This window comes from Heptranchias perlo, unplaced genomic scaffold (assembly GCF_035084215.1).
Source record: "Heptranchias perlo isolate sHepPer1 unplaced genomic scaffold, sHepPer1.hap1 HAP1_SCAFFOLD_50, whole genome shotgun sequence".
Taxonomy (NCBI): Eukaryota; Metazoa; Chordata; class Chondrichthyes; order Hexanchiformes; family Hexanchidae; genus Heptranchias; species Heptranchias perlo.
In genome coordinates, this window is record NW_027139516.1 from 5,872,612 (window position 1) to 5,936,540 (window position 63,929).

Here is a 63,929-nt window from a genome sequence, read left to right on the forward strand (position 1 = left end):
CCCATCACCACGGTCCGCATCCTAACTCGGACCAAGTCATTTTCTCCATCACCACGGCCTACATCCTAACTCGGACCAAGTCCCTTTCTCCCATCACCACGGCCCGCATCCTAACTCGGACCAAGTCCCTTTCTCCCATCACCACGGCCCGCATCTTAACTCGGACCAAGTCCCTTTCTCCCATCACCACGGCCCGCATCCTAACTCGGACCAAGTCCCTTTCTCCCATCACCACGGCCCGCATCTTAACTCGCACCAAGTCCCTTTCTCCAATCACCACGGCCTGCATCCTAACTCGGACCAAGTCCCTTTCTTCCATCACCACGGCCCGCATCCTAACTCGGACCACGTCCCTTTCTCCAATCACCACGGCCTGCATCCTAACTCGGACCAAGTCCCTTTCTCCCATCACCACGGCCCGCATCCTAACTCGGACCAAGTCCCTTTCTCCCATCACCACGGCCCGCATCCTAACTCGGACCAAGTCCCTTTCTCCCATTACCACGGCCCGTATCCTAACTCGGACCCAGTCCTTTTCTCCCATCACCACGGCCCGCATCCTAACTCGGACCAAGTCCCTTTCTCCCATCACCACGGCCCGCATCCTAACTCGCACCAAGTCCATTTCTCCCATCACCACGGCCCGCATCCTAACTCGGACCAAGTCTCTTTCTCCCATCACCACGGCCCGCATCCTAACTCGGACCAAGTCCCTTTCTCCCATCACCACGGCCCGCATCCTAACTCGGACCAAGTCCCTTTCTCCCATCACCACGGCCCGCATGCTAACTCGGACCAAGTCCCTTTCTCCCATCACCACGGCCCGCATCCTAACTCGGACCAAGTCTCTTTCTCCCATCACCACGGCCCGCATCCTAACTCGGACCAAGTCCCTTTCTCCCATCACCACGGCCCGCATCCTAACTCGGACCAAGTCCCTTTCTCCCATCACCACGGCCCGCATCCTAACTCGGACCAAGTCCCTTTCTCCCATCACCACGGCCCGCATCCTAACTCAGACCCAGTCCCTTTCTCCCATCTCCACGGCCCGCATCCTAACTCGGACCAAGTCCCTTTCTCCCATCACCACGGCCCGCATCCTAACTCGGACCAAGTCCCTTTCTCCCATCACCACGGCCCGCATCCTAACTCAGACCCAGTCCCTTTCTCCCATCTCCACGGCCCGCATCCTAACTCGGACCAAGTCCCTTTCTCCCATCACCACGGCCCGCATCCTAACTCGGACCAAGTCCCTTTCTCCCATCACCACGGCCCGCATCCTAACTCGGACCAAGTCCCTTTCTCCCATCACCACGGTCCGCATCCTAACTCGCACCAAGTCCCTTTCTCCCATCACCACGGCCCGCATCCTAACTCGGACCAAGTCCCTTTCTCCCATCACCACGGCCCGCATCCTAACTCGGACCAAGTCCCTTTCTCCCATCACCACGGCCCGCGTCCGAACTCAGACCAAGTCCCTTTCTCGAATCACCACGGCCCGCATCCTGAATCGGACCAAGTCCCTTTCCATCATCGCCACGGTCCGCTTCCGAACTCGGACCAAATATCTTTCTCTCATCACCACGGCCACGGCCCGCATCCTAAGTCGGACCAAGTCCCTCTCTCCAATCACCACGGCCCGCATCCTAACTCGCACCAAGTCCCATTCTCCCATCACCTGTGTTCGCCGACGTACATTGGCTCCAGATCCGGGATCGCCTCGATTTTAAAATTCTCACCCTTGTTTTCAAATCCCTCCACACCCTCGCCTCTCCCCAACTCTGTAACCTCCTCCGTCCCTACAACCCTCCACGATCTCTGCGTTCCTCCAATTCTGAACTTTTGCAAAACACCGATTTTAATCGCTTCACTATTGGCGGGCGTGCCTTCTGTTGCCTGGGCCTTATGCTCTGGAATTCCGTCCCGAAACCTCTCCACCTCTCTACCTCTCCCTCCTCCTTGAAGGCACTGTTAAAACCTACCTCTTTGACACCTGACCTAATGTCACCTTACGTGGCTCAGTGTCAAATTGTGTTTGCTGATCGCTTCTGTAACGTGCCTTGAGACGTTTTCCTCCGTTAAATGAACTGTATAAAGGCAAGTTGTTGATGTTCATGTTTCAGTTTGTAGAGGGGTCTGGGAGAGTGAGTCAATATGAAAAAGGGGTACCAAGGACTGTAGATATCCAGACAGTCCCCAGATTGTGTCATCATATGGAGGGATGTATGTGAGTGAGCCAATATGTAAAATGGTTCCAAGGACTGTAGATATTCAGGGAGTCCCCAGATTCTGTCATGATTTATCGGGGTTTGTGAAGTTGAGTCGATATTTACAGCGATACCAAGGAGTGTAGATATTCAGGGAGTCTCCCGATTGTGTCAGTATTTATAGGGGTTTGTGAAGTTGAGTCGATATTTACAGCGATACCAAGGACTGTAAATATTCAGGGAGACCCCCGATTGTGTCAGTATTTAGAGGGGGCTGTGGGAGTGTGTCGATATTTACAGGGCTACCAGGGATTGCACACATCCAAGTTGTACCCAGTCTATGTCAATATTTACCGTGGCCTGTGGGACTGATTTAATATTTACCGTGTTACCAGGCAGTGCACACATTTAGACAGTACACAGATTGTGTCAGGAAATCCAGAAGTGCATCAATATTTAAAAGCATCCAAAGCCTTTCTCATAGTCTGTATGAATGATTGCAGGGAAATCCATAGACTGTACGAATATTTACAGTAGATTCCAAGGACTGTGCCATTATTTACAGCTAGATCCAGAGACTGCCTCAATATTTACAAGAGGATCCATCGACTTGCCAATATTGGCGGGGTATTCAGAGATTGTACCAATATTCGCAGAATGGTCTCCAAACGGACCAGTAGAATGGTTCAGTTCCCATCTCTGAGTTTAAACCCAACCCTTGTGAAGTGGGTAGAAATTCTCTGAAATTAAAGGATTTCACTCAGAAATAATCTGCAATCTGTAAATGAAACTGCTCTTCCTTCACATCAGTGCTGTCAGACTGTGTGTCGGTGTGTCTCATAGATTCTCTTCTTCCAATTATTTATTAAAATTATATATTGGGCTTTGGGCTTTCCATCTGCTAATATTTGGCTAAATATTTGTTGTGATATAAATATTGTTGGATTTAAAGTTGTCAACTGAATCTGTTTGTTCAGTGACTGTAATTAATGTCAGTCTCCATGGGCCCTACTTGTGTCAGTGGAGTGTTTCTCCCTGATATTAATAAGCGACTACTTTCAACATGTTATCCCATAGTGTCAGTGGGAGCATCACCTCCAAGGTGGCCAACGGAGCACGTCACGCTAGATTTATGTGCGCGGATTCCGGACGCCATATGGCCACATTGGGAGGCCGCGTCGCGCCGATACAACGGGTGTTACACGAACCAATTTATAGCCCAGTGAGCTGACACGTCGAGGGAGGCCTCACAGTGTTGGAACTGCAGTGAAATACATTGAAGTGTTTATAAACACAGGGAGCTGACACACCAGGGGAGGCCTCACTGTGTTGGACACGGAGTGAAGTACAGTGACGTGTTTATAAACACTGAAAGCTGATACACCAGGGGAGGCCTCACAGTGTTGGAGACAGAGTGAAATACAGTGAAGTCTTTATAAACACAGAAAGCTGACACATAGGTTCATTGGTAGACCGAAAAAGGATTAGGCCATTTAGCCCCTCGAGCCTGTTCCACCTTTCAATGAGATCATGCTTAAACTGTGACCTAACTCCACATATCAGCCTTAGCCCCAAATCCCTTAATACCTTTGGTTAACATAAATCATTTAATATCAGATTTAAAATTAACATTTGAGCTAGCATCAACTGCTGGTTGATGAAGAGAGTTCAAAACTTCTCCCACCCTTTCCCTGCAGAAGTGTTTCCGAACTTCACTCCTGAAAGTCCTGGCTCTAATTTTCAGGCTATGCCCCTAGTCGTAGACTCCCCAACTAGCGGAAATAATTTCTCCCTGTCTAGTCGATCAATTCCTCTTCACACCTTGAAAACTGCGATCAAATTATCCCTTAATCTTCTAAATTCCAGGGAATACAAGCTTGGTTTGTTTACTTTCCCTCGAAATGTAACCCTTAGTGTCCTTGTATGATTCCAGTAAATCTGCTCTGCACTCCCAATGCCAATATATCGTTCCTGAGGTGTGGTACCCAGGACTGAACACGGTACTCCAGGTGTGGTCTAACCAGGGCTTTGTATAGTTGTAGCATAACTTCGACCCACGTATTCTAGTCCTCTAGATATAAAGGCCAGCTTTCCATTAGCCTTTATGATTATTTTCTGTACCTGTCCATGATATTTTAATGATCTATATACATGGACCTCTAAGTCTCTTGTGATTTTGTGATTTCCGTTCCCACTGCTGTTTCCCTGCACCAGTTACAAAGTACAGTCCTGGTCCCACTGCTGCTGAGACCCTGTGCTTCTGCCATCTCAAGCCTTCATTTCTCCAACACTCTCGTCACCTCACATTTTTAAATTAGCCGAGCGAGGGAATACCACCTGGAATCAAAGAGCTTTACCCTGATATCTCTTGGTGTGACCCGTCCAGTAAAAGAGGCCTCATCCTGTTATCTCACGGTGTGACACATCCAGTTAAAACAGTCTCACCCTGAGATCTCACCGTGTGACCCGTCCAGTTATAGGGGTGTCACCCTGTGATCTCATGGTGTGACCCGTCCAACGAAAGAGGCTTCACCCTGTGATCTCACGTAGTGACACCTCCAGTTAAAGGGGCCTCATCCTGTGAACTCACGTTGCGACACCTCCAGTTAAAGGGGCCTCACCATGTGATCTCACGGTTTGACATGTCCAGTTAAAGGGGCCTCACCCTGTGATTGCACGGTTTGACCCGTCCAGTTAAGGGGACGAGAGAGAGACAGAGGAAATTGTCCCAGCTCTAGAAAAGCATGCAGGATCTGCTCCAGCTGCAGTCGATGGGGATCGATGTCGGGGAGGAACTCAGAGAGGTGAAGGGCCAGCAAGTCTCGCTCTTCACCTCCGAGGCCTCAAAGATCACCTTTAGGTCCAGGGTCCGCTCCGTGGGGCAGGTTCGAGAAGTGCGCGCGCTTTTTCTTCTAGAAGCTGCACAGGGAGACCTCTGGTGATCAGCAGCCTGAAGGAGGAAGAGGTCTCGGTGACGTCTTCACAGACCGACATACTGAGGATCAGCAAGTTCTTTTATGCCGGGCTGTTTGACGCAATGCCCAGAGACAGCACGACCTCTCAATCCTTCCTGTCCTCTCTCTCTTAGAGGACAGCGAGTGGGAGTGCCTGGATTGGTCACTGACCTTGGACGAGTTGACAAAGGCCGTCCAGTCCTTGAGAAGAGTAGAACTCCGGGGAGCGATGGTTTACCCGTTGACTTCTATTCGGCTCTGAGGGACTGGATAGGTCCAGACCTACTGGAAGTGTACGTGGGTTTGCTTCTGGCAGGCAGCGTGTCAGAATCCATGAAGAAAGGCATCATCACCCTCATCTACAAGCAGAAGGGGGAGAGGGAAGAAATCAGAAATTGGCGACCCATTTCCTTGCTAAATGACGACTTCAAATTCTATCTGCGGCCATCGCCAACAGGCTCAAGTCTGCTCTGGAGCAGTTGATCCACCCGGATCAGACCTGTACTGTACCCGGCAGGAAGATCTCTGGGTGGGGGACTTCAATGTCCATCACCAAGAGTGGCTCGGTAGCACCACTACTGACCGAGCTGGCCGAGTCCTGAAGGATATAGCTGCTAGACTGGGCCTGCGGCAGGTGGTGAGCGAACCAACACGAGGGAAAAACTTACTTGACCTCGTCCTCACCAATCTACCTGTCGCAAATGCATCTGCCCATGACAGTATTGGTAGAAGTGACCACCTCACAGTCCTCGTGGAGATGGAATCCCGTCTTCGCACTGAGGACACCATCCAACATGTTGTGTGGCACTACCACCGTGCTAAATGGGATAGATTCAGAACAGATCTAGCAGCTCAAAACTGGGCATCCATGAGGCGCTGTGGGCCATCAGCAGCAGCAGAATTGTATTCCAGCACAATCTGTAACCTCATGGCCCGGCATATTCCTCACTCTACCATTACCAACAAGCCAGGGGATCAACCCTGGTTCAATGAGGAGTGTAGAAGAGCATGCCAGGAGCAGCACCAGGCGTCCCTAAAATTGAGGTGCCAAACTGGTGAAGCTAAAACTCAGGACTACATGCATGCTAAACAGCGGAAGCAACATGCTATGGACAGAGCTAAGCGATTCCACAACCAACGGATCAGATCAAAGCTCTGCAGTCCTGCCACATCCAGTCGTGAATGGTGGTGGACAATTAAACAACTAACGGGAGGAGGAGGCTCTGCAAACATCCCCATTCTCAATGATGGCGGAGTCCAGCACGTGAGTGCAAAAGACAAGGCTGAAGCGTTTGCAACCATCTTCAGCCAGAAGTGCCGAGTGGATAATCCATCTCAGCCTCCTCCCGATATCCCCACCATCACGGAAGCCTGTCTTCGGCCAATTCGATTCACTCCACGTGATATCAAGAAACGGCTGAGTGCACTGGATACAGCAAAGGCAATGGGCCCTGACAACATCCCAGCTCTAGTGCTGAAGTCTTGTGCTCCAGAACTAGATGCGCCTCGAGCCAAGCTGTTCCAGTGCAGCTACAACACTGGCATCCACCCGACAATGTGGAAAATTGCCCAGGTATGTCCTGTCCACAAAAAGCAGGACAAATCCAATCCGGCCAATTACCGCCCCATCAGCCTACTCTCAATCATCAGCAAAGTAATGGAAGGTGTCGTCGACAGTGCTATCAAGCGGCACTTACTCACCAATAACCTGCTCACCGATGCTCAGTTTGGGTTCCGCCAGGACCACTCGGCTCCAGACCTCATTACAGCCTTGGTCCAAACATGGACAAAAGAGCTGAATTCCAGAGGTGAGGTGAGAGTGACTGCCTTTGACATCAAGGCAGCATTTGACCGAGTGTGGCACCAAGGAGCCCTAGTAAAATTGAAGTCAATGGGAATCAGGGGGAAAACTCTCCAGTGGCTGGAGTCATAACTAGCACAAAGGAAGATGGTAGTGGTTGTTGGAGGCCAATCATCTCAGCCCCAGGGCATTGCTGCAGAAGTTCCTGAGGGCAGTGTCCTAGGCCCAACCATCTCCAGCTGCTTCATCAATGACCTTCCCTCCATCATAAGGTCAGAAATGGGGATGTTCGCTGATGACTGCACAGTGTTCAGTTCCATTCGCAACCCCTCAGATAATGAAGCAGTCCGAGCCTGCATGCAGCAAGACCTGGACAACATCCAGGCTTGGGCTGATAAGTGGCAAGTAACATACGCGCCAGATAAGTGCCAGGCAATGACCATCTCCAACAAGGGAGAGTCTAACCACCTCCCCTTGACATTGAACGGCATTACCATCGCCGAATCCCCCACCATCAACATCCTGGGGGTCACCATTGACCAGAAACTTAACTGGACCAGCCATATAAATACTGTGGCTACGAGAGCAGGTCAGAGGCTGGGTATTCTGCGGCGAGTGACTCACCTCCTGACTCCCCAAAGCCTTTCCACCATCTACAAGGCACAAGTCAGGAGTGTGATGGAATACTCTCCACTTGCCTGGATGAGTGCAGCTCCAACAACACTCAAGAAGCTCGACACCATCCAAGATAAAGCAGCCCGCTTGATTGGCACCACATCCACCACCCCAAACATTCACTCCCTTCACCACCGGCGCACTGTGGCTGCAGTGTGCACCATCCACAGGATGCACTGCAGCAACTCGCCAAGGCTTCTTCGACAGCACCTCCCAAACCCTCGACCTCTACCACCTAGAAGAACAAGGGCAGCAGGCGCATGGGAACAACACCACCTGTACGTTCCCCTCCAAGTCACACACCATCCCGACTTGGAAATATATCGCCGTTCCTTCATTGTCGCTGGGTCAAAATCCTGGAACTCCCTTCCTAACAGCACTGTGGGAGAACCGTCACCACACGGACTGCAGCGGTTCAAGAAGGCGGCTCACCACCACCTTCTCGAGGGCAATTAGGGATGGGCAATAAATGCTGGCCTTGCCAGCGACGCCTACATCCCGTGAACGAATTAAAAAAAAAAAAGCCTTGTGCTGCCCAGGCATACGATCGCCTACATACAGGACAGGGGGGTAAACACCTGCCTCATCAGCCTGGACCAGGACAGGGCCCTGCTCAGAATATCTCACACCTACATGATGGACGTGGTCTCCAAAATGGGCTTTGGAGAGGGAATCCGCGATTTGATCCGACTGCTCCATGTGGACATCCATAGCACATTCCTAATCAATGGGCGGAAGTCGAAGAGTTTTCCAATCATATCTGGAGTCAGACAGGGCTTTCCTCTCTCTGCGGTCTTTTTCATGTGTTGTATCGAGCTATTTGACCCGTCCATCAGGAATGACACAGGTATCAGGGGGATGACGATCCCAGCCAGCGGAGTCTCTCAGGTCAAGGCATCCCTGTACATGAATGATGTCATCATCTTTTGCTCCGATCAGCAGTCTGTCCACAGACTGATGGGCATCTGCGAACGATTCGAACTGGCCTCGGGGTCCAGAGTGAACCGCAGTATGAGTGAGGCCACGTTCTATGGCAGGTGGGAGACCCGTTCCTTTGTCCCTTTCACCGTCAGGTTCGACTACATGGTTCAGGGGGGCCCTGGCCTCCGCCAAGCAATGGGAGGAGCGGGTCGCCAAGGCGAAACAGAAGCTTGGTATGTTGGGGGGCTCAATAAGGGGCAGGAACCTGGTGATAAAGTGTGAGATACTCGCAGTGTTGCTCTACGTGGCCCAGGTCTGGCCCATTCCCCACCGCTCGGTCGCCACAGTCACCCGAGCTATCTTTCACTTTGTCTGGAGGCTCAAGGTAGAATGTGTCCACAGGGACACCATCTACAAGTCCCCAGGCAAAGGGGGCAGAAGCGTCCCTAATGCTGCCCTGATTCTGATGGATATTTTTGTGTGTGGCTGCCTCAGGATGTGTGTAGAGCCCTGGTACACAAACACCAAGTGTCACTACGTGCTCAGTTTCTACCTGTCCAATACACTAAGAAAACTGGGTCTGGCCATGCTGGCCGAGCAGACGCAGGATGTACCTTCCAGCTGGACAGTCCCCCACCACTGTCCCAGGTGGAGAAGATCCTGAGGGGGAACCACTTCGACCACAAGGCCGTCGGACAGTGGTCGACGAGGAACGTTCTGGGGGTCTTGCAGGAAAAGGAGAGGGTGGATCCATTCGGGCAGTTCCCCGACCAGACGGTTGAAGCCATTTGGCAGAACATCTCGTCACTGGAACTGACCAACAGGCACCAGGATGTGGTCTGGATGGTGGTGAGAAGGACCCTCCCAGTGCGGTCCTTCCAACATGCACGGAATCTCAGCACCACCTCGAGCTGCCTTCAAAGCTGCAACGGGGATGAGACCGTCGTCCATCTTCTGGTGGACTGGACCTTCACGCAGAATGTGTGGAGAGAGATGCGTTTGTCTCTGTCCCAGTTCATCCCCAACACCTCGGTAACACAGGACGCTGTGCTCCATGGGTTGTTCCCCAGGACGTACACTGAGACAGATATCGACTGCTGCTGGAAGACCATCAACTCGGTGAAGGAGGCCCTTTGGTCCACTCGAAACCTACAGGTTTTCCAGCTGAAGGAGCGGTCCACGACCGAGTGTTGCCGACTGACACACTCCAAGGTCCAGGGAAATGTGCTGCGGGATGCACTGAGGCACGGTGCGGCCTACACAAGGGCTCTATGGGGAAAGAGCACCGTGTAAAGCCATCCCACCTTTTATTACACAGAATGTATGACAAGAAATGCACTCTGCATTGTATCGAAATAATGGGATAAGAGTGTGTGCGATCTGTTTTGTATTGTTTAGAATTGAAATTGCGATTTTTACCCTGAACTGTATGCATCCTTAAATTTTATGAAATAAAGTATATTTTGAAAATAAAAAAAAATTGCTGCTCAACGGCACTCCTCTGAGCAGCGAGAGACCTGTCTGACTGTCTGAGAGAAGTCTTTTTTGCCTGAAAGTGAGTCCGGTTTGACGTGTTGTTGCACAAAGGCTCTCCCTGCTGGTGAGCAGAGGAAAATGCTCGAGCAAAACAGCCGTGTTCAGACAGACACAGAAAGCTTTCAGGTTTGAGAAAGGAAAAGCGCCAATATTTTAAGCAGTAAGCAATCTGTAAAGTTAAGAAAGCGGCCTTGAGCTCAACACCATTCGCTCCAAAAGCAAGTTTGCTACTTTGCGCCGGAATTAAACCAGCGATTGAAGAGTAATTTTGCTTTCAAGATTTAATCTCTACAAGTTTTCCGCATTACCAGCTGAGCTATCGAAGGGAAGCAGCAAAGGTGATTGTTCACCGTGCGCCTTTTGACACTCCCGGACTCGTGGAGTTGCGTGGGCATGACCGAGACTGACTCGGTACCTGCTCATACCGCAGCGCTTTGAGAATGTGAGCTGCTCCTTACTCTCCACAACCTGGGTTAGTGGAGCAATGGAGAACGTGTCTGGCCAGAATTCAGAAGATTGTTGGTTCGATTTCCACCTGGATGGAGAGTTTTTTGCAAACTGCCGATTAGTTTATGATTTTACAACTTGCAAACTGTCCTACTTGGTAGTGCTGCCTGGATGTTTGTGCATCAAGTGCCTTCTTAGCGCAGCAGGCAGCGCGTCAGTCTCATAATCTGAAGGTCCTGAGTTCAATCCTCAGAGAAGGCATCTTTAAACTTTTTTCCCATCTTTGCTCAAGACCAAAATCAAGAATTTTTGCTGCCTGCAGCACACCAAAAGATTTGCTGCCCCTTGACCCCTCTGTACCGTAGCACGCAGTGAAGCTTAAGAAGTACATGGACCATGGGCTCGCTGAAAACTGACACCACTTTTGTTTCTGGACAATTGACCCAAGTCAAAAGGTGAGTGGAGAATGCAAGAAACGATCCTACTATCTCTCACATGCTCAGCGAGCACTCTATCAGAATCATAGAAAGGTTACAGCACGGAATGAGGCCATTCGGCCCATCGAGTCCACACCAGCTCTATGCAAGAGCAATCCAGCTTGTCCCACTCCCCCGCCCCATCCCCGGAGCCCTGCAATTGTTTTCCTTTCCATGATTGAATCACCCCCTCGGGCAGTGCATTCCAGATCCTAACCACTCGCTGCGTAAAAAAGTTTTTTCTCCTGTCACATTTGGTTCTTTTGTCAATCAACTTTAATCTATGTCCTCTGGTCCTTGACCCTTCCGCCAATGGGAACAGTTTTTCTCTATCTACTCTGTCTAAATCATTCATGATTTTGAATACCTCTATCAAATCTGCTCGCAACAGTCTCTGTTCCAAGGAGAACAATCCCAGCTTCTCCAGTCTATCCATGAAACTAAAATCCCTCATCCCTGGAATCATTCGAGTAAATCTCTTCTGCACCCTCTGCAAGGCCTTCACATCTTTCCTATAGTGCGGTGCCCAGGAGTGGATACAATACTCCAGTTATGGCCGAACCAGTGTTTCATAAAGGTTCATCATGACTTCCATACTTTTGTACTCTATGCCTCTATTTATAAAGCCATGGATCGCGTATGGTTTTGAACTGCTTTTTCAACCTGCACTGTCACCTTCAATGATTTGTGCACATACACCCCCAGATCTCTCTGTTCCTGTACCCATTTTAGAATTGTGCCCTCTAGTTTATATTGTCTCTCCTCGTTATTCCCACCGAAATGCATCAATTCGCATTTTTCTACGTAAATGTTCATCTGCCACGTGTCCGCCCATGACAACAGCGTGTCTATATCCTCTTGAAGTCTATCACTATTCTTCTTACTGTTTACTACCCTTCCACTGTGGGAGAACCTTCACCACACGGACTGCAGCGGTTCAAGAAGGCGGCTCACCACCACCTTCTCAAGGGCGATGAGGGATGGCCAGCGATGCCCACATCCCATGAACGAATAAAAAACAATTTCGTGTCCTCTGCAAATTTGGAAATTGTGCCCTGTACACCCAAGTCCAAGTCATTAATATATATCAAGAAAAGCAGTGGTCCCAGCACTGACCGCTGAGGAACACCACTATATACTTCCCTCCAGTCCGAAAAAACAACCGTTCACCACGACTCTGTTTCCTGTCCCGCAGCTAATTCTGTATCCATGTTTCTACTGCCCCCTTTATTCCATATTTGTGGTTGTTTATTGTAAATTGCCCTTCACAGTAGCTGCTTCGCACTCGCCTCCAAGCGGCTCCACGACCAGCAGAGAAATCTTGCCTTGGGTTGGCCCCCTCCCTGAATACAATCAATACTTTACTCCAATCGGTAGTATCGAGCATCAGCAAGTGAGCAACAGCAGAACTGAAAGCCACAGTAATCGTGAATGATGCTGAGAAGAGCCCGAGCCTGCGGAAGGCAGACGAGGTCACCGGAAAGGATCAGCGGCCCCGAGTTTGAGGGAGCAGCGAAGGCCCTGTCTGTCTGTCTGACTGACTGACAGAAGTCTTTTGCCTGAAAGCGGTTTGAAGTGTTGTTACGCAAAGGCACTCCCTGCCGGTGAGCAGAGGCAAATGCTCGAGCAAAACAGCCGTTTTCGGGCAGACACAGAAAGCTTGAATGTTTGAGAACGGAAAAGAGGTCTCCTGTGCCTCAGCGCCAACATGTTAAGCAGTCGGCTGTCTGTAAAGTTATGAGAACGGCCATGAGCTAATTGCTGCTTATTCCAAAAGCACGTTCACTACTTCGAACCAGCGACACTAAGGATGATTTTGATCTACTTTTGTATTAAACACTTCGATTCGACCAGCTGAGCTATCCATGGGAAGCAGTTAAGGTTTTTCTCCTTGGTGATTGTTCACTGTGCGCCTTTTGACACTCCTGGGCTCGTGGAATCGTGTGGGCATGACCGAGATCGACTCGGTACCTGCTCATACCGCAGCGCTTTGGGAGTGTGAGCTCCTACTTACCTTGTATCAGTTGGGCCAGTGGAGCAATGGACAACATGCCTGTTTACTGATAAGCCCATTGTAGATTCGGTTCCCATTTCACACGAAGGTTTCTGTAAACTTTTTTTATTACATTACTACATAAAATTTAAGAATACACAGAGTTAAAATTAAATTTCACAATTTCGAAGCAATACAATACAATAAAGACCGTGTCTCACGGTATGGCCCGTCCAGTTAAAGGGGCCACACCATGAGATCTCACGGTGTGACCTGTCCAGTTAAAGGGCCTCACCCTGTGATCATAAGACCAAAATAGATGGGAGTAGGAGTTGGCCATTCGGCCCCTCGACCCCGTTCCGCCATTTAATGAGATCATGGCTGATCTGATTTTTACCTCAACTCCACTTTCCCGCCTTTTCCCCATATCCTTTGACTCCCTTGCTGACCAAAAATTTGTCTGACTCAGCCTTGAATGTATTCAATGGCTCAGCCTCCACAGCTTTTTGGGGTAAAGAATTCCAAAGATTCATGACCCTCTGGGAGAAGAAATTCCTCCTCATTTCCGTCTTAAACGTGCGAACCCTTATTCTGAGACTATGGCCCCTAGTTTTAGATTCCTCCATGAGGGGTTCCATCCTCTCAGCATCTACCCTATCGAGTCCCCTCAGAATCTTGTATTTTTCGGTTAGGTCTCCTCTCATTCTTCTAAACTCCAACGAGTATAGACCCAACCTGTACAATCTTTCCTCATGAGACAACCCATCCATACCTGGAATCAACCAGGTGAACCTTCTACAGGCATTTGGAGAGGCAGGGAGTGATTAGGAACAGTCGGCATGGTTTTGTGAGAGGAAAATCATATCTCACGAATTTGATTGAGTTTTTTGAAGGAGTAACCAAGAAGATAGATGAGGGCTGTGCAGTAGATGTGGTCTACATGGACTTTAGCAAAGCCTTTGACAAGGTACCGCATGGTAGGTTGTTACATAAGGTTAAATCTCACGGGATCCAAGGTGAGGTAGCCAATTGGATACAAAATTGGCTTGACGACAGAAGACAGAGGGTGGTTGTAGAGGGTTGTTTTTCAAACTGGAGGACTGTGACCAGCGGTGTGCCTCAGGGATCGGTGCTGGGTCCGCTGTTATTTGTTATTTATATTAATGATTTGGATGAGAATTTAGGAGGCATGGTTAGTAAGTTTGCAGATGACACCAAGATTGGTGGCATTGTGGACAGTGAAGAAGGTTATCTGGGATTGCAACGGGATCTTGATAAATTGGGCCAGTGGGCCGATGAATGGCAGATGGAGTTTAATTTAGATAAATGTGAGGTGATGCATTTTGGGAGATCGAATCAGGCCAGGACCTACTCCGTTAATGGTGGGGCGTCGGGGAGAGTTATAGAACAAAGAGATCTAGGAGTACAGGTTCATAGCTCCTTGAAAGTGGAGTCACAGGTGTATAGGATGGTGAAGAAGGCATTCGGCATGCTTGGTTTCATTGGTCAGAACATTGAATACAGGAGTTGGGATGTCTGGTTGAAGTTGTACAAGACATTAGTAAGGCCACACTTGGAATACTGTGTACAGTTCTGGTCACCCTATTATAGAAAGGATATTATTAAACTAGAAAGAGTGCAGAACAGATTTACTAGGATGCTACCGGGACTTGATGGATTGACTTATAGGGAGAGGTTAGATAGACTGGGACTTTTTCCCCTGGAGAGTAGGAGGTTAAGGGGTGATCTTATAGAAGTCTATAAAATAATGAGGGGCATAGATAAGGTAGATAGTCAAAATCTTTTCCCAAAGGTAGGGGAGGCTATAACGAGGGGACATAGATTTAAGCTGAGAGGGGAGAGATATAAAAGGATCCAGAGGGGCAATTTTTTCACTCAAAGGGTGGTGAGTGTCTGGAATGAGCTGCCAGAGGCAGTAGTAGAGGCGGGTACAATTTTGTGTTTTAAAAAGCATTTGGACAGTTACATGGGTTAGATAGGTATAGAGGGATATGGGCCAAGTGCAGGCAATTGGGACTAGCTTAGTGGTATAAACTGGGCGACATGGACATGTTGGGCCGAAGGGCCTGTTTCCATGTTGTAAACTTCTATGATTCTCTGAACTGCCTCCAATGCAAGTATGTCCTTCCTTAAATAAGGGCACCAGTACTGTATGCTGTCCTCCAGGTGCGGTCTCACCAGCACCCTGTACAGTTTTAGCATGACTTCCCTGCTTTTACACTCCGCTCCCACATAAATAAAGGCCAATATTCCGTTTGTCTTCCGGATTACCTGCTGCACCTACATGTTGACTTTTTGTGTTTCATGTACGAGGACACCCAGATCCCTCTGTACTGCAGCATTTTGTAGTATTTCTCCATTCAATTAATATTTGCTTTTTTATTTTTCCTCTCAAAGTGGATGTCTTCACATTTTGCCACGTTATATTCCATCTGCCAAATGTTTGCCCATTCACTTAACCTGACAATATCCTTTTGCAGACACTTTGTGCCCTCATCGCAACTTGCTTTTCCACCTATCTTTGTATCATCAGCAAACTTGGCCACAAGATACTCTGTTCCTTCATCTAAGTCATTGATATATATTGTAAATAGTTGAGGCCCCAGCACGGAGCCCTGTGGCACCCAACTAGTTACAGATTGTTATTTGGAAAATGACCCTTTTATCCTGACTCTTTGTTTTCTGTTAGTTAGCAAATCCTCTATCCATGCCAGTATATTACCCCAACACCATGAGCTCTTATCGTGTGCAGTCATCTTTTATATGGTACCTTATCGAACGTCTTTTGGAAATCCAAATATACTGCATCCATTGGTTCCCCCTTATCCACCCTGAGCATTACTTCCTGGTGGTGGATGGGGTGCCAATCAAGCGGGCTGCTTTGTCCTGGATGGTGTCGAGCTTCTTGAGTGTTGTTGGAGCTGCACTCATCCAGGCAAGTGGAGAGTATTCCATCAAACTCTTGACTTGTGCCTTGGAGATGGTGGAAAGGCTTTGGGGAGTCAGGAGTTGAGTCACTCGCCGCAGAATACCCAGCCTCTGACCTGCTCTTGTAGCCACAGTATTTATGTGGCTGGTCCAGTTAAGTTTCTGGTCAATGGCGACCCCCAGGATGTTAATGGTGGGGGATTCGGCGATGGTAATGCCGTTGAATGCCAATGGTAAGATAGTTAGACTCTCTCTTGTTGGAGATGGTCATTGCCTGGCACTTGTCTGGCGCGAATTTTACTTGCCACTTATGAGCCCAAGCCTGGATGTTGTCCAGGTCTTGCTGCATGCGGGCACGGACTTCATTATCTGAGGGGTTGCGAATGGAACTGAAAACTGTGCAATCATGAGCGAACATCCCCATTTCAGAACTTATGATGGAGGGAAGGTCATTGATGAAGCAGCTGAAGATCGTTGGGCCTAGGACACTGCCCTGAGGAACTCCTGCAGCAATGTCCTGGGGCTGAGATGATTGGTCTCCAACAACCACTACCATCTTCCTTCTTGCTAGGTGTGACTCCAGCCGATGGCGAGTTTTCCCCCTGATTCCCGTTGACTTCAATTTTACTCGGGCTCCTTGGTGGCACACTCGGTCAAATGCTGCCTTGATGTCAAGGGCAGTCACTCTTACCTCACCTCTGGAATTCAGCTCTTATGTCCATGTTTGTACCAAGGCTGTAACGAGGTCTGGAGCCGAGTGATCCTGGCGGAACCGAAACTGAGCATCAGTGAGCAGGTTATTTGTGAGTAAGTGCCGCTCGATAGCACCGTCGATGAAACCTTCCATCACTTTGCTGAAGATCAGTGGTCGAAATTTCGCTTTCCCCATGAGTGACCTGTGTTCGATTCGCGGCCAATGCACTCTCAATTTCATTTTAGATCTTTAATTCGCCCGCACCACTCAACCCCGCTTATAGCTGAAATTCACCATTTATTTAGGGCTGCAAGTAGTGTGGCCACTGTTTTCGGCCAGAATGGAGATGATTGGGTAATTCCCCCATCTTTCACTGCTGTAACTGACTGGGATTAATTTTACACACATAATTTGGATTATGTAACTATCCTCCCCGCATTGCATTTTACAAACATACAAACATACGAACAAGAACTAACAGCAAAAGATACTCTGGTGCATCCAGCCTGTCTCATGCAATTCTCATACCTTGTGTTTCACACTAAATAGAATCCCCACTCCACCCAAAACTACGCCATCTCCTGCGAGAGGCGAAAAAACAAATGAAAACTCAGGCCAATCTGGGGGGAGGGGGAATCTTGGAGTTTCCTCTCGACCCTTAGGAGATCGAAACTGGAGTAGGAGGTTATTCTGGCTCTGGATAATTCTATGCATTACCTACCTTTTGCATGCGATGATCTTCCCCAGCCTGAAAGAGGTCCAGCTCTCGATTGAAATATTGCTGGAGAAATAATCAATTTATATTATGTAACTATCCTCCACTCATTGCATTTTACTGGATCAATAATCAATATATATTATGTAACTATCCCCCACTCACTGCATTTTACTGGATCAATAATCAATTTGTATTGTGCAACTATCATCCACTCACATACTGCATTCTTCTGGCGAAATAATGAGTTTGTATTCTGTAAATCTCCTTTTAAAGTCCGACGTTATGTATTTGTTTGTCTATATTAGGAAGTGTATGCATACTTTGTTTAAAATTGTTGTAGATTTACAGTAAAGTAGTAAAATATCTGGCAATTTCTGAAGCAAGTAGAGTTTGTTGAAATATCAGAGGTTTTTGAAAACATGCTGAGAAGGTGGGAGTTATAGAATCGAGGTTCTACAGCGTCACCTCTGGTGGACATGTGTAATTACAGCATTTCACATTTACAGAGGCAGTTTTTTATTGTAAAAATTAATACAATATAGGAATTTCTAATGGAAAGAGGTGACGCAGAAGTGTAAGTACTTTTTAAAAACAATATTAGGTGCAGGCATATGATTTATAATGTATTAGTAATTGAACTCGCTGGGCTTTGTTGTAAGGTGTCAGTAGTGGCCCAGTTGATAGCCTCCTTAACTCTGATATTGGACATTGTAGTTTCGACTCCCACTCCAGAGACTTCAGCACAAAATCTAGGCTTACTGGATTAGTCCAGTGCAGAACTAATGGAGTTTGGTACTCTGAGAGGATCTGTCTTTCAGATAAGACATTAAACAGAGGCTCTATATTCTCTCACAGGTGGACGTGAAATAGTCTAATGCACTATTGGAAAAAAAGCAGGCGAGTTCAACCCAGTGTCCTGGTCAATGTTTATCCCTCAACCAACATCACCAGTACAGATGATCTGCTTATTATTACATTGCTGTTTATGGGACCTTGCTCTGTGAAAATCGGCTGCTATGTTCCTACATTACAACAGTGATTACATTACAAAAAACACTTCATTGGCTACAAATCGCTTTCGGACCTGCTTTGATCGTGAAGGGCGCTTTATAAATTAAAGTTCTTCCTCTTTTATTGTTAAATAGCAAAACCTTTGCCAAATTGTGAAGCAAAGATGTCGAGTTGGTTGGTGCATAGATTTTCCTGTACAGTACAGCAGAAGTAGGCCATACGGCCCCTGGACCCTGCTCCTCCATTAAATAAGATCATGGCTGAACTTCGACCTCAATTCCACTTTCCCACCGTATCCACATATCACTTGATTCCCTCAGTGTCCAAAAATCGATCGATGTCAGTCTTGAAGATATTCAACAACTGAGCATCAACAGCCCTCTGGGGGGGGGGGGCAGAAAATTCCAAAGATTCACAACCCGCTGAGTATTTTTTTTCCTCTTCTCGGTCCTAAATGGCCGACCCCTCATCTTGAGACTATGACCCCTAGTTCTAGAGTCTCCAGCCAGGGAGAGCAGCCTCTCTGCATCTACCTTGTCAAGCCTTCTAAGAATTTTATACGTTTCAATTAGATCACCACTCATTCTTCTAAAATCCAGAGAACATGAGCCCATTCTACTCAATATCTCCTCATAGGACAGCCCTCTCATCCCAGGAATCAATCCAGTGAACCTTCGTTGCACGCCCTCTAAGGCAAGTATATCCTTCCTTAGGTAAGGAGACCAAAACTGTGCACAGTACTCCAGATGTGGTCTCACCAAAGTCCTATATATTTGCAGCAAGACCTCCTTATTCTTGTACTCCAACCCTCTTGAAATATTGGATAACATAGCATTTCCCTTCCTAATTGCTTGCTGTACCTGCATGTTAACTTTCTTTGATTCGTGTACAAGGAAACCCAAATCCCCCTGATTACAACATTTCTGAGTCTCTCACCATTTAAAAAAATATTCTGCTTTTCTATTCTTGCTACCAAAGTGAATAACCTCACATTTCCCCACATTATACTCTATTTGCCACCTTCTCGCCCATTCACTTAACCTGTCTATATCCCTTTGAAGCCTCTTTGCGTCCTCCTCACCACTTACTTTCCCACCTTTGTATCGTCAACAAGTTTGGATACATTATTCTCGGTCCCCTCCTATAAGTCATTGATATGGATTGTAAACAGCTGAGGCTCCAGCACTGATCATTGCGGCACCCGTCTCGTTACTACCTGCCAACCCGAAAATGACCCATTTATTCCTTACTCCTTTTTTCCAGTCCGTTAACCAATCGTCAATCCATGCTAATATATTACCTCCAATCCTATGAGCCCTAATCTTGTGTAACAATCTCTTGTGTGGCTCCTTTCTCCTGTCCCAGTGGTTTCTGGACCATCAATAGATTACCGGAAGCCCCAATAGATATCTGGAACACCAATAGATTACTCCCGTCCCAATGGTTTACTCCAGCTTTTCTTTTTCAAAAAAATGTACTTTATTAATAAAATTTGCAGCAATGCATACAGTACAGTTGTCATATCACATTCCAAACGTACACAATACAGATTATACAATTTGCAGGTTACATCAAGTACGGTTCAATGAACACATTGTACATAATTACAGTTCATCACACTATGGGGTGTCTCATTGCATTATACTCAACACAGATTGTTGATTACAGATTCATTACAGGTACATTACAGATTCATTACAGGTACATTACAGCAATTTGAATTTTACATTCTGCACAGGGTTTTTTTTCCCCTGATTTCAGCCCCTCGGTATACAATGGTGGGAAGGCTATAAACGGTTGCCTTTCCCCACAGAGCCTTTGCGGTGGCCGCACCCATCCTCAGTGCGTCCCTGAGCACGTCGTCCTGGACCTTGGAATGTGCCAGTCTGCAACACTCGGTCGAGGACAGCTCCATGCACTGGATGACCAGCAGGTTTCGGGCAGACCAAAGGGCGTCTTTCACCAAGTTAATGGACTTCCAGCAGCAGTTGATGTCTGTCTCGGTGTGCGTCCCCGGGAACAGCCCGTAGAGCACACAGTCCTGTGTTACGGAGCTGCTCGGGACGAACTTGGACAGATACCACTGCATCTCTCTCCAGACCTTCTTTGCAAAGGCGCATTCCAGAATGAGATGGGTGACGGTTTGGTCTGCACCGCAGCCTCCTCGGGGACAATGTGCGGTGGCGCTGAGAGACCGGGAGTGCAAGAAGGATCTGAAAGGAAGGGCCCTTCTCACCACCAGCCAAGCTATGTCTTGGTGCTTGTTTGAAAGTTCTGGCGATGTTTTTGATTATATATTTCAAAAATATACTTTATTCATAAAAATTGTAAAGGTAAACAGAACAATGCAACTATCACAATACAACTACAGGTCATACATGATAAATACAGTTCATGACACTGCAGGGTGCCTCATTGCACTTGCAATCAGTATAGATTACAGTTACATTACAGCAATTACAGTCATTACAAGGAGTTTTTTTTGGTTTCCAGTCCCTCGGCCTACGATGGCGAGAGTGTCCTAAACTGTGGCCTTTCCCCATCGAGCTTTTGCGGTGGCTGCATCTCAGCGCCCAGTCCTGGAAATGCTTTAATATCTAAGGGTTACTAGGTATTTTACAGAAAAGAACGACGAACACCATTGTTAATCGGCCAGCAAGTCCTTCGAGGTGATAGCTCAGATTGTAAACAATTTTACAACACCAAGTTATAGTCCAACAAATTTATTTTTAATCCCACAAGCTTTCGGAGGAGGTCGCGGCCGGGCACTGACTCTTGGCCTTCTTTGGGGCATCCTTGCTTGTTGCCCCCTCCTCCTCCGATGTGTTGTTCTTGGCCGCCTGGGCGTAGCTGAGGTTGCGTTCGGGGCAGACCCTGTAGAGATGGCCTTCCAGTCCGCACAGGTTGCAGCGCTTGCTCTCCTTGCAGTCCTTAATCTGGTGTCCTTCCTGCTTGCAGTTCTTGCAGACGGTTGCAGTGCAGGTGTTCGCCAAATGGCCGGATTTGCCGCAGGTGCGACAGACTCTGGGCTGCCCCACGTACGTGATGTATCCTCGACTTCCTCCGATGGCGAAGCTGGAGGGAGGGTGGACGATGTTGCCGTGGGCGTCCAGTCTCAACGTTGCCGTGACCTCCCTCTTGCTGGTCCAGATCCCAAACTGGTCGGTGACGTCGACGCTGTTCTGTGCCCCGTCGACGTATCTGGCGAGGAACGTCAGCACATCGGTGACCGGGACGTGTGGGTTGTACATGTGTACAATCAGCTTGCGATTCCTCTGCGTTGGGAGGGTGAAGAGCGGCTCCGCAGAGAGCATGGCCAGCAGTCCGACGCTCCCTTCTCCTTGAAGACGAAGAACCTCCTTTTTTTTTTCAAAAAATATACTTTATTCATAAAATTTGCAGCAGTACATACAATACAGTTGTCATATCACTTTCCAAACGTACACAATACAGATTATACAATTTGCAGGTAACGTCAAGTACAGTTCAATGAACACATTGGACATCATTGCAGTTCATGACACTCTAGGGTGTCTCATTGCATCATACTCAACACAGATTATTGCTTACAGATTCATTTCTGGTCCATTTCAGATTCATTCCAGGTACATTACAGCAATTTGAATTTTACATTCTGCCCGAGGGGGTTTTTCCCTGATTGCAGCCCCTCGGTTTACAATGGCGGGAAGGCTCTAAACGGTTGCCTTTCCCCACAGGGCCTTTGCGGCGGCCGCACCCATCCTCAGTGCATCCCTCAGCACGCAGTCCTGGACCTTGGAATGTGCCAGTCTGCAACAATCGGTCGAGGACAGCTCCTTGTGCTGGAAGACCAGCAAGTTTCGGGCAGACCAAAGGGCATCTTTCACCAAGTTGATGGTCTTCCAGCAGCAGTTGATGTCCGTCTCAGTGTGCGTCCCCGGTAACAGCCCGTAGAGCACAGAAACCTGTGTTACGGAACTGCTCGGGACGAACCTGGACAGATACCACTGCATCTCTCTCCAGACCTTCTTTGCAAAGGCACATTCCATAAGGAGATGGGTGACGGTCTCGTCTCCACCGCAGCCTCCTCTGGGACAGCGCGCGGTGGCGCTGAGAGCCCGGGAGTGCATGAAGGATCTGACGGGAAGGGCCCTTCTCACCACCAGCCAAGCTAGGTCTTGGTGCTTGTTTGAGAGCTCTGGCGATGAGGCGTTCTGCCAAATGACATTGACAGTCTGCTCAGGGAACCAACTGACAGGATCCACCATCTCCTTTTCCCGCAGGGTCTCGAGGACGTTACGTGCGGACCACTTGCTGATCGCCTTGTGGTCAAAGGTGTTTTCCTGCACAAACCTTTCCACGAAGGACAGGTGGGGCGGAACGGTCCAACTGGACGGAGCGTTCCATGGCAGCGTGGCCAGGCCCATCCTTCTCAACACCGGGGACAGGTAGAACCTCAGCACGTAGTGACACTTTGTGTTTGCGTACTGAGGGTCTATGCACAGCTTGATGCAGCCGCACACAAAGGTGACCATCAGGATGAGGGCCACGTTGGGCACGCCTTTCCCCCCTTTCTCTGGAGATTTGTACATCGTGACCCTGCGGACACGGTCCATTTTTGATCTCCAGACAAAGTGGAAGATGGCTCGGGTGACTGTCGCGGCGCAGGAGCGAGGTATGGGCCAGACCTGCGCCACGTACAGCAACACCGAGAGCACCTCGCACCTGATGACCAGGTTCTTGCCCACGATCGAGAGGGATCGTTGATGCCACAGTCCCAGTTTCTGCTTAACCTTGGAGATACGCTCCTCCCAGTTTTTGGTGCACGCCCCGGCCCCCCCGAACCAGATCCCCAGCACCTTCAGGTAATCCGACCTGACGGTGAAGGGGACAAAGGATCGGTCGGTCCAGTTCCCAAAGAACATGGCCTCGCTCTTGCTACGATTTACCCTGGCCCCCGAGGCCAGTTCGAACTGGTCGCAGATGCTCATCAATCTGCGGACCGACAGCTGATCCGAGCAAAAGACGGCGACGTCATCCATGTACAGGGAGGCCTTGACCTGAGTACCTCCGCTGCCTGGGATCGTCACCCCTCTTATGCCCGCATCCCTCCTGATGGACTCGGCAAAGGGTTCGATGCAACACACGAACAAGACGGAGGAGAGAGGACAGCCCTGCCTGACTCCAGATTTGATCGGAAAGCTTTCTGATTCCCACCCATTGATTGAAACTGCGCTACTTATGTTTGTGTAGAGCAGTTGGATCCAATTGCGGATTCCCTCCCCAAACCCCATTTTGGAGAGCACGTCCATCATGTACGTGTGGGATATTCTGTCAAAGGCCTTCTCCTGGTCCAGGCTGATCAGGCAGGTGTTCACCCCCCTGTCCTGTACGTAGGCAATCGTATCCCTGAGTAGCGCCAGGCTATCAGAGATCTTCCTGCTGGGTACGGCGCAGGTCTGATCGGGGTGGATCACCACCTCCAGGGCTGACTTGACCCGATTGGCGATGACCTTGGACAGAATTTTGTAGTCCACGTTAAGTAGTGAGATGGGTCGCCAATTTTTGATTTCTTCCCTCTCCCCCTTCCGTTTGTAGATGAGAGTGATGATGCCTTTCCTCATGGAGTCTGACATGCTGCCTGCCAGAAGCATACCCCCGTACACTTCCAGCAGGTCTGGGCCTATCCAGTCCCACAGAGCCGAGTACAACTCCATCGGTAAGCCGTCGCTTCCGGGAGTCTTACTCTTCTCGAAGGATCGGACGGCCTTTGTCAGTTCGTCCAGAGTTAGCGGGTGATCCAGACTCTCCCGCTTGCTGTCGTCTAGAACCTGCGTGATAGACGACAAGAAGGAGTGGGAGGCCGCGCTGTCTGTGGGCTTCGTGTCGTACAGTCCGGCATAAAAGGATTTGCAGATCCTCAGTATGTCGGGCTGCGAGGACGTGACCGAGCCGTTCTCTTCCTTCAGGCTGCTGATCACAGAGCTCTCTCTGTGCACCTTTTGGAAGAAGAAGCGCGAGCAAGTCTCGTCCTGCTCCACGGAGCGGACTCTGGACCGGAAGATGATCTTGGAGGCCTCGGAGGCAAAGAGCGAGGCTTGCTGGTCCTTCACCTCTCTGAGTTCCTCCCCGACATCGATCCCCATCGACTGCAGCAGGAGAAGATTCTGCATGCTTTTCTGGAGTCGGGACGTTTCCCTCTGCCTCTCTCTCGCCTTCTGAACACCTTTGAGGATGAAGAACCTCTTGATGTTCGCCTTGATGGCTTCCCACCAGTGCACTGGGGAATCAAAGAGGGGCTTTACGGTTCTCCAACCTTTGTAATCCCTCGTCAGTTCCTCAATGTTTCCCGGGGTCAACAGTTTCACGTTCAGCTTCCATGTCCCCCTGCCCACTCTCTGATCGTCCTGTAGGTGACAGTCGGCCAGGAGGAGGCAGTGGTCAGAGAAGAACACCGGTGTGACCTTGGTGGATCTGACCTTGAGCTTCGGGGATACAAACAGGAAGTCTATCCTGGAACGGACGGACCCGTCTGGTCTGGACCAGGTGTATTGACGCGCCGCTCCGTCTGCAGGGTTGCTGAAGACGTCGCACAGCTTGGCGTCTTTCACCGCTTCCATCAGGAGTTTGGACGTGGCGTCCAGTTTGCTGTCGGCTCTGCCGGATCGTCCAGCCGCATCGATGATGCAGTTGAAGTCACCGCCGAGAATGACCGGCTTGGACGTCGCCAGCAGCAGTGGGAGCTGCTGGAAGACGGCCAGCCGCTCGCTCTTCAGAGCCGGGGCGTACACGTTGATCAGCCGGAGCGGAGCGTTTTTGTACATTACGTCTGCTACGAGGAGACGGCCCCCCACCACCTCCTTTACTTCGGTGATGGTGAAGTTGCCCCCCCGCAGCAGAATCCCCAGGCCGGAGGCACGGTTATCGTTGCCTCCCGACCAGATAGACGGCCCGTGGGCCCAGCGCTGCGACCATTGCCTGTAATTGCTGAGATGCGGCAGGCCGCACTCCTGTAAGAACAGCAGGTCGCTCTTGACCTTGGCCAGGTAGTCCAAGGTCGACACACATCGCGTAGTGCTTTTAACGCTACGCACGTTAATGGATGCGACTTTCAGACCCATTTTAACAACTGTTTAAAGTGTCACCCGTCAGTCCGTTTGCTGTTTCCAGCTCTTGGCCGTGTTTCTGCATATAGGTGATCTGTGTAAAGTGTTCCACGATCCCTGAGCTGAGGTACGAGTTCTGTTCTGCCTCAGAGAGGGGGTCGTCGTTCCGCCGGGGTGACATCGGCGGCCTGGTGTCGGGTGAAGAGTCCGTGCGATCCTCGATCGGTTGGGGCTCCTCGTTGTCGCTTCTCCCGGTTTCCCGGAGCTGGTCTTCGCTCTCTGCAGTGCTGCTCCCGGTGTCTCGGAGCTGGTGTGCGCTGGGCACTACGATGCTGCCGGCTTCCTGGAGCTGGAGGGCACTGGAGGCGTTGTCGCTCCCAGTGTTCTGGAGATGGGGGCTGCCGATCGCATCGGGGTCACCTTCGGTATTTTGCCGCTTTCGGTGGGACGGCTGACCACTTCGCTCCTGTCGTCCCTCCTCGTCAGACTCGGGGTAGTCGTTGCAGTCCGACTGCGACTCGAGTGCTCTTTTGGCCCCTGGTGTAGTGTCGGCAGGGGCTTGTTTCCTTTTCTCTGGCTTCTTCTTTTTGGTTTTATTGACCACCAGCTGCCATCCTCCCTCTGCTGCCTCCTCGTCCATGGACTCTGTCGTCTGTTGGGGAGGCTCGGAGCTGGGTGTCGGGGTCTGGCAGTTTTCGGCTTGACCCTTTCCTCGTTCATTGTTTTCCTGGGCTAGGGGCTTCTTGGAGGAGGTCGCGGCCGGCCGCTGACTCTTGGCCTTCTTTGGGGCATCCTTGCTTGTTGCCCCCTCCTCCTCCGCTGTGTTGTTCTTGGCCGCCTGGGCGTAGCTGAGGTTGCGTTCGGGGCAGACCCTGTAGAGATGGCCTTCCAGCCCGCACAGGTTGCAGCGCTTGCTCTCCTTGCAGTCCTTAGTCTGGTGTCCTTCCTGCTTGCAGTTCTTGCAGACGGTTGCAGTGCAGGTGTTCGCCAAATGGCCGGATTTGCCGCAGGTGCGACAGACTCTGGGCTGCCCCACGTACGTGATTTTTCCTCGACTTCCTCCGATGGCGAAGCTGGAGGGAGGGTGGACGATGTTGCCTTGGGCGTCCAGTCTCAACGTTGCCATGACCTCCCTCTTGCTGGTCCAGATCCCAAACTGGTCGGTGACGTCGACGCTGTTCTGCGCCCCGTCGACGTATCTGGCGAGGAACGTCAGCACATCGGCGAGCGGGACGTGTGGGTTGTACATGTGTACAATCAGCTTGCGATTCCTCTGCGTTGGGAGGGTGAAAAGCGGCTCCGCAGTGAGCATGGCCAGCAGTCCGACGCTCCCCTTCTCCTTGAAGACTTGAAGAAGCTTCTGGCGTCCAGCGACGGTCTTGAAGGTGACGTCAAAATGTCCGCTTCGAGGGAAATCCTGGAGGCACAAGATGTCCGTCGCTTTGAATCCACAGCAGTCGAGCAGAACGCGTTTGACGAAAAGCTCCCGATCCACCAGCGAAACACATTCGACTGTCGTTACCGTCACCCTGACGGTGTTTGGCACACCATGGCCGACTGCCCGGGTGCCCTTCCCTGCCATTGCAGTGTTGATGTGGTCCTTATGCAAATTTAGGGGCGGAGCCAGCACACAAACGACCAATCACAGCAAAGTCCGCACTTTGCGAGCGCACGAGGTCGCGGCCAGCGTTCCAGTCCGCTCAGATCCAAATAAGCCCGAAAAGGAACACACTTGATCTTAGCCAAAAGGCACTCCAGGGTGCCTCATTGCACTTGCAATCAGCATAGATTACAGTTACATTACAGCAATTACAATCATTACAAGGAGTTTTTTTTGGTTTCCAGTCCCTCGGCCTACGATGGCGAGAGTGTCCTAAACTGTGGCCTTTCCCCATCGAGCTTTTGCGGCGGCTGAATCTCAGCGCCCAGTCCTGGAAATGCTTTAATATCTAAGGGTTACGAGGTATTTTACAGAAAAACGACAAACAACACTAGTAATCGGCCAGCAAGTCGTTTGCGCTGATCGCTCAAATAGTCACTGATTCGAGATTACTCCATTAATAACTCATCACTCTGGGAGCAAACTTCATTTCTATCTTTAGTCATGAACCAGGGGAGAGCGCGAACGCAGTCCCCACTACCACAAATTTTGCAGTCGAGTATCCCGCATTTGGGGACATCGCAGGCGTCAGCACACCCGGAGTGCAATGGGTTAGCCTCGTCCTGGGAGAACCTCCTTCCTGATCAAGGTCTCTCCCCTGCCAGGTAAGTATGCTCGAACAGTGTTGCAAATTCCCATCCAACGGCAGTCAATACTCTTTCACATTAGGGCAAGTAAGAATTTTAAACGTTTATTTTCCATTTTGATAAGTAATGTTTACTGGAGATGTAAGAATCATTGTTTTTCCATCATTTCCTTGGTTAAGTATGATAGCTTTTGAAGATTCAACTGCATTCGCTGCCTCATTTGCATATCACCCATAAAAGGAAAGAACGCCCCCCCCCATTCGCCGGATTGAATGGATAATTCCTGAATGGTTCTGCCCATTTGCAGCTCATCTCTTGTTTCTTTACTTTTCCCACTACCGCCCTCCTCGCCTTGAATCATCATCATCATCCCTCTTGTCATTTAATCACTCCTGCCCTCCCACTCAATCTCAGACCTTGCCTTTTGTTCTTTCCTCCCCCATTTTGCCTGGCCCTGAAGTTGCTTAAAAACTGTTAAATCTTTTAACTTCTTCCAGTTCTGACGAAATGTCATCGACCTCAAACGTTAAACCTGTTTTTTTTTCAAAAAATATACTTTATTCATAAAATTTGCAGCAATACATACAAGACAGTTGTCATATCACATTCCAAACGTACACAATACAGATTATACAATATTCAGGTTACATCAAGTACAGTTCAATGAACACATTGGACATAATGACAGTTCATGACAGTCGAGGGTACCTCATTGCATTACACTCAATACAGGTGATTCATTACAGATTAATTCCAGTTACATTACAGATTGATTACAGGTACATTACATCAATTTGAATTTTACATTCTGCCTGAGGGGGTTTTTAAGGGCATAAGAAATAGGAGCAGGAGTCGGCCACACGGCCCCTCGATCCTGCTCCTCCATTCAATAAGATCGTGGCTGATCTTCTACATCAGCTCCACTTTCCCGCTCGATCCCCATATCCCTTGATTCCCTGAGTGTCCACAGATGCTGGTATTTTCTGTTTTTATTCCTGAAGCTGAACTGATGTGCATATGGGTTTTTTTTATTTCAAAAATGTACTTTATTCATAAAATTTGTGAAGATACAAACAGTACAATGCAAATAATACAATGACAGATCAGATCTGATGAACACAGATCATGACACTCTGGGGAGTCTCATTACTGATCACGGTCTCATGACATCACCGTCTTTAGCTCGGATCAGCTGTCGCACCGCAGATTGACAAATTTCTGACGTCACACACGCTCCCGGCCCGCGCTGTTTCGGTTCAACGGCCGAGCAGCTTTCAAATCAGCCACCACGTGACCCCGGGCCGCCGTCCCCCGCCCCTCGCGGTCAGTGAATGGAGCTTGGGGCGGGGCCGAGCCCCGATTGGTGAGCGGGGATGTCAATCAGCGGGTTCCGACCCAATCGCAGGGGCGGACTCGAGGAGGGGGCGTTAATTGAGGCCGAATATCCGAAGTGCGCATGCCCCGACCCTCCAATCCCCGAATGGAGCGGAGTCGGCGGAGAAGAAGGCGGTTTGATGGGAAAATGGTGGCGGAGGCGGAGAAAGAGTGAGAGATAGGGTGAGTGTGCGGGACTGGGGGCCGCTCCGAGGGAGGGAGGGAGGCTGTATCCCCCTCACCCCCCGCGGACGGACGGAGCCGCCGCCCTGTGGATGGAGGAAGCCCGCAGTCGGTCTCGATGATCTCCCCCCTCCCTCCGGAGATGGCGGGGCGCGGGGAGATCTGTGGATCGGAGATTAGATCAGCCCGGGTCCCGGGACTGAGAGCCGGAGCTCCTTTAATCAAAACCCCCGCCCCCGGGGGATTGAATAAACTCCCGGGAAAAAACAATCAGAGAGAAGGAGGAACTGAGGGGGGGGGGGGGTCTCAGTATTTGATGAACTGAGGGGGGGTCTCAGTATTTGATGAACTGAGGGGGGGTCTCAGTATTTGATGAACTGAGGGGGGGTCTCAGTATTTGATGAACTGAGGGGGGGTCTCAGTATTTGATGAACTGAGGGGGGGGGGGGTCTCAGTATTTGATGAACTGAGGGGGGGGGTCTCAGTATTTGATGAACTGAGGGGGGGGTCTCCGTATTTGATGAACTGAGGGGGGGGTCTCAGTATTTGATGAACTGAGGGGGGGTCTCAGTATTTGATGAACTGAGGGGGGGGGGGGTCTCAGTATTTGATGAACTGAGGGGGGGGTCTCAGTATTTGATGAACTGAGGGGGGGGTCTCAGTATTTGATGAACTGAGGGGGGGGTCTCAGTATTTGATGAACTGAGGGGGGGGGTCTCAGTATTTGATGAACTGAGGGGGGGGGTCTCAGTATTTGATGAACTGAGGGGGGGGGTCTCAGTATTTGATGAACTGAGGGGGGTCTCAGTATTTGATGAACTGAGGGGGGTCTCAGTATTTGATGAACTGAGGGGGGGGTCTCAGTATTTGATGAACTGAGGGATACAAAGTGAAAGGAAAATGCTGAAACTCAGAGACAGAAGTGAATGGTTCCTGTTTGTGGGAATTCTCTCTCAATCTTTGGGTCGATCTGAGGAGGAGTTTTCTGATCCTTTCCCCCGTGATACCACTTACTGTTTCTGATCCAACCTGTGATGTGGACACGTGTCTTCTGGCAATTTAACTTGTTCAATCCCAGTCTGTGTTGGATTTTACAAGTTGTTGCTGGTTCAAGGTCGGGTTTCATCATCCTGCCGCTTGTCCCCATCACAGAAAATACACACGGATACTCAGTCACTCACTGATATACAGGGGCATCCTCTCTCACACACTCACTAATATACAGGGGCATCCTCTCTCACACACACACTCACTGATATACAGAGGCATCCTCTCTCACACACACACTCACTGATATACAGAGGCATCCTCTCTCACACACACACTAACTGATATACAGAGGCATCCTCTCTCACACACACACTCACTGATATACAGAGGCATCCTCTCTCACACACACACTCACTGATATACAGAGGCATCCTCTCTCACACACACACTCACTGATATACAGAGGCATCCTCTCTCACACACACACACACTCACTGATATACAGAGGCATCCTCTCTCACACACACACTCACTGATATACAGAGGCATCCTCTCTCACACACACACTCACTGATATACAGAGGCATCCTCTCTCTCACACTCACTGATATACAGGGGCATCGTCTCTCTCACACACTCACTGATATACAGGGGCATCGTCTCTCTCACACACTCACTGATATACAGGGGCATCCTCTCTCTCACACACTCACTGATATACAGGGGCATCCTCTCTCACACACTCACTCACTGATATACAGAGGCATCCTCTCTCTCTCACTCACTGATATACAGGGGCATCCTCACTCTCACACACTCACTGATATACAGGGGCATCCTCACTCTCACACACTCACTGATATACAGGGGCATCCTCACTCTCACACACTCACTGATATACAGGGGCATCCTCACTCTCACACACTCACTGATATACAGGGGCATCGTCTCTCTCACACACTCACTGATATACAGGGGCATCCTCTCTCTCTCTGTGTGAGGCAAAGGAGTAGATTGCGGGGGCTCTGACACATATATTCAGAACCTCTCTGGCCACAGGGGATGTGCCAGAGGACTGGAGAACCGCTAATGTAATACCATTATTCAAGAAGGGGAGTAGGGAAAAACGTGGGAACTACAGGCCAGTGAGCCTAACATCAGTGGTATGAAAATTATTGGAAAAAATTCTGAAGGACAAAATTAGTCTCCACTTGGAGAAGCAAGGATTAATCAGGGATAGTCAACATGGCTTTGTCAAGGGAAGATCATGTCTGACTAATTTGACTGAATTTTTTGAGGGGGTGACTCGGCGTGTGGATGAGGGTAACGCAGTGGATGTGGTATACATGGATTTCAGTAAGGTCTTCGATAAAGTCCCCCACAGGAGACTGGTCAAGAAGGTACGAGCCCATGGAATCCAGGGTGCCTTGGCACTTTGGATACAAAACTGGCTTAGTGGCAGAAGGCAGAGGGTGATGGTGGAAGGTTGTTTTTGTGACTGGAAGCCTGTGGCCAGTGGGGTACCACAGGGATCGGTGCTGGGTCCCTTGCTGTTTGTGTTCTACATTAATGACTTGGATATGAATGTAAAAGGTATGATCAGTAAGTTCGCTGATGATACAAAGATTGGTAGGGTGGTAAATAGCGAGGAGGATAGCCTCAGTCTGCAGGACGATATAGATGGGTTGGACAGATGGGCGGAACAGTGGCAAATGGAATTTAACCCGGAAAAGTGCGAGGTGATGCACTTTGGAGGGACTAACAAGGCAAGGGAATACACAATGAATGGGAGGACCCATGCAAGACAGAGGGTCAGAGGGATCTTGGTGTGCAAGTTCACAGATCCCTGAAGGCGGCGGAACAGGTAGATAAGGTGATAAAGAAGGCATATGGGATACTTGCCTTTATTAGCCGAGGCATAGAATATAAGAGCAAGGAGGTTATGATGGAGCTGTATAAAACACTGGTTAGGCCACAGCTGGAGTACTGTGTGCAGTTCTGGTCGCCACACTACAGGAAGGATGTGATCACTTTGGAGAGGGTGCAGAGGAGATTCACCAGGATGTTACCAGGGCTGGAGCGCTTCAGCTATGAAGAGAGACTGGGAAGATTGGATTTGTTTTCCTTGGAGCAGAGGAGGCTGAGGGGGGACATGATTGAGGTGTACAAAATTATGAGGGGCACAGATAGGATGGATACTAAGGAGCTCTTTCCCTTCGTTGAGGGTACTATAACAAGGGGACATAGATTCAAGGTAAAAGGCGGGAGGTTTAGAGGGGATTTGAGAGAGAACTTTTTCACCCAGAGGGTGGTTGGAGTCTGGAACTCACTGTCTGAAAGGGTTGTGGAGGCAGGAACCCTCACAACATTCAAGAAGCATTTGGATGAGCACTTGAAATGCCATAGCATACAAGGCTACGGACCAAATGCTGGAATATGGGATTAGAGTAGACAGGGCTGATGGCTGGCGCGGACACGATGGGCCAAAGGGCCTCTATCCATGCTGTATAACTCTATGACTCTATGATTCTCACACACTCACTGATATACAGAGGCATCCTCTCTCTCTCTCTCACACACTCACTGATATACAGGGGCATCCTCTCTCTCTCTCACACACTCACTGATATACAGGGGCATCCTCTCTCTCTCTCACACACTCACTGATATACAGGGGCATCCTCTCTCTCTCTCACACACTCACTGATATACAGGGGCATCCTCTCTCTCTCACACACACTCACTGATATACAGAGGCATCCTCTCTCTCTCTCTCACACACTCACTGATATACAGGGGCATCCTCTCTCTCTCTCACACACTCACTGATATACAGAGGCATCCTCTCTCTCTCACTCACTGATATACAGGGGCATCCTCACTCTCACACACTCACTGATATACAGGGGCATCGTCTCTCTCACACACTCACTCACTGATATACAGAGGCATCCTCTCCCTCACACTCACTCACTGATATACAGAGGCATCCTCTCTCTCTCTCTCACACTCACTGATATACAGAGGCATCCTCTCTCTCTCTCACATACTCACTGATATACAGAGGCATCCTCTCTCTCTCTCACACACTCACTGATATACAGGGGCATCCTCTCTCTCTCACTCACTGATATACAGGGGCATCCTCTCTCTCACACACTCACTGATATACAGGGGAATCCTCTCTCTCTCTCTCACACACACTCACTGATATACAGAGGCATCCTCTCTCACACTCACTCACTGATATATAATACATCCTCACTCACTGATATATAACACATCCTCTCTCACTGTCTCTCTCACACGGTACCTGCCATCGTGTGGTGATACAGTGCCTTCCTCAAAGTGTGTGACATTGTCATTACCCGTTTGTTTCACACCCCACCCAATAAACAGTGCACAGGAACAGGAGGAGGCCGTTCAGCCACTCGAGACTGTTAGACAGAAACAGGAGGAGGCCGTCCAGCCCCTCGAGCCTGTTACACGGGAACAGGAGGAGGGCGTCCAGCCCCTCGAGCCCGATGCACAGGAACAGGGGGAGGCCGTCCAGCCCCTCGAGCCTGTTGATTGAATTTTTTGAGGGGGTGACTAGGCGTGTGGATGAGGGTAACGCAGTGGATGTGGTATACATGGATTTCAGTAAGGCCTTCGATAAAGTCACCCACAGGAGACTGGTCAAGAAGGTACGAGCCCATGGAATCCAGGGTGCCGTGGCACTTTGGATACAAAACTGGCTTAGTGGCAGAAGGCAGAGGGTGATGGTCGAAGGTTGTTTTTGTGACTGGAAGCCTGTGGCCAGTGGGGTACAACAGGGATCGGTGCTGGGTCCCTTGCTGTTTGTGGTCTACATTAATGACTTGGTAATGAATGTAAAAGGTATGATCAGTAAGTTCACTGATGATACAAAAATTGGTAGGGTGGTAAATAGCGAGGAGGATAGCCTCAGTCTGCAGGACGATATAGATGGGTTGGTCAGATAGGCGGAACAGTGGCAAATGGAATTTAACCCGGAAAAGTGCGAGGTGATGCACTTTGGAGGGACTAACAAGGCAAGGGAATACACAATGAATGGGAGGACACTAGGCAAGACAGAGGGTCAGAGGGATCTTGGTGTGCAAGTTCACAGATCCCTGAAGGCAGCGGAACAGGTAGATAAGGTGGTAAAGAAGGCATATGGGATACTTGCCTTTATTAGCCGAGGCATAGAATATAAGAGCAAGGAGGTTATGATGGAGCTGTATAAAACACTGGTTAGGCCACAGCTGGAGTACTGTGTGCAGTTCTGGTCGCCACACTACAGGAAGGATGTGATCGCTTTGGAGAGGGTGCAGAGGAGATTCACCAGGATGTTACCAGGGCTGGAGCGCTTCAGCTATGAAGAGAGACTGGGAAGATTGGGTTTGTTTTCCTTGGAGCAGAGGAGGCTGAGGGGGGACATGATTGAGGTTTACAAAATTATGAGGGGCACAGATAGGATGGATACTAAGGAGCTTTTTCCCTTCGTTGAGGGTACTATAACAAGGGGACATAGATTCAAGGTAAAAGGCGGGAGGTTTAGAGGGGATTTGAGAAAGAACTTTTTCACCCAGAGGGTGGTTGGAGTCTGGAACTCACTGCCTGAAAGGGTTGTGGAGGCAGGAACCCTCACAACATTCAAGAAGCATTTGGATGAGCACTTGAAATGCCATAGCATACAAGGCTACGGACCAAATGCTGGAATATGGGATTAGGGTAGACAGGGCTGATGGCCGGCGCGGACACGATGGGCCGAAGGGCCTCTATCCGTGCTGTATAACTCTATGACTCTATAACAGGGGGAGGCCGTCCAGCCCCTCGAGCCTGTTACGGGAACAGGAGGAGGCCGTCCAGCCCCTCGAGCCTGTTCCACCATTCTATTAAATCATAACCGATCTGTACCTCAACTCCGTATCACCTCGATATACCTAATAAAAGGGTAGATTTGATTACCTCTTATTTTGTACTGAAAACAGAATCGGACCCTGTTGGGGAAACTGGAAACCAGGGACACAGACAGACTAAGTGAGTGAGGAAAACTGTGGCAGATGGTGTTTAATGTGGGCAAGTGTGAGGTCATCCACTTTGGATCAGAAAAAGACAAATCGGAATATTTTCTGAATGGGAAGAGTGTGGGAACTGTGGATGAGCAGAGAAATTTAGTGGTCCAAGTACACAAATCTCTAAAAGTTGTGGACAGGTACAAGAAGTGATCAAAAAGGCTAATGTAATGTTGGTGTTTATAGTACTCCCCTGCCCTATATCTGAAGCCCTGCCAATTTTTTCCTTTCAAGTACTTAACCAGTTCCCTTTTGAAAGCCAGGATTCAATCTTGCCTCCACACCATCTCGGGCAGTGCTAAAAATCCTAACCACTCGCTGTGTAGAAAAGTTTTTCCTCGTCACCTTTGTTTCTTTTGTATATCACTTTAAATTTATGTCCTTTGGTTCTTGGCCTTTCTGCTAATGGGAACAGTTTCTCTCTATCTACTTTGTCCAGACCCTTCCTGATTTTGAATACCTCTATCAAATCTCGCAACCGTCTCTGTTCCAAGGAGAACAACCCTAGCTTCTCCAGTCTATCCACATAACCGATGCTCAGTTTGGGTTCCACCAGGACCACTCAGCTCCAGACACTGCTTCATCCTGACCTCACCTCCATCATAAGGTCAGAAATGGGGATGTTCACTGATGATTGCAGAGTGTTCAGTTCCATTCGCAACCCCTCAAATAATGAAGCAGCCCATGCCCGCATGCAGCAAGACCTGGATAACATCCACGCTTGGGCTGATAAGTGGCAAGTAACATTCGTGCCAGACAAGTGCCAGGCAATGACCATCTCCAACAAGAGAGACTCTAACCACCTGCCCTTGACATTCAACGGCATTACCATCGCCGAATCCCCCACCATCAACATCCTGGGTGTCACCATTGACCAAAACCTTAACTGGACCAGCCACATAAATGCTGTGGTGACAAGAGCAGGTCAGAGGCTGGGTATTCTGCGGTGAGTGACTCACCTCCTGACTCCCCAAAGCATTTCCACCATGTAAAATGCACAGGACTGGAGTGTGATGGAATAATCTCCACTTTCCTTGATGAGTGCAGCTCCAACAACACGCAAGAAGCTTGACGCCATCCAGGACAAAGCAGTCCGCTTGATTGGCACCACATCCACCACCCTAAACACTCACTCCCTTCACCGGCGCACTGTGGCTGCAGTGTGTACCATCCACAGGATGCACTGCAGCAGCTCGCCAAGGCTTCTTTGACAGCACCTCCCAAACCCGCGACCTCTACCACCTAGAAGGACAAGGGCAGCGGCACATGGGAACAACACCACCTGCACGTTCCCCTCCAAGTCACACACCATCCTGACTTGGAAATATATCGCCGTTCCTTCATCATCGCTGGGTCAAAATCCTAGAACTCCCTCCCTAATAGCACTGTGGGAGAATCTTCACCACACGGAGTGCAGCGGTTCAAGAACGCGGCTCACTGCCACCTTCTCAAGGGCAATTAAAGATGGGCAATAAATGCTGGCCTTGCCAGCGACGCCCACATCCCATGAACAAATTTTTGTTTTAAAGTCCCTCACCTCTAGAATCATTCCAGCACATCTCTTTTTTTATTCGTTCAATCTGATCCTTTGTCCTGAGACACCACTTACTGTGTCTGATCCAACCTGTGATGTGGACACGTGTCTTCTGGCAATTTAACTTGTTCAATCCCAGTCTGTTTCGGATTTTACAAGTTGTTGATGGTTAAAGGTCGGGTTTTATCATCCTGCCGCTTGTCCCCAACACAAAATACACACGGATACTCAGTCACTCACTGATATACTGAGGCATCCTCTCTCTCACACACTCACTGATATACAGAGGCATCCTCTCACACACTCACTGATATACAGAGGCATCCTCTCTCTCACACACTCACTCACTGATATACAGCGGCACCCTCTCTCTCTCACACACTCACTCACTGATATACAGGTGCATCCTCTCTCTCACACACTCACTGATGTACAGGGGCATCATCTCTCTCACACACTCACTGATATACAGAGGCATCCTCTCTCACACTCACTCACTCACTCACTGGTATACAGAGGCATCCTCTCTCACACACACTCACTGATATACAGGGGCATCCTCTCTCTCACACACTCACTGATATACAGAGGCATCCTCTCTCACACTCACTCACTCACTGATATACAGAGGCATCCTCTCTCTCACACACTCACTGATATACAGAGGCATCCTCTCTCTCACACACTCACTGATATACAGGTGCATCCTCTCTCACACACACTCACTGATATACAGGGGCATCCTCTCTCTCACTCACTCACTGATATACAGAGGCATCCTCTCTCTCTCACACACTCACTGATATACAGGGGCATCCTCTCTCTCTCACACACTCACTGATATACAGGGGCACCCTCTCTCTCTCACACACTCACTCACTGATATACAGGGGCACCCTCTCTTTCTCTCACACTCACTGATATACAGAGGCATCCTCTCTCTCTCTCACACTCACTGATATACAGGGGCACCCTCTCTCTCTCACACACTCACTGATATACAGGGGCACCCTCTCTCACACACTCACTCACTGATATACAGGGGCACTCTCTCTCTCTCTCTCTCTCTCTCTCTCTCTCTCTCTCTCTCTCTCACTCACTGATATACAGGGGCATCCTCTCTCTCTCACTCACTCACTGATATACAGGGGCATCCTCTCTCTCTCACTCACTCACTGATATACAGGGGCATCCTCTCTCTCTCACTCACTCACTGATATACAGGGGCATCCTCTCTCTCTCACACACTCACTGATATACAGGGGCACCCTCTCTCTCTCACACACTCACTCACTGATATACAGGGGCACCCTCTCTCTCTCACACACTCACTCACTGATATACAGGGGCACCCTCTCTCTCTCACACACTCACTCACTGATATACAGGGGCACCCTCTCTCACACACTCACTCACTGATATACAGGGGCACCCTCTCTCTCTCTCTCACTCACTCACTCACTGATATACAGGGGCACCCTCTGTCTCTCACACACTCACTCACTGATATACAGGGGCACCCTCTCTCTCTCGCACACTCACTCACTGATATACAGGGGCACCCTCTCTCTCTCGCACACTCACTCACTGATTAACAGGGGCATCCTCTCTCTCACACATAACTTCAAATAACTTGGAGAAATTACTGGTCTGAAACTTATTCACTTTTACATTTCAACAGTGGGTAAACGAATGGACACTGACTGATAGTTTGATTGGGCGCACGTCCGTGAGAGACACGTATCACAGCGAGACACACACGTGATTCGATAACAGCAATCAAATCTACCACTTGAATATTTTGGTGTTTATTGAGATTGTGAGACCCCTGGTGACATTCTGTAAATAAATACTGTGCATCACCTAAATGTTTAAAGTTACATGATTCATAACATCATACATTAGTGTTAATATTAGAACAGTGGTAAATCTCCTCACCTCCTACAGTGCTCATTAGTGTTAATATTGGAACAGTGGTAAATCTCCTCACCTCCTACAGTGCTCATTAGTATTAATATTAGAACAGTGGTAAATCTCCTCACCTCCTACAGTGCTCATTAGTGTTAATATTAGAACAGTGGTAAATCTCCTCACCTCCGACAGTGCTTATTAGTGTTACTATTAGATCAGTGGTAAATCTCCTCACCTCCTACAGTGCCCATTAGTGTTAACATTAGATCAGTGGTAAATCCCCTCAACACCAATGAGCACTGTAGGAGGTGAGGGGATTTACCACTGATCTAATATTAACACCAATGAGCACTGTAGGAGGTAATATTAGAACAGTGGTAAATCTCCTCACCTCCTACAGTGCTCATTAGTGTTAATATTAGAACAGTGGTAAATCTCCTCACCTCCTACAGTGCTCATTAGTGTTAATATTAGAACAGTGGTAAATCTCCTCACCTCCGACAGTGCTTATTAGTGTTACTATTAGATCAGTGGTAAATCTCCTCACCTCCTACAGTGCCCATTAGTGTTAACATTAGATCAGTGGTAAATCCCCTCAACACCAATGAGCACTGTAGGAGGTGAGGGGATTTACCACTGATCTAATGTTAACACCAATGAGCACTGTAGGAGGTAATATTAGAACAGTGGTAAATCTCCTCACCTCTGACAGTGCTCAGTTGTCATGTGCTGACAACATGAGTGATTTGGTAAATATATTCTAATAGAAGCACCAACCAGGACACATCTCCATGAACACACGGACAATGTCGCTGCCCACAGCGACCAGATAAATTAAACCCAGCTATATATTTTGTATAGATAGATAGATAGATATCAAATTCATAAAGTATGAGGAGTTATCAATACTGAACAAATCAAAAATAATAAACACTTATGTGAATAAAATAATACAATAGCACCAGAATGTAAAACCAAGTGAAGGGCCATTTAATTGCTCAATGATGATCCTGCTCCATATTTTCTTTCAGATTATTCACTACCTCAGGAATAAGGCTGGTTCTGCCAGCACTGTGAGAGCAAATCTTACAAGTGGGCGCTCCCAGTGCAGCATCTTGGCCGACAGGGACTGGGTTGTGGAGATCAGCGGGACTCACTGGATTTCACTGGGCAGCTGTCTGTGTCACACCTGATGTGGAGTGTTGATCATAACACTCGTGAAATGCTCGATCCCAGAACTAACATCTGTTGTACTGATGGGGAAGGACGGGCTTGGTATCATGTTTAACAAGGCAACGCTCTTCTGTTCATTTTAATATTTCTGTCTAACCCTCCTATTAATATATTTATTACAGAGCATCAGAATCTGGGAACGTCTGACACCACCATGGCTGAAGGTTCAAACAGGGGAGAAGATCCAACATCTTCAAACAGAATGCGAATGGACACAGGTAGGTTCAGAAAATTCATCAGAATATAATTTCTGTCCTGACAAAGGGTCCAGATCACGAGCAGGAACCTCCAGCTCACACAGGAAGAGGTAACAGCACAGGTACTCTGTAGATAGAGGGAAGTGAGTGACCATCTAGAGGGACAGTGGAGGGATCTCCTGAGTACTGGAAATGTCCAATTGATACCTGGTGTTGGGGACTGTAAGGTGGATAGAGACAGTGATTCAGAGGATGGTCTTCCTGAGTAACGGTGTGAGACTGGGGAGCAGGGGGATACCCCGAGTGGGGTGGGGGTGAGAGGCAGGCGGGACACATGAATAGGAGAGTGATTATAGAATCTCCCACCATTGTCAGGGGAATATACAGACTCTTCTGCAGTCCTGAGCAAGTCCCGAATAGTAAGTTGCCGCCCTGGTGTCAGAAAGAAGAACATCCTGGAACAGGTGGGACCATCTCTGAAGGAAAGGAGAGCAGTGGATAGTCATGGTCAGAACCAATAACATGGATAGAAAAACGTTTATAGAGGGAATATTAAGACTGAGGCTCTAGATATAAGTTAAGACCTCCAGGTGGTGATCTCCGGATTGTTTTACACTAGGCCACTTAAGGAGGGAAATAATGAGGTAGGACAATGTGTGGCTGCAGGGCTGGAGCAGGAGGGAAGGGTTCATGGTCTTGGGGACTAGAGTGAGTTCAGGGAGAAGGGAAGGGGTGGTCACGATCTGAACCGACCAACAATGGTTTTACAGACTGGATGAATGGAGCAGGGAGGAAGGGTTCACGGTCTTGGGGATAGAGTGAGTTCAGGGAGAAGGGAAGGGATGGTCATGGTCTGAACCGACCAACAATGGTTTTACAGACTGGATGAATGGAGCAGGAGGGAAGGGTTCATGGTCTTGGGGAGTAGAGTGAGTTCAGGGAGAAGGGAAGGGATGGTCACGGTCTGAACCGACCAACAATGGTTTTAGAGACTGGGTGAATGGAGCAGTGGAAGAGTTTCAGTTGATTTGACTGGAGGGTGGAGAATATCCGGATATGAGACTAGAGAGTGGAATTAATAAAGCTGTTGGAGCAGAAATAGAGGATTTAAGAAATAATGAAAAGATATTAGCAGAATAAAGGAAGGGGATTTAGAAGTAGTGAGAGATAAGCTTATTGATGCCAGGGAAAAAACGAATACTGTTTAAAATTCCCCATAAATCAGAGTTCGGTTTAAATGTTGTGTCTGTGAATGTACAAATCATTCCAAACACATTGGGATAGTCCGAAGCATAAGAGATATTGTCCAGGAGCTATGAGACCATATGGTTTAGGTTTACACGGGACTCAGAGCAAAATCTTCCTGGTTATAACATTTTGAGGGGAGATTAATGAAGATTCTAACACTGATGGTTTTGGTGGGAATGTGGGTGTACTGGAGGAGGATGTGGGACCAGAGTTAGAGATAACTGGAGAAGGATTTGGATCTGAGAATAATAGTCAAAGTGGAGAAGCTGCTGGACCTACAACCAATGCGGTTAAAGGAAGTCAGGGAGGAGACTTTGAATATAAAAACTGTGCTGATGGATTAGAAAGAGATAAAGTAATGTATCTGTTCAAGAGGGAGACAAGGTAAACAGGGTAACTAGATTCCGATTAGTCTCCGTCAGTGGTGGGCAAACTCCTCGAATCTGTAATTCCAGGTCGAGTTAGAGATCCAGGGGATGATCGGGAGGCTGGAACGGATTCACTGTAGACAAGTCGTGTTTCACATATTTAAACACCATTTTTTAAGAATTGACTGTACGGAATGATGGAATGTAGCACATGCGGTGTATATGAGTTTTCAGAAGGTGTTTGATAATGTGTCTCACAGGAGGCTTCAGCCGTTTGGTATAAGAGGAAATGTAACCGCCCGGATAGAAAGTCGATAATGTGTTTAGTTTTCTCCATTTTTGTTCACAGATCCGAACACTGCAATCACTGAGTTCCTGACAAAGTGCGACGGTTACCAGCTGTTCCAGTTGACGAAATTCTACCGAGACAGACTGGAACAGGCGATTGAAGAAGTGGTGGACGGAGTCAGCTCGTTGTTAACATACGAGTGGCATTTCAGTGGACAGGAACATCGGGTAAGTGGGAGGGACACAGATTGAGTTTGGTTTATATAAACATCAGAGAACTAACAGGATATCAGATCTTGGAATCGTAGAATGTGAGATAACAGAAACAGGCCAAATAGGAAAGAAATGGATGAAACTGCATTTATTTCAATGCAAGAAGTCTGATGGGCAAGGCAGATGAACTCAGGGCATGGATGGGTACATGGGACTGGGATGTTATAGCTATTACTGAAACATGGCTAAGGGAGGGGCAGGACTGGCAGCTCAATGTTCCAGGGTACAGATGCTATAGGAAAGATAGAGCAGGAGGTAAGAGAGGAGGGGGAGTTGCGTTCTTGATTAGGGAGAACATCACAGCAGTAGTGAGAGGGGATATATCCGAGGGTTCGCCCACTGAGTCTATATGGGTAGAACTGAAAAATAAGAAGGGAGAGATCACTTTGATAGGATTGTACTACAGACCCCCAAATAGTCAACGGGAAATTGAGGAGCAAATATGTAAGGAGATTACAGACTGCTGCAAGAAAAATAGGGTGGTAATAGTAGGGGACTTTAACTTTCCCAACATTGACTGGGACAGCCATAGCATTAGGGGCTTGGATGGAGAGAAATTTGTTGAGTGTATTCAGGAGGAATTTCTCAGTCAGTATGTGGATGGCCCGACTAGAGAGGGGGCAAAACTTGACCTCCTCTTGGGAAATAAGGAAGGGCAGGTGACAGAAGTGTTGGTGAGGGATCACTTTGGGACAAGTGATCATAATTCCATTAGTTTTAAGATAGCTATGGAGAAGGATAGGTCTGGCCCAAAAGTTAAAATTCTAAATTGGGGAAAGGCCAATTTTGATGGTATTAGACAGGAACTTTCAGAAGTTGATTGGGAGAGTCTGTTGGCAGGCAAAGGGACGTCTGGTAAGTGGGAGGCTTTCAAAAGTGTGTTAACCAGGGTTCAGGGTAAGCACATTCCTTAAAAGTGAAGGGTAAGGCTGGTAGAAGTAGGGAACCTTGGATGACTCGGGAGATTGAGGCCCGAGTCAAAAAGAAGAAGGAGGCATATGACATGCATAGGCAGCTGGGATCAAGTGGATCCCTTGAAGAGTATAGAGATTGCCGGAGTAGAGTTAAGAGAGAAATCAGGAAGGCAAAAAGGGGACATGAGATTGCTTTGGCAGATGAGGCAAAGGTGAATCCAAAGAGCTTCTACAAATACATAAAGGGCAAAAGGGTAACTAGGGAGAGAGTAGGGCCTCTTAAGGATCAACAAGGTCATCTATGTGCGGAACCACAAGAAATGGGTGAGATCCTGAATGAATATTTCACATCGGTATTTACGGTTGAGAAAGGCATGGATGTTAGGGAACTTGGGGAAATAAATAGTGATGTCTTGAGGAGTGTACTCATTACAGAGAGGGAGGTGCTGGAAGTCTTAACGCGCATCAAGGTAGATAAATCTCCGGGACCTGATGAAATGTATCCCAGGACGTTATGGGAGGTTAGGGAGGAAATTGCGGGTCCCCTAGCAGAGATATTTGAATCATCCACCGCTACAGGTGAGGTGCCTGAAGATTGGAGGGTAGCAAATGTTGTGCCTTTGTTTAAGAAGGGCGGCAGGGAAAAGCCTGGGAACTACAGACCAGTGAGCCTGACATCTGTAGTGGGTAAGTTGTTAGAGGGTATTCTGAGGGACAGGATCTACAGGCATTTGGAGAGGCAGGGACTAATTAGGAACAGTCAGCATGGTTTTGTGAGAGGAAAATCATGTCTCACGAATTTGATTGAGTTTTTTGAAGGGGTAACCAAGAAGATAGATGAGGGCTGTGCAGTAGACGTGGTCTACATGGACTTCAGCAAAGCATTTGACAAGGTACCGCATGGTAGGTTGTGACATAAGGTTAAATCTCATGGGATCCAAGGTGAGGTAGCCAATTGGATACAAAATTGGCTTGACGACAGAAGACAGAGGGTGGTTGTGGAGGGTTGTTTTTCAAACTGGATGCCTGTGTCCAGCGGTGTGCCTCAGGGATCGGTGCTGGGTCCGCTGTTATTTGTTATTTATATTAATGATTTGGATTAGAATTTAGGAGGCATGGTTAGTAAGTTTGCAGATGACACCAAGATTGGTGGCATTGTGGACAGTGAAGAAGGTTATCTGGGATTGCAACGGGATCTTGATCAATTGGGCCAGTGGGCCGATGAATGGCAGATGGAGTTTAATTTAGATAAATGTGAGGTGATGCATTTTGGTAGATCGAATCGGGCCAGGACCTACTCCGTTAATGGTAGGGCGTTGGGGAGAGTTATAGAATGAAGAGATCTAGGAGTACAGATTCATAGCTCCTTGAAAGTGGAGTCACAGGTGGATAGGGTGGTGAAGAAGGCATTCGGCATGCTTGGTTTCATTGGTCAGAACATTGAATGCAGGATTTGGGATGTCTTGTTGAAGTTGTACAGGGCATTAGTGAGGCCACACTTGGAGTACTGTGTACAGTTCTGGTCACCCTATTATAGAAAGGATATTATTAAACTAGAAAGAGTGCAGAAAAGATTTACCAGGATGCTACCGGGACTTGATGGTTTGACTTACAGGGAGAGGTTAGACAGACTGGGACTTTTTTCCCTGGAGAGTAGGAGGTTTCGGGGTGATCTTATAGAAGTCTATAAAATAATGAGGGGCATAGATAAGGTCGATAGTCAAAATCTTTTCCCAAAGGTAGGGGAGTCTATAACGAGGGGGCATAGATTTAAGGTGAGAGGGGAGAGATATAAAAGGGTCCAGAGGGGCAATTGTTTCACTCAAAGGGTGGTGAGTGTCTGGAACGAGCTGCCAGAGGCAGTAGTAGAGGCGGGTACAATTTTGTCTTTTAAAAAGCATTTGGACAGTTACATGGGTAAGATGGGTATAGAGGGATATGGGCCAAGTGCAGGCAATTGGGACTAGCTTAGTGGTATAAACTGGGCGACATGGACATGTTGGGCCGAAGGGCCTGTTTCCATGTTGTAACTTCTATGATTCTATGAAACTGAAAATATGGTGAATCTGGGGTGGAGGGACTCAGTCTCATGTGAACAGGCGAGGACCATTTCAGTGGAAAGGAGTATCACATAAGTGGGAGGGACACAGAATGAGTTTGGAATATTGAAACATAACAGAACTGACAGAATATCACATCTGAGAATCATCGGATGTTACAGGACAGAAACAGGCCAAATAGGAAAGAAATGGATAAAACTACAAATATCCTGAATCTGAAGCAATGATAGGAAGAGATGACAATACCCAGCTGATCCGTTGGTATCTGTACAGAGAAAGGACAGGGTAACATCAACAGCAACTTGCATTATATCGCGCCTTTTATGCAGTGAAACGTCCCATGGTGCTTCACAGGAGCGATTACCAAAAAATTTAACACCGAGCCACATGAAGAGATATTAGGAGAGGTGATCAGAAGCTTGGGCAAAGAGACAGTTTTGAGGAGCGTCTGAAAGGAAAGGAGAGAGAGGAGGAGAGTTGAAGAGGTTTCGGGAGGGAATTCCAGACTCAGGGCCCAGGCAGTTGAAGTCACGGCCGCTAATGGTGGAGCGAAAATGGTCGGTGATGCACAAAAGGCCAGAATTGGAGGAGTGCGGAGATCTGAGGGTGTTGTAGGGCTGGAGGAGGTTACAGAGATAGGGAGGGGCGAGGCCATGGTAGGATTTGAGCACATGGATGGGAATTTTAAAATCGATCTGTTTATGGACGGTGAGCCAATTTAGGTCAGCGAGATGGATGAACGGAACTTGTGCGAGTTAGGCTATGGGAAGCAAAGTTTTGGATGAGCTCAAGATGCCAGACTCAGAGCAATAGAGAATAGAGAATTCATGGGAAGGGCGAGACCATGAAGTAATTTAAACAGGAGGATGGGAATTGAAAATTGAAGTCGTTCAAGAACTGTGAGGCAATAGCCTGTCCCTCTCCTGTCCCACTCACCTCTCACTCCTGTGCTCGTTCACCTATTGCCTCACAGTTCTCATTCTCAGTCTTTGTCTTTCACTCCACTCCTCAGTATAAACTGGGAGATCCCAATAACGGAGCAGCTCCTTTCCTTCTCATTCTCAGTCTTTGTATTTCATTCCACTCCTCAACATATTCATTATTATTCTTTACAGAAAGTCGTTGATCTCGTCGAGAAGGGAAACAGGGCGGACAGTTCCAAACTTCTCCTAAATCTGGTGATGGAGAAAGGCTCTCGGGCCCTAAGGGTGATGTGGGAATCCTTTGTGAAAATGCACCATACGATACCAAAGTTGGACAAAATACTGAAAGAGATGCAGGAACTTGGTACAGTAAAATCACACACTGAATTCAATTTCAGATTGAAACACTGCAGAATTTACTATAATATTACACAGATCAGATTTCATGAAAGCAAATTGATTTAAACAGGTCCTGATCCATTTGATTATATAAACATCGGACGAGCTTTACCTGAAATACCCAGTCACCTGAAAGGTAAGTGATGAAATGGAGATTTCAAACCGTTTATTTCACTTCTGAGAATCAGAATGTTTGACTGTAGACGTTGTTCAGAGATTGCCAGAATCTGGGAATCAGAAGTTCAAAGGGCTAATGAAAGAGGATAAATATTCATTTGATTTGTCATTAATCCTGTGAAAACACACTCATCTGGCAGGATCCCAATACACTGAAGCACTTCATACACATCTGTGAGTTGCCATGGCCTCACAGGCAAAGAATATTTTGCGTAGAATGAAGTTAACAGTCACTCCGAATTTTGATTTCTTGGTACATTTACTCCAATTAATCCAACTGCATACACAGCTGGTAGGATCCTGATAAACTGTAAATCCCCATACACAACTGGCAGGATCCTGATACACTGTGAATCCTCATACACACCTGGCAGGATCCTGATACACTGTGAATCCCCACACACACCTGGTAGGATTCTGATACACTGTGAATCCCCACACACACCTGGCAGGATACTGATACACTGTGAATCCCCATACACACCTGGCAGGATCCTGATACACTGTGAATCCCCATACACACCTGGCAGGATCCTGATACACTGTGAATCCCCACACACACCTGGCAGGATCCTGATGCACTGTGAATCCCCACACACACCTGGCAGGATCCTGATGCACTGTGAATCCCCACACACACCTGGCAGGATCCTGATGCACTGTGAATCCCCACACACACCTGGCAGGATCCTGATACACTGTGAATCCCCACACACACCTGGCAGGATCCTGAAACACTGTGAATCCCCACACACACCTGGCAGGTTCCTGATACACTGTGAATCCCCACACACACCTGGCAGGATCCTGATACACTGTGAATCCCCATATACACCTGGCAGGATCCTGGTATATTGAGAATCCTATACACACCTGGCAGGATCCTGATATATTGAGAATCCTATACACACCTGGCAGGATCGGGATATATTGTGAATCCTATACACAACTCCAATGTGCCCCACAGATGCTTTCGGCTCACAATTAATGAGCAGTGCTTTAAGCCAGACATCACGGTTTAGCTGCGCCCCTAGAAATCTGCTCACAATCGCCTGTAGGGAACGAAGTGAAGAAATGCGAAATATTAAAAATGTTATCATTTCACAGACGTCAAAGTGTTTGATCTGATCTGAGAAGACGTGCGGATTTTCACACAATGGAACAGTAATCCGTGGAGAAATGTGAGGGAAAGACAATGCCCAGGGTAATTCAGAAATTATGGGCTGGCTTCCTAATGGCAATGAAAGAGAAACTTATTCGACTCAAATAATAGTCGTTTAACTCAGGGTCTTTTTTAGACTCAATGGAATGACTGATGGAAACAGATTTGTAATTTCCCAAACCTGCATTGTAGGAAATTCAGACCAAAATGAAACAACAGAATATAATAACTGGGAGAACAGTTGAAATGAACTGTGATTTTTTTCTGCTCTCACATTACACTGAGTGATGTGGGCAGTAGTTGTATATTTAATTCTAATCGGTGATATGACAGGACTGTTATAAACGCACATTCGATGTAGGTGTAAAATTGCTGAAAAATTGTTCGCAATTTCTGAAACACAATACAACAGGAGAATGATTAGAGATAGGAGAAGGCCATTTTACCCAAATAAGCCTATCCCTGTTAGAGAGATCACCCCACCGACCTCTCCCCTCAGTGTCGCCACAGAAACACGTTCAATTGTCTCTTGATCCCACTTACACTGCCCCTTTAGTGTCCTTCCCAGGCTCTCGGGCCCTTTTGGTGAGAAAATTACCCTGACTTCCCTTCCCCGTTATGAATTATTTTGTTGATTGTGAGCCTGTTTCCCGTTTCAGTTGAGTATATTCAAGAATCAGATCGATAGATTTTTGGACACGAAGGGAATCAATGTACATGTGGACAGGGTGGGCAAGATCAGCCATGACCTGAATGAATGGCGGAGCAGGCTCAAGGGGCCGTATGGCCTACACCTGCTTCTATTTCTTATGTTCTTCTGTTCTGACTAATGTTGGGAATTCCATTGAAACATCTCAATCCAGAATTCGCATGCCCAAACAAAATACACCAAACCGTCTCACCATTCCCTCGACCGAAAGTCCGAGTACCGTACATCATCATTCTGATTCCACTCTGTACCTTCAGAATGGCAGTAATCGTTACCTGTGAACAGGAAACTGTAGAAATGTACGTAATACGCCAGATAACCTGCCCGATTCCTGAAACTATAGCAATTTAACTCCTGTCTATTCAATCTTTCCTTCTCCCAATGCCCAAAATATCCCAGATAACCTGCCTGAGGCCTGATACAATAACAGTGGAACTTCAGTCCATTCACAGTCTGTCCCTCTCCCAATGCCCACAATATCCCAGATAACCTGCCTGAGGTCTGATACAATAACAGTGGAACTTCTGTCCATTCACAGTATGTCCCTCTCCCAATGCCCACAATATCCCAGATAACCTGCCCGAGGTCTGATACAATAACAGTGGAACTTCTCTCCATTCACAGTCTGTCCCTCTCCCACTGCCCACAATATCCCAGATAACCTGCACGAGGTCTGATACAATAACAGTGGAACTTCTGTTCATTCACAGTCTGTCCCTCTCCCAATGCACACAATATCTCAGATAACACACCCGAGGTCTGATACAATAACAGTGGGATTCTGTCCATTCACAGTCTGTCGCTCTCCCAATGAACACAATACCCTATTTCCCATTTCCGCAGAGGGTCAGCATCACTGACGGTTTCATAAATTATTACACTGGAACCTCAATTTCATGTAACAGAATCACGTTTGGATTTGTAATGAGATGTCCATGGTACAGGGTAGGGCTCATAGTATTAATCATCAGAGGGAGAATATCACTTTCATAGAAATCTCCATGTTCAGTAAATATCAGAATCAAGTGAGGATTTGAAACTTTTCTCCGCCATTATTCACTTTCAAGCGAGGTTTTCAGTAACTGAGTTTAATTTCCTGCTCGCACCTCTATTGAAGCTGTGAATTAAATCTCGGAACATTTTACTGAATAGGAAAGTCAGATTGAGAATTTGTTTTTATGCCAATACAACTCACATTGAGAATCACTTTCTGTCTGTTCTAATTGAAGATGTTCAAGAGAAACACAAGGAAACACTCCGGGTCCAAACTGAAACACTGAGAGTCAACACGATCCTAATAAAGGAGAAGGTTAAGATTTTCCAGCTGGTCACTCTATACACTGAACTAACGGTCATTTCTACTGTTCGAGATCGGACACTTGTAGAACATGAACTGCTGGCAAGAGGCCGAGACCATGAAGAGTGGAGAGAGAAACATCTCCGGAGAGAACTGGAAAAAATCCGAACTGATCAACTGTTCCAGAACAGTTTCACCCAGAGAAAATCCAAATCTGGGAGTTCAGCAGCAGTGAGCGGAGTCGCGGGGATTGGAAAAACAACAATGGTACAAAAGATTGTTTATGATTGGGCCACTGGGAAAATATACCCACACTTTCAATTTGTTTTCAGTTTTAAATTCCGGGATTTGAACGCTATTAACTGTAGAATAAACCTGAGGAATCTGATACTGGATCTGTATCCTTACTTTGGGAATATTCTGGGAGAGCTCTGGAAGAACCCGGAGAGATTACTGTTTATATTCGATGGTTTAGATGAATTCAAGGACAGTATCGATTTTGATAACAATCGGAGAAATACAGAACCTCAGTACATGTGCACAGATCCTGAAGACTGGTGTGAAGTGTCTGACATTGTGTACAGTTTAATACAGCACAAGCTGCTCCCAGGATGTTCAGTGCTCTTGACCAGCCGCCCCACTGCATTACATTTATTGGAAAAGGCTGAGATCAGTGTCTGGGCTGAAATCCTGGGATTTGTTGGTGAAGAACGGAAGGAATATTTCAACAAGTTTTTTGAAGATCAGGCGGTGGCAGCAGCTGTTTTCAAACATGTGGAGGAGAACGAGATCCTGTACACGATGTGTTACAACCCTTCCTACTGCTGGATCCTCGGTCTGTCACTGGGTCCCTTCTTCACACAAAGAGACAGGAAACAGCAGCGAGTTCCCAGGACCATCACCCAACTATATTCCTACTATATTTATAACATTCTGAAAAACCATGGCCGAGAGATTGAATCCCCCCGTGATGTGGTACTGAAGGTCGGTGAGATGGCCTTCACTGGAGTCTCTGAGAACAAGATTGTGTTCAGAAATGGAGATTTGATCAAGTACAATCTGCAACCTTCCCAGTTCCTGTCTGGGTTCATGATGGAACTTTTGGAGAGAGATGATTCTGCCCAGAGTGTGGTTTACACATTCCCGCACCTCACCATCCAAGAGTTTGTAGCTGCACTCGCACAATTCCTGATTCCAGATCCAGGGGACATCGGGAAACTCCTCAGTGAAGCCCACAGCAAGGAAGATGGGCGATTTGAGATATTTCTCCGTTTTGTTGTTGGTCTCTCCTCCTCACAGTCAGCTCGGCCGCTGGAGGAGTTTCTGGGTCCATTTCTTCATCAAATAATCTGCGGAGTGATTGACTGGGTTAAGGAGAAGGTTGAAGAAGAGATTAGAAACACAGGGAGTGAAACTGGTAAAAGGAACCTCCTGAACACATTCCACTACCTGTTTGAGACTCAGAATCAAACACTGGCTCGGGTCACAGAGGGATCTGTGGAAACACTTACATTTAATGGATTGCGACTGACCCCGATTGACTGTACGGTGCTGTCTCATGTCATTGGACTCTGTGATACAATAAAACACCTCGATCTGGAGAACTGCTCCATTCAGTGTGAAGAACTCCAGCGGCTGGGACCCGCACTGCACAAATGTCAGGTGTTGAGGTAACTGTTTATTTGTCTCCAACTGTTTGGCCAATTGTGGAACAGTCACGGATTGTATTGTTGCTTCGGAATGAAGGGAAACAAACTGTTCAGTTAAATCAGAGAGAAGCAGATTCAACACAAATATGACACATGATAAGAGGATAGGTTATTAATTCCCCAAGGACTGGAGAATCTAAAATGGATCCTTGTGAACAGGTTTGGATTTTACAGTCTTTATCAGATCAGTAAATACAGGTCACTGAAAGAGTCTGATAATTTAATTGCAATAAATGATATTTATTGCTGTTTTTCTCACTGCCTGAGATATGTCCATTGAAGAGGTTCCTTCTCACTGTTACTGACACGTAGACCGACACTAACTGCAGCAGTCCGTGTGTCGGAGCATCCCACCCTCTTACCGAGGTGTGGGGGCAAGTGACAGTCACCGGACTGTCAACGTGTGTAGGAGAGGGAAGCAGAAACACCAAACATTCAGTAACAAAGAGCAAAATACAGCTTTCGGGCAGTCAACCGCCAGTGGGCGAGCTGAGCTTTCCCCACAGGACAACGGTCCGTTATCTTCACTCATCAATGACACAGCCCCTCACACTCTCCAATACATCCACCATCTCTTCACCCAGCTGGCAGCACTCGTGCCTCTGAGTCAGAAGGTCGTGGATTCAGGCCCCTCGCTCATTAATCCAGGCCGGCACTTCAGTGGGATTTGGGAACTAAAATCTGCCAGTAAAAATGTTCAAATCTAACGGGTTGTGGGGTATTAGCCCAGGAGTACAGACACACACCGGCCAGCGGTGGGGCCTCACACACAGCGGGAGGTTCTTGGTTTAACCAGGGGGCAGTGAACCCGGGAATTTCCCATAATCTGCCCCCGTGTGTGTGAGGCCCCGCTCGGGGAGGGAACTTCAGAAAAATTCCCCAAAAACTGTCGAGCCGTTACACCTGAAATAAATGTAGAGCCAGTTCAATGGGAATAAAGAGAGAGAGACTCCCCTCCCCTATAAACTAGGAGTAAAGGGACATTTAAGACTTGTAACCGGACAGAATAAACTCTACTTGTCACATAAAATCCTGGGGCACGGATTTTACAGCAGCCGTTAGCGCTGTTTCACAACATAACTCACTCCGAGATATTTTGGACATTAATATAATATTGCATAAAGGAGAGGTAATCATCGCTTTATCATTTAATTCGGAGAAAATCGCCCCATTCCCATAAATCTGGGAAATAACCACCAGCAGAAATGAGACAAGTTTCACCAAACATGACTGGACCTCCAGGAGGGTAATTCTGATCATGAGGGAATGAGACCGGACTGAGGGACATTTAAAGGCTTCACACAGACAGCACTTTATTTAATAAATACATTTACTGAATATATGGGGAGTTGGACAGAGTGAGATTCATTGTCAGTGACAGGGAAATCTGGTTATTAATTTCCTGAAGATTTTTCAGTGTTTCCTGTAATATCAGAGAGAAATTGTGTCGGATCGGGGATTGGACTCAGTTTGTTTCTCACTCTCTGTCTGTTTGTGTTTAGACTGGGATGCAATAAACTGGGAGATTAAGGAGTGAAACTGCTGTCTGCGGCTCTGAGGAACCCGGACTGTAAAATACAGACATTGGGGTAAGTATCAGACTGTGTGAGATTGTGTTTATAATAACTGGATGATGAACACCCTGCATTAATGTCAGTATAAAAAATAATAATACAAATAAACACTGAGAAACTTCTCTGATTGCTGTTATTTCTTTCTCTGTCTCTGTCTCTCTCTGGTCTCCAGGTTATGGGAAAACGGACTCACAGCTTCTTGTACCTTGGATCTGTCCTCCGCTCTCAGTACAAACCGGTCACTGACTGGTCTGGACCTGAGTAATAATAAACTGGGAGATTCAGGAGTGAAACTACTGTCTGCGGCTCTGAGGAACCCGGACTGTAAAATACAGGACTTGGAGTAAGTATCAGACTGTGTGAGATTGTGTTTATATTAACTGGATGTCTAACACTGTACATTACTATTGGTATCAGCAATAGAGTTATAAATAAACACTGGAGATTTACTATTATATCTCTCAATTTGATCCCCAGTCTATGGGCTAACGATCTCACAGGTTCTTGCAGCGAGGATCTCTCCTCCGCTCTCAGTACAAACCGGTCACTGATGGTTCTGAACCTGAGTAATAATAAACTGGGAGATTCAGGAGTGAAACTACTGTCTGAGGCTCTGAGGAACCCGGACTGTAAAATACAGAAACTGGAGTAAGTATCAGACTGTGTGAGATTGTGTTTATAATAACTGGATGTCTGACACTGTACATTATTAGTATCAGTAATATAGTTATGAATAAAAACTGTACATTATTATTAGTATCAGTAATAGTGTTATTAATAAACACTGGGGATTTACCCTGATTCCTGTTATTTCTCTCTCTCTCTGATCCCCAGTCTGGATGATGTCGGTCTCACAGATTCTTGTACCGAGGATCTCGTCTCCTCTCTCAGCACAGACCGGTCACTGACGGATCTGAACCTGGGATCAAACTCCTTCACAGACCGATCTGTCCCCGCTCTCCGCTCCCTCATACTGACACGCAGGAGTCTGGAGCGGATCCGGTGAGTGTTTGTGTCAAAGTTCAATCTAATAAATAAAATATCAATGGGATTATGTCCCTTTTATGGGTAATGTTAGTCTGTAATTATTATTGAAATATTAACACCAGTCTCCCTGTTATTTACACTGTTGTTCAATCTGTTTATTTCCTGTTTAATCTTTAATCTGTTTCAGGCTGGGGGGGAATCTGTTCAGTTCAAACGGAAAGAGACACCTGGAGTCACTGCGAGAATCCAGACCCGGACTGAGTGTGGGAGTGTGAACATTTCAATTTATAACCATTCCTGGTCTCATTATATGAACATTTCAATTTATAACCATTCCTGGTCTCATTATATGAACATTTCAATTTATAACCATTCCTGGTCTCATTATATGAACATTTCAATTTATAACCATTCCTGGTCTCATTATATGAACATTTCAATTTATAACCATTCTTGGTCTCATTACATGAACATTTCAATTTATAACCATTGCTGGTCTCATTATATGAATATTTTTGGCCGATTCTCTGTCCCTCCCCTTTAACCGGCCGCGCTCCAGGTTTAAATCCGAACGGCCCTTGAACGGTTTCCAGCTCGAGCTGAGCGAGCGTCGTCTCCCATTGTGACGTCAGAGGCCCAGCGACAGGGTCACGAGACTCAGTCACCCGGTCCCCCAGCGCTGATTCTGCCGGATATCCGGGGCTGGATGGTCCCCAATGGGGCACTGGGTCAATGGACAGACAGGAAGGTCCCAGGGTGGGGCTCAGTCTGGGCTGCAGTGGGACACTAGGTCAATGTACAGACAGGAAGGGCCCAGGGTGGGGCTCAGTCTGGGCTGCAGTGGGGCACTGGGTCAATGTACAGACAGGAAGGGCCCAGGGTGGGGCTCAGTCTGGGCTGCAGTGGGGCACTGGGTCAATGTACAGACAGGAAGGGCCCAGGGTGGGGCTCAGTCTGGGCTGCAGTGGGACACTGGGTCAATGTACAGACAGGAAGGGGCCAGGGTGGGGCTCAGTCTGGGCTGCAGTGGGACACTGGTTCAATGTACAGACAGGAAGGGCCCAGGGTTGGGCTCAGTCTGGGCTGCAGTGGGACACTGGGTCAATGTACAGACAGGAAGCGCCCAGGGTAGGGCTCAATCTGGGCTGCAGTGGGACACTGGGTCAATGTACAGACAGGAAGGGCCCAGGGTGGGGCTCAGTCTGGGCTGCAGTGGGGCACTGGGTCAATGTACAGACAGGAAGGGCCCAGGGTGGGGCTCAGTCTGGGCTGCAGTGGGACACTGGGTCAATGTACAGACAGGAAGGGGCCAGGGTGGGGCTCAGTCTGGGCTGCAGTGGGACACTGGTTCAATGTACAGACAGGAAGGGCCCAGGGTTGGGCTCAGTCTGGGCTGCAGTGGGACACTGGGTCAATGTACAGACAGGAAGCGCCCAGGGTAGGGCTCAATCTGGGCTGCAGTGGGACACTGGGGCAATGAACAGACAGGAAGGGCCCAGGGTGCGGCTCAGTCTGGGCTGCAGTGGGGCACTGGGTCAATGTACAGACAGGAAGGGCCCAGGGTGTGGCACAGTCTGGGCTGCAGTGGGACACTGGGTCAATGTACAGACAGGAAGGGCCCAGGGTGGGGCTCAGTCTGGGCTGCAGTGGGACACTGGGTCAATGTACAGACAGGAAGTGCCCAGGGTGGGGCTCAGTCTGGGCTGCAGTGGGACACTGGGTCAATGTACAGACAGGAAGGGCCAAGGGTGGGGCTCAGTCTGGGCTACATTGGGACACTGGGTCAATGTACAGACAGGAAGTGACCAGGGTGGGGCTCACTCTGGGCTGCAGTGGGTCACTGGGTCAATGTACAGACAGCAAGGGCCCAGGGTGTGACTCAGTCTGGGCTGCAGTGTGACACTGGGTCAAGGTACAGACAGGAAGGGCCCAGAGTGGGGCTCAGTCTGGGCTGCAGTGGGACACTGGGTCAATGTACAGACAGGAAGGGCCCAGGGTGGGGCGCAGTCTGGACTGCAGTGAGACACTGGGTCAATGTGCAGACAGGAAGGTGCCAGGGTGGGGCATATTCTGGGCTGCAGTGGGACACTGGGTCAATGTACAGACAGGAAGGGCCCAGGGTGGGGCTCAGTCTGGGCTGCAGTGGGACACTGGGTCAATGTACAGACAGGAAGGGCCCAGGGTGGGGCTCAGTCTGGGCTGCAGTGGGACACTGAGTCAATGTACAGAGAGGAAGGGCCCAGGGTGGGACTCAGTCTGGGCTGCAGTGGGACACTGGGTCAATGTACAGACAGGAAGGGCCCAGGGTGGTGCTCAGTCTGGGCTGCAGTGCGACGCTGGGTCAATGTACAGACAGGAAGGGCCTAGGGTGTGGCTCAGTCTGGGCTGCAGTGCGACGCTGGGTCAATGTACAGACAGGAAGGGCCCAGGGTGGGCTCAGTCTGGGCTGCAGTGGGACGCTGGGTCAATGTACAGACAGGAAGGGCCTAGGGTGTGGCTCAGTCTGGGCTGCAGTGGGACACTGGGTCAATGTACAGACAGGAAGGGCCCAGAGTGGGGCTCAGTCTGGGCTGCAGTGGGGCACTGGGTCAATGTACAGCCAGGAAGGGCCTCGGGTGTGGCTCAGTCTGGGCTGCAGTAGGACACTGGGTCAATGTACAGACAGGAAGGGCCCAGGGTGGGGCTCAGTCTGGGCTGCAGTGGGACACTGGGTCAATGTGCAGACAGGAAGGGTCCGGGGTGGGGCTCAGTCTGGGCTGCAGTGGGACACTGGGTCAATGTACAGACAGGAAGGGCCCAGTGTGGGGCTCAGTCTGGGCTGCAGTAGGACACTGGGTCAATGTACAGACAGGAAGGGCCCAGTGTGGGGCTCAGTCTGGGCTGCAGTAGGACACTGGGTCAATGTGCAGACAGGAAGGGCCCAGGGTGGGGCTCAGTCTGGGCTGCAGTGGGACACTGGGTCAATGTACAGACAGGAAGGGCCCAGGGTGGGACTCAGTCTGGGCTGCAGTGGGATACTGGGTCAATGCACAGACAGGAATGACCCAGGGTGGGGCTCAGTCTGGGCTGCAGTGGGACACTGGGTCAATGTACAGACAGGAAGGGCCAAGGGTGGGGCTCAGTCTGGGCTGCAGTGGGACACTGATAATTGGATTCGGTTCTCCTGGGTGACTCTGCCAGTGACGAGTCAGAATCTGGAACATGTCCCTGTGTGAAGGTTCCTGGAAACTGCATCACACATCCTCCAACTGGTACCATAGATGTGACCGGTCGGTCTATTAACCGGGTGGGTCTTACGCGGTGTGGGGGAGCTCAGCTGGGACTCCACAAAATGGCCGACCGACATGCGATGTAATGTGGCCACAATGCAACGCAAAATTACAGCCATGCAACTTTTGCAAAATGGCCGCCAACAACCAGCCAGCAATATCACAGAATGATATTTCACTGAAGCAGTCCATTCGGCCCTTCGAGCCTGTGCAGCCGCTTTGCAGTTGGTCACACTCCTTTCCCCAAACCGAACAATTTGTTCCTTTTCAAGTATTTATCCAATTTCCTTTTGAAAGTTACTATTGAATCTGCTTCCAACACACTTTCAGGCAATAAATTCCAGATCATAACAACTCACTGCGTAAAAATAATCCTTCCTCATGTCACCTCTGGCATTTTTGCCAGTTATTTTGAATCTGTGTCCTCTGGTTACTGGAAACAATTACTCCTTATTTACTCCATCAAAACCCCTCAAATGGCCGCTCTGTCTCCTCAAAGTTGTGCCATCTCCCCGAAACACAAGCAGCATTTAGAAATTATAACAAACCCTATCAGCCTGTACAGGGGTTCACGTTCCCGATGTTAATCTTCTCTCGGCCCCTGTTTGTCTCACACTGGGTTAACGTGTTTGTTTAACATTGCAGGCCGGGCAACTTTATCCCCAGGCTTTATCCTGGTTAAATCACAACGGTCACAATCGAACAGGAACATGTTAAACCAAGGCCCCAAAACCAGGTCCCAGAGGAAATTAAACCCAGTGGAATAAACACAACGAACTCACCTGGGCCCTGTTTGGATGCAGCCTGTGGAGGAGGTCTCGGTCGGTCCCCTCTGGTGGAGGGCTCGGTCTGTTCCCTTTGCGGGAGGAGGCCTCGGCCGGTCCCCTCTCAGGGAGGCAATGGGCACCCCAGAGTAATCCAGATTAGCACTCTTTATATTTAGGCCGCCACCACAATAACTGCTACTATAACAACAAAAACTTCTATTCACTATATATATATATATATATATATATGTGTATTTACATATGGCCAGCACGGCGGCAATCTTGCACAAAATTGCGGCAAGTACGGCGGCCATCTTGGACAAAATGTGGGCAAGTATCGCGCAGAGTGTCCCCAGTGATATCACAGTTTCTGTGGAGTGAACCCAATCACCCCAGTGTTTTCCAGAATGCACCCAGGGATCCCACAGTGTACCCAATCACCCCGGATTGATCGCAGACTGGCAGTCTTCATATTTAGACCACCACAACAACAACAACTACAACAGCAACAACTTGTATTTATAATATATATCTATTTACATACGGCCAAAATGGCGGCATTTTGTACGAAGTGGCGGTCGGGACGGTGGCCATCTTGTACAAAATGGCGGCAACAATTGCACACAGAGTGCTCAGTGATCACGCAATGATCCCAGAGTGCACCTTGTCACACCAGAGTGATTCCAGAGTGCATCCAGTGATCGCAGAATGCACTCAGTCAACCCAGAGTTATCCCAGAGTGCACTCCAGGATGCCAGGGTGCACCCAGTCGCTCCAGGGAACAGCCAGTCACCCAAGAGTGAACCCAGACTGCACCCAGGGCACGCAGAGTGCAGCCAGTCACCCCAGAGTGATGCTAGAATACACCCAGGGATCCCGAAGTGCACCCAGTCACCCCAGAGTGATAAAGAGTGCAAATAGGAATCCCAGAGTGGCAGTCTTTATATTTAGACCACCGCCATAACTACTGCTACAACAAGAGCAGCTTCTATTTATAACAGATATATACTATATATATATATATATGTATTTACACACGGCGAGCATGACGACATCTTGGACAGAATGGCGGCAAGAACGACAGCCATCTTGGACAAAATGGCGGCAAGCACCCAGCCATCTCGCACAAAATGGTGGAAATAACGCGCAGAATGTCCCGAGTGATCCCACAGTAACCCCAGAATGTCCGAATGAACACGGTGACCCCAGAGTGCATCCAGTCACTTCTGAGTGATCCCAGATTGCACCCTGGGATCCCAGAATGCACCCAGTCACCCAAAGAGTGATACTAGAGTGCGCCATGGATACCAGAGGTCACCCACTCATCCGAGAGTGCACCCAGTCAACCCAGAGTATTTACACACGGACAGCATGGCGGCAAGTACGGCAGCCATCTTAAACAGAAATGATGTAAATACGGCAGCCATCTTGGACAAAATGGAGGTACGTCAACCATCTTAGTTTATATGGAGGCAAGTACACCGCAGAGTGACCACTTTGATCCCACAGTGACCCCACAATGTCCCAGTGACCCCAGAATTAACCCAGAGTCGCACCCGATGATCCCAGAGTGCACCCAATCACACCACAGTGACCCCAGAGTGCACCCTGGGGATTTCGGGTGCACCCAGTCTCCCCGGATTGATTCCAGAGTGCACCCAGTGATCCCAGAATGCACCCAGTCAAACAAGAGTGATACCAGTGCGCGCCCGGAGATCCCCGAGTAAAATCAGTTAACCCAGAGTGAACCCAGAGTACACCCAGGGATCACAGAGTGCATCCAGACACCCCATAGTGAACCCAGAGTATTGCACCCGGCCAGCATAGCGGCAATTACTGCAGCAATCTTGGACACGATGGCGTCAAGTACAGCGATCATCTTGGACAAAATTGCAGCAAGTTCGGCGGCCATCTTGGACAAAATGGCGGAATGTACCGCGCAGAGTGTCCCAGTGATCCCACAGTGGCCCAACAATATCCTAGTGACCCCAGAGTTAACCCACAGTCGCACCCAGTGATCCCAGGGGGCACCCAGGGATCCCAAAGTAAACACAGTCTCTCCAGAGTGATCCCAGAGTGCACCTAGTGATCCTGGTTTGCATCTATTCTCCCCAGGGTGATCCAGAGTGCACCCAGGTATCCCAGAACGCACCCAGTCACCACAGACGGATACCAGTGTGCAGCTGGGGATCGAAAACTAAACCCAGTCACCCCAGTGTGATCCCAGAGTATTACACAGGGGACATCAGACTGATCCCAGAATGCACCCAGTCACCCCACAGAGATCCCGCAGTGGCGGAAAGTACGGCGGCTCTCTGGGACAAAATGGCGGCAAGTACAGCAGCCACCTTGGACAAAATGGCGGCAAGTACAGCAGCCACCTTGGACAAAATGGCGGCAAGTACGACAGACATCTTGAACAAAATGGCGGAAATTAAAATGCAAAATGTCGACAGTGATACCACTGTGATCCCAGAAAGTTGCAGCGAACCCACAATAATCCCAGAGTGCACCTAGGCACCACAGAGTGATCCCAGAGTGCATTAGTGATCCCAGATTGCACCCAATCACCCCAGAGTGAGATCTGAGCGGCATTCTTTATGTCTAGACCATCACCACAACAAGTACTAATAAAACAACAACTAGCCTTTATCAGATATGTATCATATGTATATATATATATATATACACACCGACAGCATGGTGGCACGTACGGCAGCAATCTAAGTCAAAATGGCGGCATGTACGGCGTCCATCTTGGACAAAATGGCCGCAAGTAAGGCAGCCATCTTGGATGAAATGGCGGCAAGCACCTCAAGTCTGTTAGACAGGAACAGCAGGAGGCCATTGAGACCCTCAAGCCTATTAGATAGCAACAGGATGAGGCTTTTCAGCCCTTGGAGCATGTTATACAGGAACTGGAGGTCATGCAGCCTCTCAAGCCTGTTACACACGAACAGGAGGGCAATCTACAGCTCAAGCCTGTCGGATAGCAACAAGAGGTGAACATGCAAACCCTCGAGCCTGATACTCAGGAAAAGGAGGCCAATCAGCCCCACAAGTCTGTTAGATAGTATCAGGAGGAGGCGATTCAGCACCATAAGTCTGTTATACAGGAACTGAAGGTTATTCAGCCCCTCGAGCCTATTATGCTGGAAAAGGACGAGACCATTCAGCCGCTCGAGCCTGTTAGGTAGGAACTGGAGGCCATTCATCCCCTCAATGCTGTTGCACAGAAACAGGAGGCGGCCATACAGCCCCTCGAGCCTGTTACATAGGAACAGGAGGAGCCATTCAGCCCTTAGAGCCTGTTATACAGGAACTTGAGGCCACTCAACGCTTCAAGCTTGTCAGATAGCAAATGGAGGCGGCCATTCAGCCCCTCGAGCTTTTTATATGGGAACTGAAGTCCATTCAGCTCCTCGAGCCCATTACACAGGAACAGGAGGAGGCCATTCAGCTCCTCGAGCCTGTTACACAGGAACAGGAGGAGGCCATTCAGCCGCACGAGCCTGTTACATAGCAAAAGGTGGAGGTCAATCACCTCCTTGAGCCTGTTCCGCCACTCATTTAGATCATGGATGATCTTTATGTTAACTCCATTTACCCGCCTTGGTTCCAGAATCCTTAATACCCTTGCCTAAAAAAATCTATCAATCTCCGTTTTGAAATTTCGTATTGACCCCCCTGCCTGAACATACTTTTGTGGGAGAGAGTTCCAGATTTCCACAACCCTTTGTGTGAAGAAGTGCTTCCTGACATCACCCCTGAACGGCCTCGCTCCAATGATAAGGTTCTGCCCCCTTGTTCTGGATTCCCCACCAGAGGAAGTAGTTTCTCTCCTTTAATCATCTTAAACACCTCAATTAGATCACCCCTTAATCTTCGATAATCAGGGTAATACAAAGCCCAGTCTGTGCAACCTGTCCTCATAATTTAACCCTTTTAGCCCCGATATTATTCTGGTGAATCTGCGCTGCAACCCTTCCAAGGGTAATATATCCTTCCTGAGGTGCAGTGCCCAGAACTGAATGCAGTCCTCCAGATGGGCTCCAACCAGAGCTCTGTACAGCTGGAACATAACTTCCACCCCTTTATATTCCAGCCTTCTTGAAATAAAGACCGACATTCTATTAGCCTTTTTAATTATTTTTGTAACTGTCCACTAGCTTTTAATGATTTCTGTACTTGGACCCTAAATCTCTCTGCTCCTCCACAGTTCCGAGCTCCTCACCATTTAGAAAACTCTCTGATCTATCTTTCTTAGATCCGAAGTGGTGACCTCACATTTCCCACTTTGAACTCCATTGCCACAGTTTTGCCCACTCACATAATCTCTCAATGTCCTGGGAATGTTTGGTGCATTTGTTTGGTTGAAGAATGCTTTATATCAGATCGTTATTTTAAAAAGAGTACAATTGATTTTTATTTTGTACAGTTTGAACAAGATCATTATTCCCCGATCAGTAAAATTTCTGTGTTTTTCACATAGAGGCGGCAGTTCAGAGATAGTTGCCTTTTTGCCTACTTTAATGCAGTGAAATTTTGCTGATTTAAAATCAGGTGTATTTCTAAGCTTGAAATAGCAGCTCCTCTGTTAGATGAGGCTTCACTCTCAATGTCTCAGTGTTTCTACTCGCCGTGATATCAATGTAACATTTGAATGGCTCCAGGTAATGAACAGTGAAACCCCTTCAGATTATCTCAGCCACTCGTTCTATCCAGTGCCTAATAGTGCCTGCTCTTCAGAGGGTGACAGATTCACACTGCTCGAGACATTGTTTTAGACTTTAACTGCCAAACAAATTGATGAAACAGTAAGAGAACAAACAGAATAGTAGCAGTAAGACAACAGTTTTACTGTAAAGCTCAACCAGATCCTTATTGGAAAAGAAAATAATAAATAATTCACAAATATTATACGAAACTGTGACCGAACTTTCGAACATCCTGGTTCTTTGTTGTCTTTTTCTCACAAACTATGAAAACTGTCGACTTGATGAACATTCTCAGAAATTCCAAACAGACTCACCAGTTTGAAAAAAAACATGTTGATAAATGCCTTCAAAACAGTGACTGGGAGCCAGTCATTTTAAGCGATGATCTGTTTAATTCAAAAGAAGCTGCCAATCAAAAATGTACGAGAAGAAATTACCCTGGAGGTTTGTATCTGAATGAAATGTTTGACGTTGTGAGGTGCAACCTACTTTTAATAGGTGCAGGCTGCCTTTAAGAGGTGCAGCCTGCCTTTAAGAGGTGCTGACCACTCACGCAATATCGGGGCGCCCCTGCTGGTGAGAAGCCGCTCAATAGCGCAGCCAGGCCTGACTGCTCGCAGGAATCAGGTAAATCAACAGGCAGCACCAATCTCACGGACTGTCTGCATCTCAACGACCGGGTACAGGTTAATCACGTGGGGGTTAATCGACCCCCGCGCCCGGATTCGGGGGTTATCGAATTTAACCCCGTACATATCTTAATATGTATTTTAGATAGAATACAGCACGGCACAGAAACAGGCCATTCAGCCCATCTGGGTACAGAAATACCCTTGAATTTCTCATTTGACACCAACAACTTTTGGAGTAGAA

The 63,929-nt window shown here is 48.3% G+C and overlaps 1 protein-coding gene and 2 non-coding genes across 4 annotated transcripts; 2 read left to right on the top strand and 1 right to left on the bottom strand.

The window, feature by feature from the left end:
* The first annotated feature begins 10,729 nt into the window (after positions 1 to 10,729).
* On the top strand, positions 10,730 to 10,802 carry trnam-cau (transfer RNA methionine (anticodon CAU)). The gene has a single exon. It is a non-coding gene; the product is annotated as a tRNA-Met (tRNA).
* A 16,775-nt stretch (positions 10,803 to 27,577) lies between these two features.
* On the bottom strand, positions 27,578 to 27,740 carry LOC137314032 (U1 spliceosomal RNA). Its single transcript, XR_010961169.1, has one exon. It is a non-coding gene; the product is annotated as a U1 spliceosomal RNA (small nuclear RNA).
* Positions 27,741 to 29,156: 1,416 nt separating this feature from the next.
* Positions 29,157 to 54,691, top strand: LOC137314012 (NACHT, LRR and PYD domains-containing protein 12-like). Of its 2 annotated transcripts, XM_067979698.1 has the most exons (11): positions 29,157 to 29,271; positions 40,140 to 40,235; positions 42,180 to 42,346; positions 46,481 to 46,652; positions 46,758 to 46,823; positions 49,965 to 51,702; positions 53,244 to 53,330; positions 53,488 to 53,658; positions 53,793 to 53,963; positions 54,150 to 54,317; positions 54,490 to 54,691. In XM_067979698.1, exons 2-7 carry the CDS (start codon positions 40,172 to 40,174, stop codon positions 53,269 to 53,271), a joined length of 2,235 nt encoding a protein of 744 aa, XP_067835799.1. In that variant the 5' UTR covers positions 29,157 to 29,271; positions 40,140 to 40,171; the 3' UTR covers positions 53,272 to 53,330; positions 53,488 to 53,658; positions 53,793 to 53,963; positions 54,150 to 54,317; positions 54,490 to 54,691. The 2 variants fall into 2 exon arrangements, with proteins under 2 accessions (XP_067835799.1, XP_067835800.1); XM_067979699.1 differs by lacking the exon at positions 53,793 to 53,963.
* The last annotated feature ends 9,238 nt before the right edge of the window (positions 54,692 to 63,929 follow it).

What these genes read in the sequence shown, in the direction of transcription:
- LOC137314012 (XM_067979698.1), top strand. Translation starts at nt 40,172, where the DNA reads ATGGCTGAAGGTTCAAACAGGGGAGAAGATCCAACATCTTCAAACAGA. An exon ending in GAAAGAGATGCAGGAACTTG is followed by an intron (nt 46,653 to 46,757) that starts GTACAGTAAAAT and finishes TGATTTAAACAG; the next exon opens with GTCCTGATCCATTTGATTAT. An exon ending in AATACCCAGTCACCTGAAAG is followed by an intron (nt 46,824 to 49,964) that starts GTAAGTGATGAA and finishes TTCTAATTGAAG; the next exon opens with ATGTTCAAGAGAAACACAAG.